Genomic DNA, 70,029 nt, shown 5'->3' with positions numbered 1-70,029 from the left:
AAATGAGCTATGGACAAAAACATCCTTTCTGTTTGCCCCTTGCAACCCCTGGGACTGGATTTGTTCAGGCAGCCTGGCCTCTCTGGCAACCTTGTGCTGATCCTGCAGAGATGGACCAGGCACCTTTGAATGGCAAGTAGAGGAGAGAAACTTCTCTCCCAGCTCCAGCAGAACAGTCCAAGGTTGGGATTAGAAAAGGATACCCCAGAATTTCTACTGAAAAACATTGCCACTTGTGGGAAAGACTTGGGAATTTCGTTTTGCTGCTTCCCGCCTCCTTGTTAGTGGTGTGATGTTAGGCTGCACCTGCCTCCCTCTCCATTTGCATTGTAGGAGAAGTGCCAGGAAGGGAAAAGGAGAACAGAGCAACGTCTTGGTGGTCAGACATGTGTCCCCCAAGCTTTGCCAAGTTTTTGGCATTGGCAGTACTTAGCCATCACATGGCAGAAGTGCTCTTCCTGAAAACAGTTTGAGATCTCGGGAAAATGCCTTATTCTGAAATGGACTGACACACAAACTTCATGAAACCTTTCACAGAAGGAAAGCTACTGAGATGTTTTGTTTTGGAAACACCTGCAGTCCAAACAGTTTGCTATTTCTGAAATCAAACTATTCACAACTTCCTGCAAACCTGGAAGCCACTGCTTCCTGCCAGCTGCCCTGGATGTGGCGGAGGAGCACGGGAGGGCTGGGGCTTGTGGTTGCCTCAAAGCTGGGTGGGCAGATGAGCCAGCAGGGAAGCGGGCAGAACTCAGAGATACCAGCTTGCACTCAGTCAAAATCTGCACATCGCGTGTTCAACGATGCTGTGTTCTGCCAAAAACCATCCACCAGTGAGCTCCAGCCTGTCCCAGTCCCACTTCCCAAGGAGATACGTATCATTTAGCACGCTGCTGCAGAGAGGAATAGCAGCCAGAATGGGTAAGCAACAGGGAGTTATGTGTGAAGGCTGAGTACGTGGCTTCCATGCTGTAGGATCAGGAATGCTCTTCTTCCCATGAAAACCTAGAATTCATGCTTTCTGGGCAATGCCACACAACCTGAACAGTGGTACCTTTATACAGGAAGGTGATGGTGTCTGTAATGGGATGGTTAGACGAGACAGTCTGTGGCATGGGCCAGTTCTCTTCCCACAAGGACGTCTTCCACTGACTGGTGGATGTGCCCCTTCTGACTATAAGTATCATGACATTTCCAGTGGTCTCACACCTTCCTCTGTATGGGTTTTCCTGCAGGGTACCTGCCAAGGAGTGCCCTTGAAGAAGGCCAGGATAAGGACAGGGTTGGAGAACCAACAAGCTAGGAAGATGCAAGGAAGTATTTCAAACTCAGAGGCATGGAAAATGTCTCCTGATAGTGGCTTTCTGTCAAATGCCTCTTGGGTGAGTGTCATCCTTTACTGGTAGATGCTTTTCTTTATCAGCAGATTTCCTTCTTGGGACTTTTGTGTTTGCTGAATGACTCGTACCCCCGGGACATGATCACTGATGTGGCAAAGGGAAAGGTCCTCGCTTCTGCCAGAACTGCAGGGACTCAAATCATTGGCCGTATCTGTCATACTGCTCATGGCCACAGCATCTATGCAGGTCTTCCCAAGAAATTGTCTCTCCCCATGCACAAGTGTGGGTTTGAGATCAGATTTTCCTGGTGGCACTAGGCTTCTAGAGAGGTCATGCTGCATTACAGAAGCCAACCGGTAATTTAGAGAGGTTAGTATTAGAGGTCTCATGCTAATGATACTTAGCCCTTGATGGAAATGAAGTTGCTCAGGTGGAGTTTCCAACCAGAAGGAGGTAACTAGAAGAGACTGTTTGGGAAACCCCATATGGAGTTTGTGGTGTGTGGAGAGCAAGTCTTCCTCAAACACGTACGGTGTAGTCTGTGAGGAAGGAGTCTATTTTCTGGGGATTTGCAATGAAGTTTTCATTCAGCATTGGAATTAAAATTCATTTTATTATGGGACCTTTAAATATTTCCAGAGCCTGACCTTTTCTGGAGGCTGTTGACTAATTAATGTCTGGTCTGGTATTCTTCAAACTTTCCACGTAGTTCAACTTGTTGCCAGCTGCTTTCAAACACATTTTTCAAGAAATTAGGTTGCAATTAAGTATAGTTATTAATGACTGTTTTTCCTGCCTTTCCCATTGGGTTTGCAACCTACTTTGCTCCATGTGGCAGAAAAGATGGCCAATGTTTCACAGGCTGAGTGAAGGAATGTCTAATATGATCTTTGACATGTTGATTTGACTCAGCTCCAACTCTGCAATGCATGGTGATGACCATCAAACCGCACAGCAGAGACCTGGGTAGAAAAGTACAGAGTCAGGGTCAAGTCCCTGTAGGCAAGCTGACAGATGGGGCAGGGAGCTCCTTCACCCTTGGAGATCCAGCGCGTGGCGTGAGCAGTTCATGCAGATGGGACCATGCATTGGTTGCTCTTTGCCCTGCTCCCCAAAGGATGGAGAGGAGAAGCTGCAGACCCACCAGAGTGAGGGAAATCACTCTCTTGCTTAAAATTCAGGGCATGCTGATCTGGGAGGTCTGCAAATAATGTCAAGCCCATTCGTGTGAACACTCCTCTCCTGCCCGGTCCTCTCTCTGCCCAAGAGGGACTAGCAGGGAGACCTGTGTGTGGAGAGAGCAGATGGGGCTGAAAGCAGCCAAGAAGGGAAGCGGCACTCCTACGCAGAGCCCAGAAAGGTTTTACACACTCTCCGCTCTCCGGTGTCGCTGAGGTCACTCCTCTTTGTCAGGCACATGGCAGCAAATCCCCCTCTAAGCCCCAGATCTCGGAGGCATTATAATAATAAAAGCCTGGGCTGAAGCGTCTGAGCAAACACATCGGCTGAGCAAGTGTTTTTCCCCAGCCCCAGGACCAGGTTATTCTGGGAACTGGCAGTGCTGAAACACCAAGGCGGCAACATCATCCGGTGAAATCTGCTGCCAGAGGGTTGGCAGGGGTGTGGGGGGCGAAGGGCAGGTGAGGGAGCCCACCCACGAGGGGGGGGGGGCAAGGGGGGTGCATAGCGCCTATTTCATTTCCTGACTGGCCTTCAATTGAGTCCTGGCAGCTCTGGGCAGCCAAAGCAGCGAGGGTGGAGGCAGATAGATGCTGACAAGTAACACACGTGCATGGACACAGGGGTGCAGACGCGAACAGCCCCTTGCCAGAGGGCTGGGATTTCTCCAGGCATTTTACATCCCCCTTTTTTCCAGGGTCTCACCCCTTTCCTTTTCCTTTTCCTTTCTCCCAGTGGTCCAGATGCCACGCATTCCCAGTAGGGCGGAGGGGCCCTGCGGACTGGCACCACCTTGGCCATGGGGATGAGCGTGCATGCAAGCACACACAGGCTCGCGCACACACATGCACACCGCTTCTGGCACACGTGTCCACACGTTGTGCACGGCAGGTCTGTAGGCACAGCATGTCCCACAGCCAGGTGCACCTTCGCGTGCACTGGGTGGTGGGCCAACACGGCTGCTGATGTAGAGGTATCCCAGCGGTACAGAAATCCATCTGTGCTCTGCTCCCAACCGCAAAAGCCAGGCTTGCGAGCGAACGATGCAAACAAGCCCAGCAGTCACCTGCCTGGAGAGGTGCTGAAGGGCAGGTCAGCCCATAGAGCATCCTTTCTCTCCATGCAGCTCCAACCACAGCCGGGACCTGTCCCCCCTTGTGTTTTATCAGCAGATGTCCACACATCTCAGTCAGGCCGTGTTGCAGTTTATCAGCATTTACTGTCTGCCCTTCAGCACCTGGGACCTGGTTTTGTCTAATCTTTATGGGCACAGTACTTGATGCCAGCCCTGGAAGCAGCTGAAGGAAGGAGTCAAGAGGGAGGTAGCGAGACAGGAGATGGGGAGAAAAGCCACCGATGGAGGTGAACCGAGAAAGGTGGGACTTGGCCTTGATCAGGACCCAGGGCAGCCTGTGGCCGTTCCCAGAATTGGAGCAAGGCTGGCTTCTCCGAAAGGATGAACAACAGGCCTGCTTCATCAGCTCAGCCGCTAGGAAGGACGGAGCAGAGCCAAAAATCCAGGAGAAAAATGTTATGCAAAATTGTTCATCTGTTACTGATTGGGAGGCTGAGAGCTCAATTCAAACCACCCAATAAAACCGGCTTGGACGAGAATTTCCTGAATCCCAGATTAAGTGAATAAAGATGTTTCAGGAGTTCAGGGCCGCAGTTGGGTGGTTTGCACACAATTTGCTGTTGGTTTCACCCTTTGTTGCTTAATGAAGAACAGAAGGAGGATCTCCCATCTCATTCGACCAAGGGAAAAAATTATTTCTTCTAAATTTAAATTAATTTCCTGTTGCAGGCACGGCTCTGTTTATCTGACCTACACAGGGGCTCCATCTTGGATTTCAGCTCATTCTGCTCCGTGCAAGACACTCTTCCTCTCGGGGACTGCAGCGTCCCCAAGCTGGTGGCATCGGGTCAGCATGGCAGGGTTTTTGCAAGCGGAGCTCAGAGTGCTTTGAAAGCCAGGTCTCAGTTATGGGGAAGAACCTGCAATTTTGCACACCCTGTGTGGCCCCCCTACTCATTCAGGGTACAGATCCTTCCTCTCTATACACCTCACTGCCACCAACGTGCTCCCCAGTCGTGCCCTTGGAGGAAGCCCCGAGGAGCAGTGGGTGCTCGGCTCAACTCTACGGTCTGAGCAACAGCCAGGTTCAGCGAGGATCACATCCCACACCGCGCTTGCTGGGGACCGAGGGGATTTCCCGCCCTTGCAGCATCCAATGTTGGAGAGCTGCTCTACCAGGGGGGTTGCACAACCCTGAAAATCACTCATTTTAATAAGCCTCTTATTCATGGTGAGGGAAAGGAGCCAGGCCGTATGTACTGAAGTCTTTAGAAAGTTTCCAAGTCATGGCTACATCTCTTGCTCCTAAAGGCATCAATCTACATATCTACCTATCTCCCTTTCTCTCCATCTGTCGTTCACCTTGCTAGTAAACGCTGAAGTCTCTTTACAAACTGCAAACCTTTAAGTCACTTGGCACCTGAATCATTCCTCTAAGTGGCATCACGTGTCTTGCTGGGACTTCAGGCTCTAATTAAGTGTGGAAAAGGGATGGAGATCCCTGGAGAAATCAGAGATCAAATTTTGAAGAAGGAAAACTAGATCAGAACAAAAGATAAGGAATCATCATGAGAAACTTCAGAAACATGGAAACAGCCTTTTTACTCAAGGGCCCATCTCTCTAAACCCTATGCTTGATTTTGCATGAAAACCTCTCCAGGATATTCCCCTTTGCAGAATTTCTGGGGAATCCGACTTCTTAGGAGGAGTCCAAAGGCTCCAAGGACAAAGCAAGCTATTTGCAGCCGTGGGTCTGGAGTCATTACCACCGTACTGTAAAATGTAGCTTGTCTAGATGGCAACCCAGGGAAAATATGACAGTAACTGTCAGCAGGAATGTGATGGGTATGAACACCAAGGAGACACATGCTTTCAGAGAGCCCCGTGGGAGGATCAGCAGGAGTAATGGGATGTATGTGAGCAACAGCATATTTAGGCAGAATATCAGGAAACGTTTCCATCTCAGCTATTAGTTTTATTAGGAAAAGTCTCCCGTGGGAAACTGGAAGCTGCATCACTTGACTCACTCCAAGCTAAGCACTAGATAACATGAAGCAGAGAACAGGCGTGTATTGGCGGGGGCAGATGGCCCAGATGACCTAATGGTCTTTTCCATCACTCCGATTACAATCTAGCCCGGGTAGAGGCTCTTCGCTCGTCTCCGTCTGACTCAGGGTAATGACAGGCTGGAGAATAACATGTGAGTTTGTTCTGGTGTTATTTTCCACTTTCTTCATTTGAGGTCTCTGGGTAAAAGATGGGCTGTGGAGTGACTTCAGCTGAAGTGACAATATTTCCCAGTCCTCTTGCCAGGTCCTCCTTCTCGCAAGGCTTGTGCGCGTTGGCGTGGGGGCTGCAGGGTGGCATGGGCCCCGAGGACCAGGTCTTGGTTCAGAAATTGGTGCTTAGCAAAGGAGTGGAGGAAATACAGATACAAAAGCCATCCAGAAAAGCTAGAAAAGCCGCTCACCAGCTTTTGCCACCTGAGACGCAGCTGCTCCAGAGTTGGTTTCTTGGTGGTTGCTGGTTTCTTGTGGAGGGACGGTGGGAGCAGCAGGAGATGCAGGGCATTTTGGTGCAGCTGAACAAGCAGAAGGGGCTGAGTGCATCTTCCCAGTGCTCGGGGAAAGGGCAGCTCTGCTGAGATGGGGACAGGAGAGATCTGGGGATTCATCTCGTCCCCAAAGGGAACCCTCTGGGGAAGGCTGTTCCTCTGAAAACAAAGCTTTTCTCAGCTCCTCAGACCTCTTGCCATGGTCCGAGCTGTCCAGAGGTGTACAGACTGCCACCTGCTTGGCTGATACCCACGTGGGACCCGTGCTGGGGTCCTCCTCTCTCCCCTAGGGTGGAGGTCTGGGTTTATCCTGGAGTGGAGACCTCCAAGCTGTGACATGAGCATGAGTGATGGAAGGGGCTGGGCAGGGCTGGTAATTCCTCGTCCTGTTATCCTTAATGCCTGGGAGCATTACTCCTTCTTCTCAGTTGTCTTCACTCTCCCCTCCTTCAAATCCCCTTTTTAAACTATTCCATCAGAAATCCCCCCGGCCTCTGCCCTCCCAGCCTGCCCGGGCTGTCCCTCAGAGGGGCAAAGACTGCCTTATGTTGTTCAAAACTGAGATGAAGCAAGCTGATGATCTACAAAATGGTTTGCACAGCCTCAGCCCACCCCTATCCCTGCCACGCGCAGAGCCAAGGGGGAAGTGCAGGTAGACAGCGAATGGCTCTGGGCTCACACTGGTGGCTCTGGAGCCCATCCAGCTCCTTCTGCTGAAACCTCCTGGGTTGCCTCTGGCTTCAGAGGGCTTGGGCTTGACACCGGCCCTTCAGCAATACAGCTCAAACAGGTACGATCAAGCTGTTTTTTCCATGCTCCTCCCATTGCAAAGTACTTAACTGAAGTTCACCTCTTAACATTAAAGATATTTCTAAGTGCTTTATTAAGGGGCATCATAACCTCTTAAACACTTTGTTAACTAAGAGCCTTGAAAGCTAGATGGGAAGTACCCCCTTGAGACGTGCAGCGAGTGCATCCAGAGGAGAGCATGTTAACCCAACATCTGCTTTGGGGAAAGAAGGGCAGCGCTCGCCAGAGCCGTGCTCACGTTGCAGGGTGTGGGATGCAGGAGGATGCTGCTGCCCCGGCTCCCATACGTCCCGGGGGTGGGTGAGGATCCTGAGATCTGCTAAGAGACAGATGCATGAATGCTAGAGCAAGAATTTTGGGGAATTTGGATGCTGCATTTCATTGACTCTCTTTGGCTATTTGAAAAATGGGACTTTAACTCTTATGTCATTCGGCTTCATGTCACTTTGCTGTCTAGTCTAGGAGCTGTCCGGGATTCTCTGCAGCTGGAGAAGAAAGGTGGATCCCCCCAAATGGCATGTCCTTTCAGTGTTTCAGACAACTTTTTAGAGTGGGATGCACTGCCTCTGTCAACCTCATGATACCCTTCCCAGAGTGCAAACTTGGGACTGCCTGTGATGCTTCTTTAAAAGGTCTCATTTTAGAAATACCTGACTTAATGCTATAGAACTTAACCGGAACGGTCTGTCCTGTTCAGCGATGGCAAAGATTTTCTTTCCCTGTTGGAAGCAACTGGTATGCGGCAAGCACAGGAACTTCATGGGAAAAGCTTGTTTATGGGATTAATGACAGCACAGAGTGGTTGCCTGGGATGGGATAAAATCTTATCTAAAGAAAAACACAGACGGATACTTGGTGGCATAGGAAGAAATCAAGCTGGAGGGATGAGAGATTCATAGGCACCAGAATACAGGAAAATAGGGACACTCCAGTCAACATTTAATGATTGCTTGATATCAGGTGTGCAGGCCACTTCTGGGAGGATGGACCAGGGAAAGCAGAGACTCTGGAGAGGGTTTAGGTTTCAGCTGAAATCCAGAGGACATAAACTCCCACTGCTGCTGCAAGGCTGAATATGATCTTGATATGCACAAGCGGGGAATATCACAGAGGTGGCATTACTCCTGCATGTGATTTTAGTGACATCATCACCAAAATGGCACATTCAGGTCTAGTGCTTATGCTTGAGAGTGACACTGAAAACTTGGAAAGGACTCAGGAAAGAACTAGAAAATTATCCCAGGGCTAGAAATCATTCTCAGTGAGAGACTAATGGAACATGATCTGTTTAGTTTATCTAGTTTTTAAGAGGTGATTTAATCATGGTCTGTGAGAACTGATGTGGAGGAATACTTAGAGTGCAAAGGGCTCTTTAAGAGGGCAGAAAAAGACAGAAAAAGATCCAGGGATTGGAAAGCAAAGCTGGTGGTTGTCGAGCTAGAGATAAAGTAACTATTTTTAACAGTGGGAATAACTGACCACTGGAACAAGGAGCCTAGAGACGTGGTAAACTTCATCCCATACAGCCTTGAAACGTAGACTGGCCACTCTTCTGTGAATATGTGAGCTGAAACGCAAGCTGTTGGTCTTGGTGAAGTTAGAAATGTGAATTTTCAGCTAAGAAAACCTGAAATGACCCTGACCCGTGGTGGCAAGAGAGAGATACTCACTCCATCTTCAGCACATGCTGACATGGTGGTAGGGCCAGGCTTGGCTCCTACTGACATTTGCAAAGGCAGACAAACACAAAGCCGTGCTTGCTCTGCGTAAAGTCCTACCTGAGGCTGCAAAACTTCTGCTATTTCAAACTCCCTTTTCCGCTACATTCATCTGTGTTGATTCTTTCTTACTTTGTCTCAATGCACTGTTCCTGAGAGCTCATTCTGTATCTGGCAAATGTGAAAGAATACCTTTCTGCATCCGACTGATATTTTGAAAATGTATTTTGAAAATGTATTTTCATGAGGAGAAAGCTCCTGGGAAGTTACCTAGAGCAAAACTTCCTGAAACAGGAGTGTTGTGGCTGGCTCTTGTGGCAGTTCAGTTGCTCCTTCTCACATTCAGCACAGCTCACAGCTTCTCCGTCATGAATTGGCTGTAGCACTTCTCAGCCCAGCCTGACAAGAATGATATCATGAAGGTATCAAGGGCAGGATTTCATGAATGTGCAGGTTGTCACCTTTGGTGAGGTTCCTGGCTGGTGACCCTTGGAGGGGGATCTCCCCCTTTTCCTCAGCATACAATAAAATTTGTTTCCCCAGGCATTGCTGGGAGGCAGTCCCCAGGTCTCATTTCTCCCGAACTCATTTGGTGCTGCATTTGGAAATTTCTGTAATTCCCCTATGAGGCAGATCTAGAACAACAGCAGAAACAAATTTTATTCTAGAAAATCAAAAGGTTAAGTTTTTCAGGACAAAACTGGAAATAAACTTGCTAGAAGAAAACATGAAATGAGGAAAACCCATGCCTTAATTTTTCCTGACAATGTCTGCTCAAGGGTCAGCAGAGGGGATGTTGGGTCCTGTAGACGCAGGTGCCAATGGGGCAGCTCAAGTCTGCCTCCCTCCCCAAACACACTTTGCTAGGAACACCCTCTTCCCAGTTATACTGGAGGGTTAGCAGATATGCTCAGACTCATTTTGGGAGATCGTCCTCCTGCCTCTAGGAAGGATCAATATCATATCATATCCTTCATGGCTGTGGTGATGAAAACCATGCTGGACTGCAGCTGGAGCAAGCAGAAGAGTCTTTTATGGGGTGCTTTCACCCTGGAAGAGTTAGTGGACTCGCCACTACTCCAGGCATCTTCTGTGGCATCATAACAACACATAGTTTCTGAATTAGGGAGACTGTCACTCCTGGGACATGCTGCAGGGGCTCCCAGGTCATTGCTGTATTACAACAATTATAGCATACAAATAACCTAGCTTTGCTCTGTGGGTATGCGGCCCTCCTCCATGTCTCAGGAGTCTAAGAAGGTTACAGCACTGCCAGGGTAAAATGTCTTCTGGTCGGTCAGATGAAGCTTTGTGTAGGTAGGTCTTTGCACCTCAAACGTCCTTTCTCTGATGTGAAAGGGCTCAGACAAGCGTCGTGGCAGGAAGGTTGCATCTGACATTGACGTGACTTAAACCGCAGGCTCCCCACAAGGCAGCCAAGCTGGCCACCACTCTGGTCGACTGCCCAGCAGGAAGGCTGATGCAAATAGCAACTGTGGATGCTGGCACTTGGTGGAGGACAGCACAAACACGCATCTGTGCTGTTTGCCGGTTGCTATTCAGCATGCATCTTCCTTCTGTTTGTAAAGCTTCAGGTCCACCCAATCCATGAGCAGAAGCCGTCGCATGTGGCTGAGCAGCCCAGTCAGGCATTGTGGTGAATGAACAACAAATAAGCAAAAAATATTCTGAAAATAGTTTGAGGCTAAATATTGTTTGTCCAGGTTACTTGACCGAGACTCCTGAATGAGGAAGTCACTGGCAGGAACTGAGATCACCCTGGGAAGGATTCAGAAGACAGTGAAATTCATCGGCTCCTTTGTCTCGCTGGACAATCGCAGCTTTCATCCTTGACCAGTTACGTTGCGAAACGCGTCTCATGCTTGAAGCCAGAGTGGATGCTTTGGTCAAACTATTCAGCACACTGAAATCATGGGCTTAAACTGGACTGCTCAGCTCATTGCCACAGACAAGGCTTATCCAAGCATGTTACCAAGGCTGTGAGGAGTCCTGGATCCTGATACATATGTGAAGAAACACAGCTGCATCCTTACGCACCAGTTTCTGGGCCTTGGGAAGGACTAAGATCTTCTAAATTACTTTGCTGTGAAACTGGGAATATGTTGGGAATTGAGAGGTGGAGATGGAGCCTTCTTCCTAACCCAGCCCAAACCATTTTACCCATCCCTAGTTGCTTCCTACATATCTTTAATGAGCATTTTCTTGTAATGGGGCAATTGCAGTAAGCTCTGTATTAGCTGGCTGAGAAGATGGTTCATTATTATGATGTCCTAGGTCTGCCTGAACCTCACACCATGCCTCCTGTTTAGGTGGGATTCATTTGTAAAGGACTCTCAATAATTTAGGGGAAATATGTTGGAAAAAGCAGATGGGTTATTTGACTCTGCAAAGACCCTGAGGAGAAAGAACTAAAACTGAATGGCCTGCATGGGTCTCTGTATGGTATGTGGTACACAACCTCCGCTGATGGGTGCACAGGATTTGTGCGACACTGGCAAGTCCCCGTTGGACCCATGCTGGGACAGGATGTGTCTTCTTGCCCCTGGACCAGCACAGCTCTACCTCCTGCCTGCATTTTCTTTTTGAGGAGGTGCTTGGAGCTGTGGCCCACCCCTGGGCTGCATGTCCAGCACAGAGAGGCACAGCAAGACTGCTGGCTCCAGCGCAAGCCACAGGCATATCAGGACTGTGCAGGTAAGATCTAGCTGCTAAGGGTGTTATATGTAGCTGAATGTGGATGGTTTCAATGCCCGGACATGGACACAGCACACACTTCCCTGTGTGTTTCCTCCCTATCAATAAGAGCTTGCCCTCCCCATGGGGAGAGTGGAGGTTATCCTCATGGGCCATTGCTGAGATGCCCCAATAGCTGAGTGCTAACTGATGGAAAAATCCTGCAGGAGAAAATTGGAACAGGAGAGGGAATAGGAATATAAGAGATGCCTTACTGGGGCAGAGCTACAGCCTGTCTAGCCTGCATCTAGCAGGGGCAATAGGAGATGCTGTTTCGGGTGAGCCTTCTGCAGCATAAGCGTCTCATACTTTAGCATCCACAGTCACTGGGCTCGGGACAGTAGAAGGCACATACCTGCATGTTCCCTCTGATATTCCCTTACGGATCTGCTGTCCATTAGCTGGTCTAATCCCTTTCTGACCATGCCAACAGCATCCCCCTCCACAGCCTCTTGTGGCAGTAAATTCCTGAGGTTTTACTCACTGCATGAAGAAATCTTTCCTTTTCTCTGTTTCAGAGTGATATCCTACCAGTTCCACTGACTGCCCCTAGTTCTTGTCCTTGGGATTTGATTTCGTGTTCACCTGATTCGCCACCTTGGGGATTTTGCAAACTTCAGTCACATACCACTCAGCTTTCTCCTCTCCAAAATGATGAATCCCAACCTTTTCAGTGCCTCTTCACAAGACAACTGCTCCAGCCCCTTGCTCATTTTAATTTTTAATTGAATTGCCCTTTTTATAGGAAAGTTAAAGCCTCCAGGTTTGTTTCTATCCTCTGTTTAGCTCTGGAGAAGATCTGGAGGATCTTCTCTAGGGGCTGTAATCGTGGTGAGTGAACACTCAGCTGCTTGGAAAGATATCCTAAAAATATCAAATGCCTTGTTTGTGATGTTGGCGATAGTCCTTTTAGATTTATAGTTTCTTTATAGGGTATTGCTCTTGCTCCAGCAACCTGTATTGGTAGTTGAAGACATAAGTGACCTACAGCTAAAGAAAATCTCAGGAATTGTCTCAGCTCTGCAAAAAGAAAAGGCTGTTGTGGTGGTTAAACCTTAGGCTGAGGAACAGCAAAATTGTGAAGACAACCTCAGATTGAGGTCAAAAATCTCACAGGCCAATATCCCTGGTGGCTTACCATAAACATGCATTTATTTAACACTGGGCTGCATGTGGTCCTGGAGCATTTGCAGGAGAATGGTCGATGTGTCTCACCCTGCTTCCAGAGCTGTCTGGAGATCCCAAGTCTTTGCTCTGCAGAAGCACAGCTGTGCATAAGTGCCTCTTCTCAAGGCTCACTGCAAAGGTTAAGCTGCATCAAAGGAAGTTGTTTTTCCAGAGTCAGGGTTGAAGGACAGAATATGGTGTACCAGCACGCAGTTTGTGTGGTTGCGATGGTCCATCAGGCCATCAGAGGGCTTTGGGACAGAGAAGATGGACATTTATTTGTAAATTTTCTGGTATCCTGAAATGCTCACTGATGAGTGAATGAATAAAAACTAACTCTCTGCCATATTTCACCTGCTTCACCTTCTGCAAAAGCATACACCTCACGTACAAATGAATGGGGTAAGTTCATCTTGAGCACAGCAACAAGCTAAGCATCTCCCCAACGTTATGTTCACCCCACATCTCCTGCTCCTTCCTGGCCCCACGCTTGTATGTCCCCACCCTTGGAAAGACCAGGTAGAGCTTGCAGTTGGCTCTTGAGCCTGGTGCCCACAGTGGCAGCTCTCCAGTGAGGATCCTGGTGGCAGGACACAGCCGTCCATCAGGCTCCTGTCCATTGCAATCAGCACAGTGCATGCAGGAAGCCATGGGGCAGGTTGGGGCAGCACCAGCATTCAGGTGCCTGCTCTCTGCAGAAAACCAGGTGGGCAAGTAGCAGAGAGGAACCACTCCAGAGAGCAGGGACCATGGCACAGGGACCGCAGTGAAGGTACTCACCCAATCAGGTGCTGCTCTCTCCTGCACGCTGAACCATGGCAGACAAGCGTGGACCTGGGGGCTCTCTCCTCCCAGGGAAGGAGGTGAGGTGTCCTGCTGATCAGGTTCGTGACTCATTCAGAGTCCCTTTGCCATGGCCACAGATCCCAGGGAGCAGAGGGTGGTGGATGAGGAGAAACCCTTCCGCCCTGCTCTGCTGCTCTGAGACCTCTGCATCCCATGTGGGCAGATGCAGGCCTGCTCTCAGCTGTCTCCTCGCAGATCCTGTGCAGCACGAGTGGGACGCTGACCTATCCCTGCACAAGGCTGGACGCTTGGGTCTGTGCTTTGGGACCTGCTGACTCACATGTCTGACTCACTCCAAGGCTGAATTTCCATTGCCCCAAGTTCCTCCGTTTTGCTAACCCTTAAGTGCCTCCCACCCACGGGGATCCTCTCCCTGTGGCAGGGAGGCTCTCAGCCCTGTGGCAGGAGAGCAGCAGCTTTACTGAGAGTCAGCAAAGTGGCTGAGAAATGACAAATGGGTTCACGGTTTGGCTGCAGCATGTGCAGAACAGAGCCCTTGCACACAGCTATTGCCTGTACTTGCTACCTGCTCGCTGGAGCCGGGCAGGGGAGCCCAGGAGGCCAACTCCAGCCTCCAGTGTTAGCCTCCTGTTGTTGCCTGGGACAAGAGCTTTCTGACTGTACCCATCTGCAGCTGCATGGCCTCAGCCCAGGGCTCTAGCCCTGCAGCCACCCAAGGACCTGCCTGATGTGTGCTCTGCTCCTAGCTGGCCATGTGCATCACTAATGGCCCACCTGGCTAGTGCTGCCCCGTGCTGCAGATCAGCCTTTCTGCTTTCTCCTCCAGAATGGGGCACATGGGGACACACAGAGCAATTTGCCTCCCTCCTCGGGAAGGGATGCAGAGCTTTGCCCAGGTGGTAAAAGGGGCTGCGAGATGCAGAGCTCAGGAGGAAAGGAGAGACCAGAACGAGTGTATGCCAGCTCAGAGCTTACTCTGGCTGCCTGTAACAGCGGCTCATCTTGCCTTTCAATGCACTCTATGCTTCAAAGCCCATCTCACCAGAGATCTCTCATCCCCAGAGATGCGCAATCCTCCAGGAAGGTGTCCCTCTGACAGGTCCCTGTGCTGGCTGAGAGGTGCAAGAATCAGCTCTTCTCTTTGGATGCAAGAAGTGGATCCGGATCTCCCCAGCTCAGGGAGAGCAGGACTGGCCCTGTTGGTCCCAGGAATGGGGTCAGCCCAGCTTTGCTCCCAGCCCATGCTACGGCACCGCTGGAGCAGCAAACCCACTGTGTTGGGAAGGGAGGGCAGGCTGGCTCATACCTAGCTGGTTTGAGTTAAGTGGTGGGGATCTCTGGGATGCTTCTTGTCCCTAGAGCCTCCTCTGCCTGCCCCGGCACCTGCCTGCCCATGCTTCTTTTCAATTTATTAGTCAAAATCCCCACCAGAACCCACTAGGATGGAGAAGCTCTGTGCTGACCCTGGGGCCTGGCCAGGCTGGGTGCTCTCCTGGGAGGATGACCAAATGCTCACCATCCATCTGGTCTGTTGTCCCCATGCCTGCCCTCCCCTGTAGGAGGTCAGCCTCAAGAAGAAATGTCCACAGATGACAGGTCTGAGCAAACAGCAAAAGGTCTCTGAACTCCTATAGAGAGAAAGACTCCTGGATCACAGCTCCCTCCCCAAGCAACCCAGCTCGACAAGCATGGGTTTCGGTTGCTTCTGCTAACCCACTACAGTTACCTCTGTCTTATTTGTACTATGTCCCAGCTAGGGCAGTCTTATCCACACAAACATTTAAGCCATTGTTGCTACAAAGATGTCCAGCACTGTCTCCTGAGGGATTACATGGCCCTTAGGGCCCAGCACCCTGGCAGGACTATGGTAGGATGTGCCTCTAGCTCCAAATGGGAGCCCTCATCTTCAGGGATGGGGAGTTTGGATGGTGTGGTTGAATTTGAAACCACTTATCATGATTGAACCACTTTCTTTTTCTGGAGGTTCCCCATCCCAGGAGATCAGGCTAGATCCAGGTCTCTGGTTTCTGCCCAGATATGTCCACCCAGTGACCCTCCACGCACAAGAACAGTGTCCCAGCCCACCAGAGCATGTGCATCCTTTGCAGCTGGAGGAAAAACACTTCCTGAGGGCAGGCCTTAGCTTCACAGGCTGGATTAGAAACACTATCTCAGTCACATAATCCACCCAACAAACTTTCTGGAGCTTTTCAAGGCCCTGGAAACCTTTTGTTACCCTATTTCTGAGTCTCTCCTCCATTTTCCAGATGGTGCAGATGCCTGGGAAGCACAGAAGAGGTGCCGGTGGTGTTTTTCCCAGAGGGTGACTGTTGCTGGGTACCACACATCAGAACAGAGCATACCCTACAGCCAGTGCAGTGTTACTGCTGCCCTGAGCCAGCTCTGGAGGGGTGGGTGGGTGGCCGTGCCCAACCTGTACCCAGTGTGTGGGGAGAGGGCTAAAACAAGTCAGAGGGCTAAAACACTTCTCTTGCAAAGAGCTCTGTCACAGACAGACCTTTTCCATGTCTGCCCTGTCCAGAGAGACCCCAAAATAAATATCCTTGAGGCACAGAGCCCCAGGGGAGAGAGGAGCAGGAGCAGGGAGCGGGACCAGGCTGGTGCGCTCAGCCCTGCGCACAGGGCAGCCACACAGATCCACGCTGTTGACAGAGCCAAAAATAACTCCAGCATCTCTATTTAATGCTATTTAGAAAAACCTCCCTCTCCGAAATGGTGAGCTTCCCCAAAGACAGGATCAATATTTATAAATGCCGTGACTTCCGTGACCCGGTGATTTATACGGGAACCGGGCTGTCAGGCAGGGTTGCTGCAGCCCCAGCCAGGTCTGCGTGCATTAATAGCGTCAGTCATTTTTGCTGTTCCCCAGGGGAGCAGGACAGGCTGGGGCGGCCGGAGGAGGGCTCCGGGTTGTGCAGGGAGGCTGCTGGGCAGGGGCAGCTCACATGGAGGCTGAATTTTCCTCCCACGTGAAAACATAATGAATTTTTGAGGAAATTCGGTGCCAGTGCTGACCCAGTCAGGTTGAAGTTGCCAAGTACTGTTGGCCAGTGGTAAGCTGCTTTCCCACATCAGAAAGGGCTGGGGGTTCCTCTGTGATAGCAGAGGGAGTGTGGGGCACCCCCTGGACACAGGAGACTGTCCCCATCCTCCCATGCCCAGGATTCAGATCAGCTTTTCTCTTCCCAGGAGCCTGTCCTGCCCATGTGGAGAAGAGTCTGGAGGTCAGTGCCTCAACTTTCATGGACATGACCAAAGTTTGAGCCAATAAGGAAAACTGCAAAGAAATAACCATTTTTGGGTCAATGTGAACTGTGTTTACTGGATTGCAATTTTCCAGGCCACAAATCAGCCAGCAAACACAGTACTTGCCCAGCCCTGATCAGGATGGCTGTCTCTTCCTACCAGACTGGCTGGCAGTCCCCCGGTCCCCTCCCACCACAGCCAGAGTATGCTTTCTTGGGTGACAAAGATGATTTTAATGATTTCTCTCCTTCCTCTCATGCCTTGCCATCCCCTCCACAGTTCCTATCCAGCTGACTGCGGACTGCTGTAGAAAGCAGATGGGGGATATATTTAACCCCCAAGTCATCTCCATGGCTAGAACTTTAGCACAAACAAATGTGTCAGCAGATGGCAGGGACAACAAGCTGTGGCATGAGGATAGAGAGATGATTACCAGCAACTCCATAAACTGATTTTCCCTGATAAAAAAGCCTCCTCTGTAACACTGCTTCCCAGAACATCCTGCCTGGCATTGGGACTGGGATTTCCGAGGGATGGCATATGGGCTGCTGGTTGCTCTGCCTGCATCAGCTAGGAATAGGTCCCACCTTGCTAGATGACAGCCATCAGGACCTCTTCTGCTCGACCTTCACTGATCCCACGTCTAGTCTGTGGTCCCAGTCCATGAGAAAGGACCCTTTTGAAGTGATTGGGGTGCTACTCCTCTGTGATGGAGGCCTGGAAGCAGGATGCTTCCCAGGCAGGTGCACAGGGCACAGATTTACCTGCATGGCTGAGTGATGGAGAACATCAAGCCCTTCTGTGTTCTGCAGCTCAACCCTGCTGCCTGGAGCAGGGTTGCTCGTGATCACCAGGAGCTCGTGATCCAAACCATGGCACTACCTTGGCACCACCGGGGGACTGCAGGAGTCTCCATCCCCTGCTCCTCCAGCAGAGAAGGCAAAGCACGGTGGTGGGAAAGCCAAGTATGCTTTCCACTTCCAGCCAGCAGCAGGCACTGGCGTGCAGCAGCCTCTGTGTGCTGAGGGCCAAAAAGGGGACGGGCAGGAGTCTCTGCCCCAGCAGGTACATGGTCCGTGCAGCAACTGGGTTGGGACGTGCAGAGGGACATGTGCCACAGGGGGCAGTTTGGAGGGAGAGTAGCTAAGTCAGCAGGCGAGCGCATGGTTGGAGCCCCGCCAGCACCTGCCACCTCTGGAAATAGCTCTAACAGAGAACCGGCTTACAGGCATGGAGTCCCCTTCCCTTGTGTTATTACGCAGCACATGATACATGAAACATGTTGGCAGCGGTCAGTCTAGGGAGAGTTGCAGCAAGGGAGGGAGTGAGATTAATAGGAAAACAAATCAGCACCTAGAAACGGAGCAAACGGACAACATGGAGGGACCCAGACCACCGGGGATGCTGGATCGCAGACAAACCCGTGCACATGCATGAAAGGAAAAACAGGCAGTGTGCAGAGCTGGCCACCAGGAGTAAAGACAGGAAAATGAAAGGAAAACCCTTTATTATCTAAACGGGGATACGATTTCTGGAAGAACAGACTCTTCAGCCCAGGAATGGTGTTTGAAGCACTACAACAGCTGAGAGAGGTGTTGATGGGTGCTGTCACCAGAAAAAATGAAAGTACAGAGATACTGTTTTTTACCTAAAGCCAAGACATGGGAGAAGAAATAGCTACTTGATTCTGGAGCGGGGAACTCTGCATCAGCATGGGCCTGCGGAGGTAGTAAAGCGGAACATGCAGGGAAGATGCTGAGAGAAGCAGATCTTACACAGAAGAAATGTCACAAGACTAACAGTTATGAGAAACGATCGATAATGAGTGGTAGCTGCTAGCATTTGAGACATGCTGGCTGAGAGCGATGTACAATGGACACAAGGGAATAGAGTGGACAGAAAAATGTGTGGCTCTGGGCAGCAGTGGAGGAACTGCTCTGTGCTCAGTGCAGCCTGCAGCTTGCAGGTCTAGGAGCAGGGATCCTGCCAAGCCAGAAGCTTGCTGCTTTGCTAACAGAGCATCTACGGACAGGAAGGAGGTTGCAGTCAGACAGAAAAGGAGCTGCTGACTGTGTCCTCTGGAAAGCGATGAACCCACCAGCTCACTGCAGTGCATACACTGAATGATCCCTGGTCACCATGAAGAAGCCCATACTGAGGAGCTTTGGAGATCAGCTCTGAGAAAAAAGAGTTCAAGTGAGTTGAGCTGGGTTTACCTTACACCGCACATGCAGATGGATCTGCAGTCTTTTAGCTTGTTACAGTACTGGCGTGGCTGGAAGGAGAGGCTCAAGGGATGTTACAAAGATCCCAGCAGAAGCGGGTACTGAGACAGGACAATAATTTGTACAGCAAGGTTGGCGAGATCACAGAAAATCAATGTGACCGATACCAGCAGCTCCTACCAGCAGGTAAGGGGTGAGTTCTGGGCCACATTTAGGGTGGGATTTTTCTTAAAAGAGGCCAGGCACTAATACTGGGGAACTGAAGAGCTGACATCATGGACAGATGCCTAGGCATGCTGAGTCGAGGATGAAGGCATGCCTGGAGTGGTGCCAGGGCTGGATATTGATGCTCAGCTGAAGACAAGTGCTGTATCCCACCCTGAAAGGAATCTCTGCAGCCTCCTGAAACTCCAACCTGCCTGTGAAAAGACTGGAAGAAACCTGATCACATTTAGTAATGGATCACAGATACGCGATCGCTGCAATAGCAACCACAGAGCTCAGGAACTGGACTTTCTAGAGGCCACTGAAGTCAGAATCTGATGGAGAAGGTGAAGATGCACTGAAGATGCACTTCGGAAAGCCTGCTGTTCTCAACATGTTCTGCTCAGACGCTGGGCCACCACACTCAGCAACAGAGTGGATGCAGTCTGGCATCCTGTGGGAACCTGGACACAAGATATCTTTCCCCACATACCACACAGAAGGGAGCAGGAATGGCAAATGCCAAGGAGATGGTCCCCCTTGGGAATCATTGCAATAAAAAGCAATGAAGTCAAAAGCCAAGGAAGCTGGTGAACCAGAAGCTACAAGAGGGCATTAGGAAGTCAGTCTGCATGCCAGAAGTCCACCTCTTAAGTGAAAATTCAGTTTGGCTGGAGAAACACAGCAGTGAAATACTCCAAATCCATTTACAGGCCCTGCTTCTTAATGTGAATGTCCCCTTCTCCAAAAGACCTCATCAGACTCAGTTTCAAGGGCAATTTAGCTGGAATAACAGGGCAACTTACAGTCTCTGAGTACAACCCTGGAATGTGCCGGCAAAGGCAAGAGGATGGGGCAAAAGGGGGGACAGAGACTCCTCTGCCATGAAACAGCTGCTCCCCTGGGAGGAGGGGGAAGGACTGGGGTGGGAGGAAATCTGGAGTTTGGTACATGGAGAGTGCACTTTGCTTGGTAACTCCCAGTGTCTCCTCTGGGACAGCTTGGAGGGGTTGTGCATGGTGTTCCGCTCCATTAGTAATTACTTTATGCCAGCACATGTAAATAATTATTCTGGCACAGCTTCCCAGCAGAGTGCTGTGTGCAGTCCTTCTGAGCCGTTGTAGCATTGACCCTGGAGCACAGCCTGCTCTGCTGGCTCCCTTGGAGGCCGATACCAGAAGCGATGAGATTTGTGTTCGCACATGGACAGGCTACAACTCCTTGCATCAACAGCACTTCGGAAACTTCTAGTATCTGTGCAGGTGAAATGTATTTCCATGTAATCAAATTCACTGCTTCCCCTCAAGAACTGAGTGTGCAGCCCACCCCTTTCCCTGAAATCAGACCCTCAAGAGGGAAGCTTTCGGGTTAAAAAGATGGAAGGGATAAATGCTTACAGAAAAAGGAAGATAAAAGAAATCTCCATCACTTGATACTTTCTGCAAAAGGTTTTGCCTGAGACAGGGCATTCATGCCAAAGTTATAAACCCCTGTGAACAGCAAGGTTTCCAGTGGAAGCCAGAGTCCTTGCAAACTGATGTGCCTCTGCATGGTGTGACACGAAACAAATCTTTCACCCCAGAAATCTGCCTCTTTCCAAACTCCAACAGTGCCCTCAAGTGCTCAAAGGAGAAGCCGCAAGCCAGGGATGGAGCTTGCTACCACCCAGGCTGTGGTGCAGAGGAGAGATTATGAATTAGAAGGGGAAAGATGTAGTTGTATGGCCTTCAGCTTGGCTCACTGCTGTCCCTGCCTGTGCTAAGCCGAAATGGCTGCATCCCCCTGTCTTACTTCTTTTCCCCTGCGTGAGCAGATCTGCGCCATGTGACAGCCCAGCTGTCACCAAGAGATGCTCCAAGAGCATCCAAAGCAGATCCATAGTCTGTGTTGCCTGGAAAAGTTGCACACGTCAAATGCTGGTGAAAACAGTGTGGTTTGGATTTGACCACTGGAGTGATCCCACCCAGCCAGACCTCCTGGACCCATCCCTCTGGAAGATGTGACCTCCTCTGGAGAGGAGAGGACTGAGTCTCAGTGTCCCAGCTTTGGAGGGGAGGTTGTGTTTCACCCCATTTGGCTCCCTGCCGTGAGCTTTCCAAGCTGTGTGGAAACAGTTTTGGCACAGCAAGGTAGGGCAGTCCTTGCTCCTTCAGTGGGCTGCGTCTCAGCAAGAGGGGCTCTTTTGGGGAACAAGAGATAAGGCCTGTTTGAATCTGTGGGACCTCTGCCTGCTCCCAGTGAGACAGTGGGAGCTGGAGACACTGCACATGCTCATCTGGGCTCCTTTGTGTGACACACAAGTGATCCCTGGCAGGATGGTGAACTCAAAACCAGCTCACCTCGCTCAGGTCTTCCCCTGCGGGTTCCCTGGAGAGTCACCTGGTGGACCTTTATGATATGGTCCTACACTTTGGGGAAAGAAAACACTCAGATGGGTACACCTCCACTCACCAGTACTTGCTGTACGAGAATTAAGACGTTTCCAAGGGACAGCAGGGTGTTACTGTGAAGGGAATTGACAAAGGTATATTGGGACACTGTTCTTGTCCCCTGTTTCCTCACCCTTTTCCTTATTTGGGGAAGCTACTCTTAGCCTGGGTCATGGAATTGGTTTCATTTACACTGCGTGGCCCCAAAACCCGTTGAGTTAAGCAGCAGAGGGGACAGAAACAGGCAGATGGGGAAGGGAACTTCAGAATCTCTTTTTGTCCCTGTAGCCAGAGAATCATGGGACCGTCCCCTCTGACCACCTTACCTTCAGCCCTTGGAGGAAAGCCTGCCTGGCTTCTCTGAAGGCATGTTTGTTGTTCTCTTCCGTCATTTCTCATCATGCTGCTATCCTGTCGTCTCCATACACCACTGTCCATCACCTCCAAGGCAGGAGACCGTAGCTGCTCTCTCAGCAGGCTGCCATCATCCCGCCAGTCCGCCTTGAATTACAGACGCTGCCAGGCAAACAGCGATTTCGGCTCCAGAGCTAGTTTCAGCAAAGAGCCATCCTTCTGTCACCTTTTGCTGCCCTGCCTTGATCTGGGTGGTGATGGGCGTTCACCTTTCTCCTCTCTCTAATCCTGCTGAAAAGCTGCTATCACAGGTGCCTGCTCCAGGTGTTCGCTGGAAGTACCGCAACACAAAGCCAAAGCAGATACTATACAGGTAGGCTCACAAGCACGGAGCCAAAACCTCATGCCCCACTAGACCCCTTTTAGTGCCGGAGCTGCAAGTTCCTTCCCCAAGGACCAATCTTCAAGGTACCAGAGGCAATGGGGCTCTTCTCTGCCATCCTAGACTTTGCAGGAAAGGTTTTGCTGCTCCGGAGAAGGCACCTACCGCAACGCACAGCTACTCTGCTGTGGTTCATCACTGCCTCAGGCAATATGAGATGACCCTACAAGCGCAGGTCCGACAGTGATGAGGATGGTCATTCTAGCGTAGCGGGAAGCGCTCGCTGCCCTTTGTCTCACCGATGCTCCTTGGCAAGTGCCAGCCTCTCCCTGCGGCAGATGGGGAGCAGGTTTTTCATCTGACACAGCCTGGTCATCATCTTCAGGTCAGCTGCTGTCAGCAGCCGCAGAGCAACAGACACTAGTGACTTCTCAGGGCTTCGGCATCAACTTGCTTTGATCATCACCGGCCTGGGGATAAAAATAACCAGATCTGGGTCCAGTGCTTTTTCACGGGGAACTCTTCAGCACATAAATAGGAGCACTTATGAGAAAACTGGTGGAGTGGGAACTGACAGCTGTAACAGAGACAACTAGTTGCAGGAAATGGGCAAAGGACCGTAGTCTGAGCAGGTCCCCCAGGAACCTCTCTCCACACCTCTGCAAGAAAATGGCCTACCCTGCTTTTCTTGCATTCACCAAAAGTGACCTTGAAACCTGCTGCTGCGATACCATTTCTATTCTAATGGCCAGAAGAGCTGGCTGTGCCGCTCACAGCTGAGGATCCCAGCCAAAAGGCATTTCCCTGGCAGAGTGCAGAGGCCCCAGAGCAGAGCAGGTCTCATCATGACATTGTGGGTTTCTAATTAATACCTGTTTGTTTGCAAGCTTATCTGCCCGACCACATGCCAGCCCCAGAATTTTATCCGCATCCCTGTAGAGACGGCTCGACAAGTCGCCAGGACCCTCAATCCCAGGCCCTGCCTGCCCGCCTGCTGCTCTCTACCAGGTCACAATGCCTGGTCTCAAAGCTACACAGCAGAGGGTATTATTCTCCCCACCTCCATGCATTTATCCCGAAATGAGCACTTGTTTATGCAAATGAGTCGACTCATTAGGCCTCCCCCTCAATCCATCAATAGATGGCAGCAGATAGCCCCCTTCCAGGCCTGGCAATACAAATGGTAATGCCTGAACCTGCTGCTCCCTGCACCGTCCGCCAACTTTTTAATTTTTTTTTTTCATGCTAAAAAATCTTTCTGCCAAAATTTTTCTGCTTCCACAATGACACGAGTCAGACAAAACTTTCCCAGAGCTGTGGGCAGAGGAAACAGAAGCTTTAAGGTGTGCACGTTGGCACCGTGCAACTGTTCAGTTAACAAAGCCGAAAACAGCCGCCCGACATAACACAGGGAAAGGATCGCATCTTTGCTGGCCAGGGTATGACTGCGACTTAGCGAGGCCAGCAGGGACACTTGGTGGCCTGGCTGTTTGATGGCAGGGGCAGTCCTGCTTACTGGGGCCATCTGGAAGCTCTCAGAGCCCGATGAAACAAAATGCACCCAGAGGCCCTCGCTGAGCTACAGGCTGGGTCAGATTACTGACAGAGAGACGGGGAACATAAACACACCACGGTCTAGCTGGGCTCTTGGGGAGGAACAAGTAGCACCCCTGCTATGCCAGTGTGCATCTGTACAGAAATACAAACTGGGGTCTCGTCACCCCTGCCCCGAGAGCAGGTTGCCAGCACACAGGCTCAGTGAGGACAGCCTGTTTCCACCCCATGTCCTGCTGTATGCAGACTAATGCACAGCATGCGTACACAGCACCTTGAAAGGCACGGTGGCTCCTTTGCCCCTCGCATTTCCTGGGGCCAGCCAGCCAGCCTGGGGGTCCCGGCTGGGGTTGCCTGCGACTCAGGTGCTTCACCTTCTAGGCCTAGTGACCCAGGAGGCCTCCCCAGCCTGTGGTACAGGGCCCTCATGAGCTGGGCTGCAGGCTAGCTGGTGAGACTGCCCTCAGAGTGGCTAGGGGAGGTGTAGGGGACCACTACCACGGTGAGATGGCCGCCAGGAGCAGGCAGCGGTGCCAGCAGTGTGCTGTGATGCCAAGGGCTAGTGACCGGATCAGTGGCTGACGGAGCAGAAGGAAGATCGGGACCCACTGCCAGGACTGAGTCCCTCTGCCCCGCTCCCCTCCCACAGCCAGCGCCTCCGAAGTACGCCCATAAGCTTGTCTCTGGAAGTCCCAGCACGGCCCAGGTCTTCTCTTCCCCTCGCCCAGCCCAAGGACAGGTGACCCAGCAGCAGACTTCGCTCCTGCCAGGGACCCCCCCTCCTCAGCCCGGCAGGCCCCTCGGCTGCCCACCACCCAGCGGGCTTGCTCACCCACGGCCCGTGCCCTGCCACCACCGCCACCGCCGCCGCCGCCGCCCTCCTCAGGAAACAGGCCCCGGCTCTAACCCCAGGAGGATGATGTTTTATTAACCGAGGGGGCTCCGAGGGCGCCTGAGGCAGCCGGGCGCGGGGGAGGCCTGACGGGAGCAGCCTCCGCGGCGGCCATCGCCGCTCGCTCCCTCAGGGCGGCGCCGCGGGGGGCGGGCGAGGGGGCCGCGCGCGCGGGGAGGGCGCGAGAGAGGACTGCGCATGCCCAGCTGCCGCCGGCGGCTTCGCTCGCTTCCCTCCCCTTGCCCCTCCGTCACGTGCCGCGGGAGCCGCCCCGCTGCCGCTTCAAGATGGCGGCGCGCGGCCCAGCGCCGCTGAGGGGGGCGGGGGGGAGGGGCGGCTGTTGTTGAAGCTTTATTGTTCCCGCGGCGGCGGCGGCTGCTGCCGCCGCGCGCCGTGTCCGCCGCGCCGCTCCCAATAAAGGTAACCATGGCGACGGTGGCGCCGGCCGGGCCGGGGGCCTGGGGGCCGCGCCGCGGGGGCGGCCGGGCCCGGCCCGGCCCGCCTCGCCTCGCCTCGCTCGGCCCCTCCGCTGCGGGCCGCCCCCGTGGGCGTCCCGGAGGGGCTCGGCGGGCAGCTCCCCCCCGCCGGGCCTGTCCCCATCTCCGGCGTCCTCCGCCGGGGCCCGGCCTCGCTTCCCCACCTCGGTGCCAAACCCGCGCGGGGGGGGGGGGGCCCAGCTGGGCCCGGGCTCTGCCGCGCCGGGGATGGGGCGGTTTGCCTCGTCCCGGGGGGCAGGGGGACGGGAGCGTCTGTCCTCACCCGCAGGGGGGGACCGGCTCCTGCGAAGCCCTTGCAGGCGGACAAGGAGGTTGAAGGGAGCCTGCGGGCTGCCCTTGCCTACGGCCTGGCCGGGCGGTGGATCCCCACGGGAGTGCTGTGTTAAATCAAGGTGTGCTTGATCGGTGCTCCACGGGTGGCCAAAAAATGGAAGGACTGCTGTCCCTCTCGTTTAAAACACTGCACGCGTCCCTTCTGCCGAAGGGAGGTGGTTGATTGCATCACTGCCATGGAAAATACGGCAGGGGTCTTTCCTTTTGTAACCTACACTTAAAAGCAAAGGTGCTTCCACTGGAATTTCGGCTCTACCTGTGAGCCAAAGCCTATCGGCTGGGTACCACTAACCCCCCCAAAGATGTTTCCCATTAGATGCGCTTTAGGGGCTCTTTGAGCTGTCCCTCGTGCTTGGGCAGAAGCTGTGAACCTCCCAGAAACTACTGTAAAGGTAGGCAGGGAAGGGAATTACCTTGCTCTTCCACGCCTTTTGCTGTAGATTCCTCTCCTTTGCTTTGGACCACTAATCACGTCTGTTCATTGAGATGATCAGTTAGAAGACTGACCCATCAAGAGACAAATAAATAGGTTTTTCGCATTGAGCCAAGAAATCAGCGGTCTGATCCAGTTTCTTGTGTGATCACCAGCTCGACAGAGCTGCTGCAGAGCAGCAGGGAGAAGGGAGACCCCTTTCTGTAGCAGCCTGTTCCCAGGTCGGGTTAGATTAGATGTGTTACAGAAATGTGCTGTGGTGGGTCCTGGTCAATAAATCCCACCTCCTCCCCGGAGAGGGGCAGGCTTGTAGGTGAGTCTCGGGGGTAGTTTCTTCTCCTGTGGTGGAAAGGAAGGTTGGCACACCTGATTTATTGGCCCTGATATGACATAAGGCAGCGTGATTCTGAAGGTTTTTGGTTAAGAGATACCAAGTGTCTTGCGTTTGAGGAGGAATTCAGGTTTCAAACCCCGGTCCAAGGACAGGGTGATGCAGGAACAGCCTGTTGGAGTACGGACAAGAACGGAGGTCCTCTCCCAGCTGACCGCCCCAGCCTCTGTGCCCTGCTCATTCGCCCTTGTTTCATCTCTCTTTCCAGTATGTTTTAACTGCCACGACATACCGCTTAAAGAAGGTGCTGAAAATGTGCCCGTTGTCGCACAGACAGCAGCTCAGCAGTTACAGAAGTCTTCCAGGAGACGGAGGAAGCGCGTTGGCTTCCTGGGGTAAATGCCATTAGGCTTTTATATTGCTGCATCCTTCTCTGTCTGTGTTTTAAAGCAGCTGCACTCACGTTTGAAGAGTTGTTGTAGGTCCTTTTGCCTTAATGGAGTTTTGGGGCTGTGGAGGTGCCTCTCCAATGGCCTGAAGCAGGAGGTGACAGCGTTGGAAGTCCAGGTGCTTCTTGGCTTGCTGTCTTGATAGATTCAGCTCAAAGTAATTCTGTGTACTTTACTAACAAGTCTCAGGGAATCGGTCCCTGTTTTGGACTGACCACACTTGAGAAGTGTCATTTTAAAGCTTTTTTTTTTTTCCCCTGTGTGCTTGAAAGAGGCCTTTGGGTCAAGGCACCTTACGGGTGCATGGTGCCTTGTCTGCTCTTGGGTGTAGGAACAAATGTCTTCTGCACTTCTGCTGACAGCAAAATGGATTGCAAAAGCTGGTCAAAGTAGTGTTTTTTAAATTAAAAAAAAAAGAGCCACTAATAAATTACAACATGCAATCTTCTCTGATGTAAACCTACCTGACAAACAGGAGTTCAGATGTCCAACTTTTGTTTTTTGAGGATGTTATGGAAACCTGCAAAATATAATTAGCACTTTCAGTGTTTTTGGACACAGCGTGACATGGATGAGCAGCGACTGGAGCAAACTTTGGCTGCTGCTTTGGGTTTGTGCTGGTTTTCCACTGCGTGATTTCATTCTCTCGTTGGGGCAGCCCTATTCCAGGAGGGATAGGCAGCAGCCCTCGCTTTGAAGAGTAATGGAAAACTTGCTATTAAGAGTAGGAGCATACTTACTTTTTTTTTCAATCTATTATATTTCCATTCAGAGCATCAGTACAGAAGATAGCCAAAGCGTTGTCTTTTTTGAGTGGTATATTCTGCTGTCTTTAGAGACCGCGGAGCGCTGAATTTAGTCAAAGTGTTGCTTATTTTCCTCTGTTATCTGTCTGCACTGATGCTCTGAACTGAAATAAAATAGATTGAAAAACAAATTGGTGTGCCCTGGCTCCCCGTACTGGATTTTACGTTATCCTCTGGGAGAGCTGCCTGCTCTGGCCCCTTGGAGCACCCCAGAGAAAGGTAATGACCCCTCGGCCTCTTTCAACACTTCAAAGACTGAATTACTTTTGATGGGAGAGGTAAGAAAATTGAATTGCAGTACATGATTTTCTGGCTTTCCAATAACCCTCTTTGTAAGGTCATCATCTTAGTAACAAGAAAACAGGAAACTGGTAAACACACAGAAAAAGTATTCAGATTCTGATTTAAGGCTGTCACTGTCCTTCACTTCTCAGAGCTAACAACAGAAAGTTGCCCATTGCTTGGAGGCTGCTGTCGTACCCGAGGGACTGCAGGGCCAAGGAACACGAGAGAATGAATCTTAGCTTTCTGTCCTGCTGCATTTACTGATTTACATGAGTCTTTTGAAACCAGCCTTTGAGTAAGTGCAAAATGGGTAGTGATGGGGTGAGCTCCTCTCACAGGGGCGGGAGCCTTCCTGGGCTGAGACTAGGCTTGCTTCGATGACCGCTTCGGATTGTAGCTCCCGTGAGCAGAAAGCTAAGAGTGCAGGGAACAGGAGGGTTGTTGGGTTGCTCCTGTGAGACCCTGCAATCACCTCTAACAGAAGTGGCATTTACGTAGGACAGAGAAGTCGGATTCTTCCATTTTGCTTATCTCTTTCTGTCCACTTTATTTTTTTCTGCCTGCCTTGTTTTAGCCTTTTAGAGCTTGCATAGGGTTTGCTTTCTTCTACTTTTGCACCGAGTGTGCAGGTTGGTCTTAGTAAGCTTTTTTCCCCCGTGCATTGCGTTGCACTGCACTGTGCTGGCAGCAGAGGGAGCACAAGGCTGTGGGTTTGTGCCTTTAAAAAGCAGCGTGATGGTATTGCTTAATTTCTTGGCAGTGCAGCGACAATTGTTGGTTTTTTAAAATTATTTTTTGAAAGCTGAAAAAAGTCTGCTCCATGTGCATACCAAGGAATAATTTCAGGCATGGAATGTATCTTCAGATGGCCACTGAGATGCTACTAATCAATGCAGGAAGTAGCTTTTGGTGTTATTTTATTAATGCCAGCAGGTGTGTTGACCAGCACCTTGTAAAAGCCCTTAATTATGGCAGTGAGAGGTATGCAGAATCCTTTTGCTAAGGCTATGGTGGCATTAAAATTCTTTCTGTGCCTTGTGATGGACTTTCTGATGATGTGAGGTACTGCGGCAGCCTCATAACTGCAGGGGAGGGATGGTCTCATCTGTGCATCTTTGGAGCACCTATCTCTGTAGCATCTAATTGCTAAAGCGCTCAGTCCTAAATTTCAATTATCTTTTGATGAACCTAGTGACGTGGATGGCTTTTGAATCTGTTGAATCTGGGTTGAAGTAATTATATGAATAATGAAGAGAAGTAATTTAATTTGGAAACTCCTTTTCAGTTATGTAGATAGAATTAGGTGTTCCTGTTTCCTCCTTCTTTGTGAAGAAATGTTGTTGCTATCAAAATATCCTTTTCCTGTTCTAATGTAGCTTAAAGAAAAAGACATGATCCCCTCGAGCTGTGGAGGTGTATGAAGACAGAAATATCTGGGAAAAAGAAGAAAGAGCTGGAACTGGACAGTGGAGGGTAGTGTTTGGTGCAGACCCGTTCTGGACCTCCTGTACTTGGGAGGTTCAGAAGAAGAAGGGGCTTCTTTGCTGAAGTGGGTGTCCTGATGGCAGTCCCAGATGACAACTGCTGCTTAAGGATGAACAGGATGACATTTATGGCATGGAATATGAGGCACTTTTGAAAATGTGTCTCAAATTGACTTTGCAGTCTAGCTGGAAGTCAGTGGAATGAAAACTCCTAAGCCACCTTGGTGTTCTCCCTGGGAAGCTGGCAGGACGAGGCTTAAGATGTCCCTTGATGTTCCTCAAAAGATTCATCATTCTTTTGCAAAGCCCATCTGGAGGGCAGCTAAGATGAGCAAATATCTCTGTCTCCTCTGTCCCCCCTTCTGACTCAAGTGAGCCGTTATTTTGGAATAGGGCAGTGCTCTTGCGGCTCAGGTATTAGAGACCCCAGAAGCAGCCCATTTACCTTAAGTTTGAAATTCATAAAAAACCCCAGTGAGCCTGGCTCCAAAGAGGATGCAGAGAAGCAGCTTTAAGCTGAAAAAGTAACAAATGGCTTTTTCTTACCAGTGGTGCTGGCAGAGGCAGATGGCTCGTGCTCTGTAAGCACTCATCCCCGCTGAAGTATTAGTTACCTGCTCTCAGAGAGATTCCCAGTTCAGCCCAGTCCCCCAGCCAAATCTCCCCAAAGCGGTCTAGAAGATGGCTGGGAAGTGAAGCCAGAGAAATTCAGGTAAGAAACAAGGCATGTAATTTAACAGTTAGAATAACTATGGCAGTGGAGGGTCCTCCCCCTAAAAATTAGTTCTTATCATGACTGGGCACCTTGCTGGAAGAGAAGCTTTAGCCAAACCCAAGTTACTGAGTCTGGAAATCCAGGAGGCAGTGACGGATGAGAAATCAGATTGCTGGTGGTGGTCCCTTCTGGCCGTAGGCTTTAAATAAAAGCCTGAAGTGTGTGCTAAGTAGGGGGCAGTTGCCTTGAGGATGGTCTTGGCTATCACCCCTCATTAAAAAATGTCTGTTCTTTTTGGCAGTACTAGATCTTTGGGTCTCTATAATTAAAGAAATAAAACGTATGTTCAGGACATACTTTCCAATGCTCTGGGTTGCTGTAATAAAGAAGGGAAGGTGCTGCTAGGCTGCTTAGAGCTTTACTATTTTGAGCTGTCATGGGCAAATATATCTTCTATATTCTTGCCAGGAATAGAGGGAGCAGACGGTGCTGCTGCTTCTTCCAGCTTGCCACAGTGGAAGCGATAGGTTTTATGCAGAAGGCTATTCATGGCAAAGTGAGCAGGCATCTCTTCCAGGACATCGATGTTTCCTGCTTGTCCTTTTGTAGGAAGAGCCACAGCTATTATTTCTTAACCAGCAGACCCAGTTTCATCTCAGATACTGGAAATTCTTCAGCTCCAGGGAAGGAGTGGGTGGACTAAAACTGCTATTACATTGAGTCTGGCAAAAGAAATGGGTCTCTCTGTTATCCCGTGACCAGCAGCAACTCCGCTGATGGCAGCTTGGTTACTCATGATTTACGGTGGCGTGGGAGGATAGCAGAGCCTGCGCATTTAATAGGCTGGAAGTGCAAGTGGCCGGCCCTGTGCATGGGTGAGGGGGTGGATCTGGTACTTGCAAAGTAGCAGAGATGAGCTGCAGACCAGACAGCCTTTGGTAGCGATGCGCCTGGAGAAGCTCTGGCTCCTGGGAAGCAGGAGGGTTGGGTATCAGCGACTACTTAGGTTTTCCTGCCTTCCAGAAAAGGACCCACCTACCCTGTGTTCTCGCTTCAAAGGTATTCAGATGGAGAGCATGACGCCTCTGCTTTGAGGTGATGTCAAAACCATCTGTGATCTTATCCTGATGATTGAAAAGCAAGTTACATAGTACTTCATCTTTCAAGCCCGGGGGAGCTCTTGGCTGAGCAGGAGAGCTCTCATGCATGGGTGGTATCCACCAGCCAGTTGCGCAGCCGTCTGTAGCTTTGCTATGAAGTGATGTCTCTCGGCTCTTCCTTGTCTTCCCACAGCCACCACAGGCAGTGCCATGCAGAAGGACAGCTGGAGTTCTGCCTGCCTATGGGTAGGAGGTCCTGCTTCCCACAAAGTCTGAACTCCAGAGGGGTTGGTGCCTTGTGGGAGCGAGACGCCAGCTCAACCTGTGCCCAGTGTCTGCTTGCAATTTGGTGCAAGTTGGGAGTTGCTCTGAGCCTGCTTTTCTGCGAGGCAGCGTTTCAAGGTGGTGTATGAGCATTGGCTCATTAAAGCTCGTGCCCTGATGATAGACAATATTACTCCTGTTTTCTATGAGAGGGTAGGAAGGTGGGTGAAAAGATGTTAAGCAGTTGAAGGTCATGTAAATCGTGTCCATCCAGGTGTTCTTCCTCTAGTGCTCATGCTGTTTTGTTTCAGCATCATTGCCAGCACCAGTGTTAGGCATCCTAGTGTGTAGACAAGGCAGTAATGTCTTTATCTTGTCTAGCTTAGATAAAAACTCCAGATATCCTGCTGATAAAAATTCTGTTGGCAGATGTCCTATCTGTTCTCCCTCCTGCAAAGGGAGGGGGGGGGGGGGCGGGAAAGTAAAAGGGAGGCTCTGGTAGATGGGATTAGAGCCATGGACTTCTGCAAGAAATTACAGCTTGGGGGACAAGACTTGTAAGTCGATGAGTTAGGACCGTGGTGTGCTGAGAAGGGAGATGCTGAAGGCCCTGGGCTGCAAGCAGACCCCTATCTCCAATGCTCACGTGCCCCTGCTGATCTTGGGAAAATGGGAAAATGTGGGCCCTCTCCAGAATGAAACAAGAGACCTGGTTACCCAGGACACGGAGAAGGCGGAGGAACTCAATGACTTTTTTGCCTCGGTCTTCACCGGTGAGTGCTTGAGCCTCACCGCCCAAGCCGCAGAAGGCCAAGGTGGGGACTGGGAGAATGAAGAGCCACCCGCTGTGGGAGAACATCAGGTTCAAGACCATCTAGGGCACCTGAAGGTGCACAAGTGCGTGGGACCCGATGAGATCCATCCGCGGGTCCTGAAGGAACTGGCGGATGAAGTTGCTAAGCCACTCTCCGTCGTATTTGAGAAGTCGTGGCAGTGCGGTGAGGTTCCCACTGACTGGAAAAGGGGAAACATAACCGCCATTTTTAAAAAGGGGAAAAAGGAAGACCCGGGGAACTCCAGGCCAGTCAGTCTCACCTCTGTGCCTGGAACAGATCCCTTCCAGGAACAGATCCTCCTGGAAGCTATGCTGAGGCACATGGAGGACAGGGAGGTGATTTGAGACAGCCAGCATGGCTTCACCAAGGGCAAGTCCTGCCTGACTAACCTAGTGGCCTTCTAGGATGGAGTGACTACATCAGTGGACATGGGAAGGGCTACAGATGTCGTCTATCTGGACCTCTGTAAGGTGCCTTTGACACGGTCCCCCACAACATCCTTCCCTCTAAACTGGAGAGGTATGGATTTGATGGGTGGACTGTCTGGTGGGTGAGCAATTGGTCGGATGGTCGCATCCAGAGGGTAGTGGTCAACGGCTCAATGTCCAGATGGAGATAGGTGACGAGTGGCGTCCCGCAGGGGTCTGTATTGGGACCGGTACTGTTTAATATCTTCGTCAGTGACACAGACAGTGGGATCGAGTGCACCCTCAGCAAGTTTGCAGATGACACCAAGCTGAGTGGTGCGGTCGACACGCCAGAGGGACGGGATGCCACCCGGAGGGCCCTGGACAGGCTGGAGAAGTGGGCCCTTGGGAACCTCATGAGGTTTAACAAGGCCAAGTGCAAGGTCCTGCGCCTGGGTCGGGGCAGCCCCCGGTATCAACACAGGCTGGGGGATGAAGGGATTGAGAGCAGCCCTGCCGAGAAGGACTTGGGGGTACTGGTGGGTGAAGAGCTGGACATGAGCCGGCAATGTGCACTCGCAGCCCAGAAGGCCAATCGTATCCTGGGCTGCATCCAAAGCAGCGTGGCCAGCCGGTCGAGGGAGGGGATTCTGTCCCTGTACTCTGCTCTGGTGAGAGCCCACCTGGAGCCCTGCGTCCAGCTCTGGAGTCCTCAGCACAGGAGAGACATGGACCTGTTGGAGCGGGTCCAGAGGAGGGTCACAAAAATGATCAGGGGGATGGAACACCCCTCCTATGAAGAAAGGCTGAGAGAGTTGGGGTTGTTCAGCCTGGAGAAGAGAAGGCTTCGGGGAGACCTTATTGCAGCCTATCAGTACTTCAAGGGGGCTTATAAAAAAGATGGCGGCAAACTTTTTAGCAGGGCCTGTTGCGACAGGACAAGGGAGAATGGCTTTAAACTAAAGGGGGGTGGATTTAGACTAGATATAAGGAAGAAATTGTTTACGCTGAGGGTGGTGAAACACTGGCCCAGGTTGCCCAGAGAGGTGGTGGGTGCCCCATCCCTGGAAACATTCCAGGTCAGGTTGGATGGGGCTCTGAGCGACCTGCTCTAGTTGAAGATGTCCCTGCCCACGGCAGGGGGGTTGGACTAGATGGCCTTTAGAGGTCCCTTCCAACCCAAACTATTCTATGATTCTATCTTAGCAGTGATGTGGGGAGAAAATTAACTCATCCCAAACCACTTAGTGCTTTGCAGGTCAAAACCAACACCTCAGATTCTCCTCTGTGGTAGATGGTCTGAACAGGTCTTCCTGCACTGCTTCCCCACCTGCCCTTTCAGAAACCAGCTACTGAATTCAGCATCAGTGCCTGATCTGAAGAGCATTCACACCTCCTTGAGCTCTATCAGGGGCACATCAGGGAGTTTCTTCTCCCTTTTTATAACTCCTGGGACTCAGTACTCATTTTCAAGCTCTTTCTGAAGTATTTATATTTGAACGGTATCTAGACTTTTCAGCTCTAGTGGGGTAAGTTGCTGAATTTGGGGAGTGTGAGTTCAGGAAGGGGCCTCTTCTTGCTGTAACCACTGAACTGCAGCACAGTAAGCTACTAGGAGGTGTAAACTGAAAAGTGATTTTTGCTTACTCTTTCTTTCTGTCTTGCTACTGTGTGAGCAAAGTGCTAACAGGATCCTTTGTTTTTTCGCTAGCTGGGCTTTGTGAAAGCGGTGTGGAGACCACGGCAAGAGGAGGCCAGTAGACTGGTGCCATGGAGCTTCCCAGTTACAGCAAGCAGCTGCTGCAGCAGCTGTACGCTCTCTGCAAAGAGCAGCAGTTCTGTGATTGCACCATCTTCATTGGGAACGTTCATTTTAGAGCACACAAGGTGGTTTTGGCTGCTGCCAGCCTGCTTTTTAAATCCTTATTGGACAGCACAGACACCATCTCCATCGACGCTTCTGTGGTGACCCCTGAGGAGTTTGCGCTTTTGCTGGAGATGATGTACAGTGGCAAACTCCCACTGGGGAAACACAATTTCACCAAAGTAATCTCTGTGGCAGATAGTCTGCAGATGTTTGATGTAGCTGTTAGTTGCAAAAACCTCCTCAGGGACCTCATCAGCTGTTCGACTCAGGACCAGGTAGTGAGAGAAGTCTCCGGCCAGACGGCAGACTCATCTGGAAACCGTGCTGAAGCTAATAACCTGCCCCAGTCTGAAAAACCTGCTGAAGCAAAAGCAAATATCCTCCTCCCTCATAGAGTTTCCCCTTCTCCTGGCCCTGTGGAAGCAGAAATGGAAGCAGATGTTTCTCCTCTTGGCCAGGAACTTACCATGAGTCACACCTGGGTTCACCAGGATGCGATGCTGAGTGACTCCAGATCCCTCCGGGAGGATTCAGGCTCTCATCCTGATCAGCCTGCCAGTGCTGAGCAGGGTGGCAGTGCAGAAGAGGAGCTTGCTGAGCCTCCAGAGGAGAAAGGAGGAGCAAGGGATTTAGGTGAGACTTTACAGGTCTGGGCACAGCATTGCCTCTTATTTGCAACTGCGTTCACTCAACATTTTCCTCTTATGGAGGATCTTTTCCTCTGTGTTTGTTCTTTTTAGTTTGCCCTGGGTTGGGAGCAGCACCAACATGTACCCCTTTTCTGCAGGGACTTTCTTCCTTTGGCACTGTGCAATACTCTGCTTTGGCCTTTGCAGTTGCTTCACTCCCACCACTTTACCAGAGCGGTAGTGAGCAAAACTTTTCTTACCCATGCATGTGGTTTCATCTGACGTACAGCGGGATCTGCGTTAGTGCAGGACATGAGGTTGATAAGGCAATCTGTGTAACAGTAAGTGAACGGAGTTGCCTGCTAATGCTACCTTATCCTTTAAACTCCCGTTCAGCATGGGAGGAAAACAGAGGCTGTACTGGGTTTAAAATAAATGTTCCATTTATAACTGGTGTTAAATAAACTGTTGGTTTTCCCTCCAGGCTGTGTGATATCTTTAGAAGGGATTTGTGAGTCACAGTTTCCCTATTATAGCCAATGTGCTGGTTACAAACTGATGCCTTTCAATCACATCATGCTTTCTGTGAATCCCTTCAATTAGCAAATAACTCATCTTGTTTCTTTCACACAGCAGCAGAGAGCAAAAGCTGTAAACTGGATTTCTTTCTTCGATATGAAAATCTTTTCTCTGAGGCCCTTTCTGATGCCCGAGCTGTGCTGAAAAGACTAGAAGACTGCAGAGAAATTGATGCCTCTCAAAAGGAGGTAGGTGTGTTTACTTGGGTAAATGATACCAGTTTTTTTTTCACCCTGCTGAGGGCTAGAATAGTTTGTGCCCTGTTTAGGAAATTGTTTCATGGGCAACTGGTGCCTGGTTGTTCGAAGGGCAACATGTGCTCACCTGAGCAACACCCCAGAGAGAAGCATCTGTAAGAGCAAACTGCTCGTGCACGTAGGTAAAGAAGTATATGTCCTGCCCTGAAGACTTCTTCGTTGTGTTGTAGGAGAGCTCCAGCACTGATTTCTCTCCTCCTGTTTATGGTATTTGCTTCGGGAACTGTATCGACTTGTAAATGACTGACATGTGAGATCCCAAAATAGAGTTCCCAAGCCCTTGGTGAGGGCTTGCCGTGGAGCATCTGCTCTGCTCTGCGTGTGGCAGGCTGCTCGTGGGAAGCGTTACGGGGGGGGTTACGGGTGCCGCCCCATGGCGCTTCTGGCGATGTGCCGCTTTAAAAGCAGTTGTCGCTGATGAATGATGCTCGAGTTACTGTTGGAGGGGATATTTGAGTCTGGTGTTTGGTTAATGCTGAAGGATACTCTGGGCTCTGAACAACAATAGCCGGATACCAGCTGTCGTACCGGCTCGAAGCCACTACAGAAACAACAGGTTACGTCCGTATTGGTGTAGCAGTGGTGCAGGAGGACACGGAGGTTGGAAATGATTGTGGCGGGTCTGGGAGGGCACTCATGCTGGCTGCACGCTGCTGTGCGATCGCAGGGTCTGAGAAAAAAGCCGTGGACACTGTGGTGTGAGGATGGGACTGTACTTGCTCTCCTCACCCCGGCTGTTTCTGATAGAGCATTTTTCATACCAGGCTGCATGAACTGCCCTGTGTACCTTTTCTGTGTGTGGAAAAATGAGAATGTGACTGTTTTATTGCTAGCTCTTCAGTGGCTCCGTGTCTAGCTGGCCTTTTGAAGCCGAGAAATGCTATTCCCTAGGTCAGGGGGCTGTGATGCTGTCTAGGTTCCCATGCACTTGCTGGCTGGGAAGCTGTCTGGATTCAAGACATGTGGTCCCTCCAGTACCAGTATGACCATGGGACATTTTGGCTGTGGTGACATTCTGCTTTTAAAAACCCAAGGCAACATGTTTATTAGAAAAAGCCTGTATGACAGCAGGGAGGAGAATTCCCTTGAGTCGGGGAGTGCAGGTTTCTTTTCTGACGAGCCTTTAAATGTTCACGGATGGAAGCCTGTGTTCCCTTAGCTGCTGACCCTCCTGATGGTTGAACTTAACATCTCTGGGGCTTTAGGAGGGAGATGTGGGTCCTAATCTGTGTTTGTAGCAGCAAGCCCAAGCCTGGCTGGGCTGACAAGCACCTGTGAGTGCATTGCTGTCAGCATGCCTGCGCGCCCTGAGAAGGATTAGGTTTTTGTACATTTGTTCGTCGCCCCAATCAGAAAAATATGTGAGGCTTAAGGTTTTACCTATTCTGCACCTTGGCAATTGCAGCAGAGCTGGGGAGAGGGTGTTGTGCGATGTGGATGGGCACTGCCAGAAGGGATTTGGCAGCTCCTTGCACCCGTGCCAGCAGGCATCACCCGTGCTGGTGTGCCTTCCCTTGCCCACTTGTGCTGCCTCCACAGTCGCAGGGCAGAACAGCACCTGCAAAGTGCCCAGGCAGGCGTGCTGCCTTGCTTCTGCTCTGCATAACAGCCCCATTTTCTATTGCTTTGCAGTAACTGTTGTTTCATGTTTCTTCAGCACCTCCAAGACCCAGCAGGTGAGGTTCACAGACCTGTGCCCGGCCCTTTATGCTCCCCAATGAGCTGTTGCAGCAGGAGCCAAGTGAGACGTTGCGGAGCTCAGAGACAGTTTGGGTATCTGACGGCAAAACGGCAGCTGGACAATTTTTCTGCAGCTATAAATAAACGCTGAATAAATAAGAAATGGATTTTCTTTAAGCCTTCCCAAAAAATCACTTCTCAGCTTTGACAAGCATGAAAAGTGTCAGCCCCAGGGCAGTGGGGGGCACAGACTGCAGCCTGTTGTAAGCAAGGGCTCAGCCAGATCTTTCCCTCTCTGAGCTCCCCTCTGGGACAAGCAGGACCTGTGGGCACCAGCATCAAGCCTGGGCTCTGTTTCCAGCAGATGGAGTAGCTTTTTCCCACAAAGGCGCAGTGTTTTCTTTGGGGGAAACACAGCGGTGTGTTTTTAAAGTCATGCTTAAAGTGCAAGTTCATCTCCAAAGAGCCCAGCTCGGGATGCATAATTAAGGCTGAGATTGTGCCAGTGGTAGATGTCAATGGATTTTTTTCCTCTCTCTCCTTGTTGTTTTTCCCCTCTCCTTTTTTGTATTATTTTGCCAGTCATTTGCTTGAAGTCTCTTAGGTGCCTCGGGGCAAGTTAAAGTTGGTCTGGAAGCCGGTGAGATGCCGTTTCTTTGCACTAAGCAGTCTTGCTGGGCGTGCTTGCCCTGCTGCAGGGGGGATCTCCCATCCCTCGTGCACATCCTTGTTCTGCTCAGGAGCCTTTTTTGTGTGGCTTGTCTCTATAGGCAAGCAGCGGTGTGTTTTGGACAGCAAAGCCTGGGCAGTGTGGGGGCTTGCGGGCGTTCGTGGGGGTTTTGCAAGCCTGCCTGTTGACACCAAGGCTGTCCTGGTGTTTAGGCTTCTCTGGTTTCAGTGGCATTTTGCCTTGGACGTAGCCTCTGTATTTCCATTCCTTTGCTCGTGAGCTCATCCCTACATGTGTGCCTTGTTCCCTGCTGTGCTCCTGTCTGCTCCCCTCTGGTGCTGCTGCCTTATTTCCTGCCACCTCCAGTGGAGACTTGTTAGGCCGTGGGGTTTTTTCCCAAGGAGGTTTGTGGTGCAGGGCTTGCTTTTGTGAGAATTGTTGCTTCTCTCTAAGTTTGATGTTATGTTCTTCTCCCTGAGCGGAAAAATGTGGATGTGTTGCTTTTCTGTATAGGGAGGTGTGGTTTTTGGGGTTGTTTTTGTTTTAGAGTCTCTCTGTGTACCTCACATAAACTATTCCTATCTAATTTGGTTCTGGCCTGGATAAAACCTGCTTGGAAATGAGAACAAGACTGAAATTGCAGTAATTCGGGGAAGCGTAGAAGAGCTTTGCTGGTGTCAAGTCTTATCTTCCTGTGCTCTCCTAGAGAAACTCAATTCAAATTATTGCACAGCTCATTTGTTCCCTCTACTACTGGGTTCAGATGAAGTGGGGGAACGTTGATTCTCCCGTGTAGAATAAATGTCACTGTGCTTGTGGATCATTTCCATTGCCTATGGGCCTGTCCAATTATTGTCATCCTTCGTTTGCAGCTGCAGGGTTTTCTGGATGCGGCAGAAGAAAGAAGTTTCCCATTATCTTCTGCATCCTGATTAGGAGTGATAGGTTGTGAGGGTTTTATTTTGTGGGGCAGAGCTGGAGAACTTTTTTTCCCTCTGTTCTGGTGTACTTGTGTGGAAGTGTGGGCTGAGCTTTTGTTCCTGTTGTGTGGAGCAAGCAGGGGTCAGCGTTCTCCACGGAGCCTTCCTGGTACTGGGGTCTCCCTCATTAGTCACATACAAATGCAGGCTTGAAAAAAAAGCACTTCAGATATCTGAACCAGAAATGGGAACCTAGTTTTTCTCTGATTATTGTATGCACAGTGATAGCTGATAGACTTCATGACGCGGTCATAGCATATGAGCTTCTCTGTGGTCCAGATGTATAGAGACAGTCCCTGTGCTGTCCTTGCCACCGGCCCTGTGGGCAGCGTCTCTGTCTGTGCAGGTTTCCAGTGGCTTTTTTATATTTCCTTCACCTTATGCACATCAAAAATTAACCAGTAAAAAAACCCAAAGCAGCTTGCTTTCACAGAGGACTGATGATTATGTCTCTGGAAGCTTCCCTGCGGTGCCCAGCCTCCTGCGGTCAGGGACTTTGCAGCTCGCTGAATGGCCAGTGCAGCTCTCCTCGGGGAATGGTGGTGGCATTGAGGTATGGGCACAGGATTTACCATGTTCAGGGGTGAGTCTTGTAAATGAATGTGCCTTGGCTTGTGAGGGAGGGGTCTGAAGGGAGCTAGCTTCTTCTGTCACCCTAAACCCCATGGCTTTCCAGCCTGTCTCTTGCAGATCCCTCTCCACCACGCTTTGGGTGCTTGTATTCGCTCTAAAGCTGATGCTTGAGGGAGATCACTCAGTAATAGTCACTAAAGTGGCTTTTTGCTGAGACATGCTCTCACGGCGGGAGCAGGAGAGTGGATAAGGCATGACAAGCCATAACACCCTGCTCGCCCACCTGCAGGGAGAGGCTAGTGGCCAGCTGGGCTAGTGGCCACATTGACCTCCCCTCCCTCTCTCCCCACATCCCTCTTTAGTCTCAGTTATGGGCCATTGCACCCTTGGGTGGGATTTACATTACTTGCCCATCTGGTTGAGGTTCTTTCCATGTCCCAGGACGTCCCTCAGGATGGCACGCCAACTGAATTCAACCCAGGTCAGGCTCAGGGCCAACCACCAGCTGCTCTTTGAGCATCCCTGTCCCCACCCAGAAAAACTTAATCTCACGATCGCTTTGGAGAGGGAGGTGGAGGTCCCAGAGGCACTGTCTTCCTAGGAGTGTTGTGGATTGGTGTGAGGAGGGAGATTAGTGCCTGTCTGGGAGGACACAGCACTAACTCGGCTCTTGCTGAGCAGGTCGGGGCTCTGCATGAGCAGCCTCATGCATCTTCCTAGCCAAAGCGGCAGGGGACATTCGAAGGAGCAGAAGATAATAAGGAACAGAGCAAGAGGTCCTGCGGTGGGGCAAAGGGACACAGCAGTGTAGGAATGGATTGTGTTAGGAAAGAAATCTGGAAAAATGTGGAAGATGTGGAGATGATACGGAGGCAGGAGACCTACCTCCTGCGGCGTTACCTGCAGAGATTCCTGTTCAGAGCTTGCCTTGGGGCTGCTGTGGACATGGGGAGGTTTGAGGTGAACTGGGAGGGCTGTTTTGTGGTGTTTGACCATAGCAGTACTGAGCTACTGTGTTAGTAGTGTTGTGGCCACCAGAACTGACACCCTCAACTGGGACCCAACTTCTCAGTGGACATTGAACCTATTTGGTGGCACAGCTCAAGCTTAAGCCAGACCTTGGTGAGCAGGATTCCCAGCTCAGAGAGCCCATCTCTTCCTCCAGTCTGGAAGCTGGATGTGTGCTAATTTGTGCCAATTGGGCCATGAAGGGTTTTGCAAGTGTCTCAGGCAGCGAAAGCCTAATGGACCAGGCTGTAATGTGTGGGCACGTTATGACTAAGCGGAAGCTGGGATTCCAGCTAATATCAGTATTTCTCCATTTTTTTCCAGGATCTTTGGGAATTGTTAGTGCTTCGAAGTAAGTCTAAAATGCGCTGTGTGCTCTTTCAAAACAATGCTAAAAGGCTGTTGTTCCCACTGAGCAATGTGTCCAAGGAAAGGTCTTCTGGAAAGAGACTATAAATAGCAGAACCTTTCAGTTTCTGAAAACTCATTTCCATTAACCAAAACCGTGCACTGAGGAAGGGATGTTATCTGGAGCTCTGGGTAGCAATGCTGTGCTGATTTTAATTGAAAAAAAAATTAAAAAGAAAAAAAATTGCGACAATGCAAGTTACATGTTTTTACTAATATGGATTAAAAGTATTTGGCACGGTGCTGAGCACCTTTAGGATGGTGAGAGTCAAGACATTTTGTGTTTTACAGGATCATTTTGATCTGGAAGGGGCCAGGCTGCAAACCTTGAGAACAAACATGATCTGGTTATCAAGTCTCATTACAAATTAATGTTTGCATTAAAAAAAATACCTTTAAGCTTCTTCTTCAGCACGTCTGCAGCATCTCCTTTCTTCCTTTATAACAGAGCCCTTCATGTCCACGTCTCTCTGTTCGGCAGGAAAAATGCTGTTAGCGGGTAAGAGCTGGGACTCCTGCAGCTTCCCCTCTGTGGATACGCTTTGCAATAGGTCATTGCACTGTCACGCTGCCCTAATAGATGAGCATTTACACCTGTGAGGAAAAGCAAGTCCACCATCCCCCTGGTGCAGCCCCAAGCAGTTGCATTCAGTCTTTTTATCATAGAAATAAAAATGACAATGACAGCAGAAAATGGCCACTCTCTCTGGAGCTGGGCTAAGCTCTCACTTCAAAGGTACTTTATAGCATCCCTGGAGACTCTAATAAAGGACGCCTGCTCTGAAAGGCTGGCATCTCTCCTGGAGAGCTGGGGAGCATGTGTCTTTAGGGGCAATATTTACAGCGTTAAAGGGCTCTGGGGAAATGGGAGCAAGAGTTACAGCTTATTTCTTTTCCTTTTATTTCCATAACCGCGCAGGCATGTTTGCCTCTGGTTGCTGTTTCGGGTCACTGGAGTGGATTTTGGAGCTCTGGGCATGATTGCCAGGCGTGCTGAGAGCCCACGACACTCAGAGTTTGTGTGCCTCCTCTCCAAAGCTTTCTCTAGGAGTTGCAACTCCATTGTGACTTGAGGATGGAGATTCCTGAAAGTCCCACTTAAAATGCTCTCTGCTTTCTGTGCAAGTGATATCTCCTTGTTCTGCAGTGAAATCTAGTATCCCCTGCCCTAGCCTTGGGCTTCCAAAGTAACGGTGTTTAAACCGTGTTTTATTAGGTCTCTTAGACTTAGTGGCATTTGGCTGTTAGGGGAAGAAATGAAGAGATGTTTGGTGCTGGAACCAGCTCCAGTTTGTGGGACTGGCTGTAAAGATAAGAGCTGTCAGGCAGGGCTTGCTGCCCTCCTTCCCAGGGCTGGTGGCCGCAGGCCGGAGCTTGAGTTCAATGGTGTGTGTCTATGTGGTTATTTTTTTGTTTTGTTTAATTTTTTGTCCCCTGAACAAAACCTCCAGGTTTCTGCTTTTTGTGTTGGTTTGTATAGGGCTGTTGTTAGGCTTTATTAAAACCTTCCGTGTTTGCCTGTTCTGTTGTAGGCTCTGGTTTCCTGTCTGGCAGAGGCAGGAGAACAGCCAATGTTCAAGAAGCTGCTGAGCAAAGTGAAGGATGCTCGGAACCTGGCTGCTCAAACCCTAGATGCTCAGACCCTCGTGTCTTTACTGAAGCTGTTTCAAGACGTGAATCCCAAGCTGAGAGTGGCTTTGATGGAGAGGGAAGGGGGAAGCGGAGAAGCCCTGCAGCAAACAGGTAGAGATGTGGGTGCAGCCTCTGGCAAAGTGAGTGGGCAACCTTACAGGCAAAGCAGGTCTCCAGAAACCCTGTATCCTTACTCACATGCAGGAGGTTTTACCACGTGCTGACCAAGATCCTGGAGCATTTCCGTCCCGCAGCAGCGGGGTGCAGGCAGCACAGGGCTCTCCCTATCGCTCCTTGGAGGGCTGGATCGATGGCTGCGCAGCCAGCATGGGTCAGAGCACAGCTGAGCCTCAGGATTGAAAGCTCCTTTCTTACTTGAGTCTGACACAAAGCAGTGGCCTTGCAAACCTGGTGTTAACCTTCAGCTTGCTTTATGGCTTTGTGCTCTGTTAGATAAATGAGACGTTTTCCTTTCATAGAGTTTAAAGAGAATAGCAAAGTGGTTTTCCTCTGCTGCTTGTGCTTGGGATGAGCTTTGCTATTCACTTAGATCTTTCACAGAGTTTCACTCGCTTCAGGAGCCTGTCAGTTCCTTCAGACTGACTTGTTTCTTCTCTTGTGTTTCTGAATCCTTTTCCCCCCAGAGAGCACAGACGAGGGAGAGACACTGACCGCTCGCTTGCTGGGGCGCAGGGAGGAGCTGATCCAGACTGTGACACAGCTGAGCCCCATCATAGAGTTCCTGGAGGCAGCAGAAGAGGGATTCCTGACCGCCTCGGAGAAGCGGGTAAAAAAAATCTGAAATAAGGAAGCCTCTGTGGGTGAGGGGGGGTGTGTATGCGTATATGTCTGCAAGGCACCGTCTTACCACATGGTTTGCCAAGTGATGTGCTAGCCTCACCTGGCAATTTCACCTCCCCTTTGCACAGCATGGACTGCACATGTGTGTTGTCTCAGGTCCTTCTGCGCTGAACTGTGGGAATAGTGAAAGCTGAGCTGTGAAGGCAACCTCAAGACCAGGATGAACACTGCCTGGCGGAGTGTCAGACCGCCCCTGCAAGTGGAGCCTGGGGCAGAGGAGGTGCCTAGTACTCCTCCTAGGCCCTGAAAATGCCTTTTTGTGAGCCCGGAGAAGGCTCTGTAGTCGAGTTTGGTGTCAGCAGAACCACTAAAACCTCTGTGCTGCCTGTCTACCAGTTACGTCCTTGTGTAGTCAGTCATTGGCTTACCTTTCAGCTGACTCCCAGCTTTAACTCTTTCCTTTAACTCTTATCACACAGTTGCCTGCAAGAGTAGGACATCCACTGACTGATTTTTTTTTTGTTTTGTTTTGTTTTCTTTTAAATTTTTTTTGGATGTGTTTAATGCAGCAGTTGGTGGGGAGGACTATTGCTTTCCTGTAAGCAACTGCATTATGTGTGCTGATTTGCAGAAGCTGTAATGGAAAAAATACTGTGTAAAACCTGCTTTTTTGTGTGTTTTGGGGGGAGCTGGCTATACCCTGCCTGTGCAGCTGAAACTTGCAGGGTGCCCTAGCACGCTGCGTTCGGTACACAGCTTGCAGACCTCCTGTCCTAGTTTGTCACATCAGTTAGTTCCTCTGCTGCAGGATTATAGCGAGTGGAAACCACTGTTGTGCTTCAGTGGCATGAATGATGTCTGCTTTCTCTCTGCGTGAGCTTGACCAGAGCCATGACAGGTGGGCTGAGAACCTCTGCCCATCTTGTAAGTCCCTTAATAATGTCTTGCTCACTTGCACGTGGTCCCTGACCAAGTGTCCATCGCGGACCATCCCTGGGTATGGGTGCAGCTCAGTGCAGGAGGGCCAAAGAAGGTGCTGCCAACAGAGGCATCCGCCTTGTCCTCGTGGGCTAGGGTGTGACTGGCAGCTGATGAATTTCCCCCTCCAAAACACCATGGCTGAGCCTGGGGAATGGGGATGTGAGAGGAGAGAGCAAGGCGTGAATGCAGCAAAGGACTCGGCATCTGCTGGGGATATTGCGGCTGTCAGCAGAGACCTGCGCGGGGGTGCCTGGAGCTAAGCTCCTAGCTGTGAAAGCTGCATCAGCAGTGGGGAGATTAGGATTTTTCATATATGCCTGTTCATGTTGCAGTGCGACCTTTCTTTTGAAGGCTGCACCTTTTCCCTGCACTCTTCTTTGTCTTCAAGAAATGATTTAGTTATAATGCAGCCATTTTTTATTTTCCTTCCCATTGAAAAAAAACAAGCCAACCACAAACCAAAACCATTCTGCCATCGTAATTCTGCCCCTTGGGCACAGGATCCAGCCTTTAATTGCATCATCATATACTATGGGACTCCTGCCTTGTTTGGTGAAGGGGTAGTGTTATTCAGTATTTCTTTTTGTCCTCTTCAGTCACTCTATGCTCTGTTTGCTGCAGAGCCTCCAAACCCTGCTCCAAATACAAAATCCTTCTCCTCTCTATGGGATCCCTTCGTGCTCTTGTTTTAGCCCACGGGTTCCCAGCAAATAACAAATGTATTTGGGGAGCACTCTGGTGAGGCTGGGTGCATCGCTCTTTCCCTGCTGCGGCACAGGAAAATAAGGCGAAAATTGCCAAGTGTAGACTGACCTTGGGAGGTTCCCTTTTTTTCCCAGGCTTGGTTTGTTTGTTTATTTATTTATTTATTCCCCCCCCTCCAAACAAGTGGAAAAGTGCTTAATTATTTCAGAAGTTAAATTGATTAAAACAGTGGGCCTGTGGCATATGTGCAGTTGAGATCTCTGGTGTCTCAGGTGCAGTACTGGGAAAATGAACATGGAATTAGCAGCCACCTCTGAAGGTTTCATCTTACCTGATTCATCCAGCATTGCACGAGAGCTCTGGGCTGGCAGAGATAGGATCTAGTTCTCCAAAGGTTCATAAAGATGAGGCTTTCCTTTTTCTTCTCACAGTCACTGCCTCATTAGCTACACATTTATTCAGCAAGACAAGCACAAGTTTTACGTGTAACAGCCTTTCTGCTAGGCAACTGGGTTCTTTCTGTGCCTGGCCCAAGCTATGCATGGAGCAAGTCTGACTTTCTTCGCTTGAAAACCAGTATATGATGTGTTGCGAAGCCCCTTTGTAAATCCCTGTTTTTCTGGGGAACTTTTTACCTAGAATTTCTACTTTTTGAGTGCTTAACTTTACAGAAACACTAATAAAGCCATCATGTGGGGCAGTAGGGTGGAGGATTTGGGGGGATGGCTTGGGTGCAGATTCTCACTTAAGAGAAATAAACTTGGATACAAAGGAAGAGCAGGTAACCTCCTGTGCATGGTGTCCCATGGCTTAGGTCATCGCAGAGTTCAGAGCGACCAGTCCACAGTACAGCCCTGAACCTGGAGCGTCAGAGTAGCTTGTAAAAACACCCGTCCTTTCCTTCTGTCCGGGCTCTAGAGGGGAATTGGGCATTTTGAGCGATGTCCTTTCCCTTCCCTTTGGCTCCAATGCCTACATGGCTTTGATGTCCAAACCAAACGGCTTCAGAGCTAGGACAGGTATGAATGACAACACGAGGAAGGTTTCTGGCCATTGCAGGAACAATCCTAACTGGACGCACTGGGGGATGAAGGAAGTCCCATTGCAAGCAGAACAGGGGTATATTTTCTGACTGTCTCACCCGGTTGTTGTCAAAATGAGTCTCAAAATGTCAGCACTGCATCCCCCACTGCCAGGGCAATCACTTCTGCGCCTGTTGACACTTGCCTGGGAGCAGTGGTAGGTTACAGCATGAGCTCCCCAAAAAGATGCTGCTCTTGTACCCCTTTTTGTGTTCTCTTAAAAGATGACTTCAGACTGAGCAATCCAGAGTCAGCTCAGTGTGAATTAGATGGGAGGATATGTCAACAGGTTCACTAACAGAGTTTTGGCTATAAAAGGACAGGTTTTTAGAAATGAGAGAAACTAATTAATGAGATCAGCTGCTTGTAAGAGCACAGGAGGAGCTGTTGGATTAGTTTCTTTTATGTTAAAGGTAGGAGAACTGTCTGAAGTTTGCATCCTGAATGAGAGAGGAGAATTTGTGTGAGAGGTTACAGACCTGAGTGAATGAATAACTTGAGGAAGAGTATTAGGATCTGCAAGGAATGGCTGAAATGTCCAACAGGCAAAGAAATGTACTTCAGAGGTATGAAGAGAGACTTGTGGCACGTCAGGCTGCTGGGCATCACGGCATATATCGTGGCAAGCAACAAACATTTGTCTGACCAAGTAAAGAAAAAGAATAATGAGAGGAGATGACCTGCAAACTCATGGCTGAGCCTAGGGCCAAATCCAGGAGAAGCACAGAAACAGAAATTTCCTGCAGCTGAAGTGAAATCACAACTCAAAGGGCATCTCCCAACAGAGTGGAAGAGCTGACCACGTGGCTATGAGAGCGACAGCAAGGTTTATTACTGTATTTTCCAAGTTGAGAGTGGTCCCTGGTCACAATTGGTGACCAGGACAGAGGTGTGGGAGAGGGAAACAGTGGCCTAGGCAGTCAGCTCTGTGGGCGCGTGTGTTGGGACAGGCTGGAGGGCACATGTAGCTGAAGCACTGCATGTAAGCAAAAAGAATGGGATAAAATGCAGCAAAGGGTGTTCAAGTAAATTGTTTCTGCCTGACCTGGAATCTTTATTTGATGAGATAAAAATGTTTTTTTCTGCCTCCATCTAGACTTGAGCAAGGCATTTGAATTTCATGTGAGGAAATCGTTAAACTAGAGGAAGCGGTGATATTAAAAAAGGATGTATCTTACAGGGGGATAACTACAGATTGTGTTGAAGGCAGGACTGACAGGTTGGAGCAAGGTTGCCAGTGGGATTCTTGGTTCTTATTTAATATTAATGCTAATGTTATTGACGCAAAAATATCAAAGCATGCTTAGCAAAACTTGCTGATGAGCAAAACTGGGATCTTTTGTCCACACAGAGGAGGATCTGCAAGAGGGAGAAGAGTTACATGGCTGAAGAACTAAGTAGTGAGAATTGAATGATGTGGTAGTATAAAGTGAAGGGTGTGCATTTAGATGCAGTAACGAGAATGAAGAATTAAGATCTCATCTGAAATTTCTGTGTGCAGTTCCAGTCTTGTTCAAAAAAGGTGAATTCGTATTGAAGCAGAGACAGATCTGCAGTTGTAAGATCAGGGGAGTGGAGAAGCTGTTTTACGAGAGGAGCTGCCTTATTTAGACAAGTGAAATGAAGACTGAGAGGGAATATGATTGTGCTCTTATAAAGAAATTGGAGAGGAAGGGTAGAGTAAACACCTCGGAGGGTTCAGAAGAGCTTTTTAAGCTAAAAGATAATGTTGGCACATGAACAAATGGGTATACACTGGCCATGAATAAATTTAAGCTGAAAATTAGAAGAATCAACAGGGGAATGAGGCTGTGGAAGAGCTTTCCAACCAGGGGAAAGGGACCAAAATGTAACTAGTTTTAGGACAGATCTTAATAATTTTATTAATGGGACTGTGCAGTGTAGTGCTTATGACAGCAGGGAACTGGGCTGGTGGCCTACAGAGTTTCTGCCAGTCCTACATTTCAAATGCTTAGGAACACAGTCTTTGCAGAGAGGAGGTCAACCTGTATTTGTCAGCTGGCTTTCCCTTGTAGGAGCCTTGTAGGTATTATACTGGCATGCTAAAGCTTTTCCAAGTTACAGTGATTGCATCTCACATAAGAGATGTCTCATGTGGCCTCGTCATAGAAATAATCATTCAGTTAATAGGATGCTTATTTAAATAACGAGTCTTTTTTTTTTTTTTAATTTCTCTCCATGCCTGTCTTTTGATGACAAGCAGAAAAACTGGGGAGACAAGGGAAAAGACACTGTCAACTTAAAAAGTATTTGCTAAAGATATTAAATGAAATATTATTTTGAACCCTGTCTTTAAGTTTTTTGGGTTTTTTTGTTCCCTTTGAAAAAATGTTTTTTGCTTGTCAGCCACTTCCAAGAGCTAGACTTGGTGGAAGAACTCACCAGGGTAGTTTTCAAGGTGACACATCAGATATACCTGGGACGTGTTTAAATGTTCCTGTAACTAGCACCCTGTAACATCTCCCAGTTAATCTAATTAGTGGAAGCAGTGAATATGGATTTGTTGCAGTACTGTGCACTGTGATACTCTTACTGTTTCTCTGATCTCTATTCATATCCAGGAGTTTGTAGGAAGCTCTCACAAACAGGTCCTTGGCTGTTTCTTTGTCACAGGTGGTTTTGGATTGCTGTGAAGGCGGCTGTCAGAGGGAAGCCATGGACAATCTGCTCAGGAAGGTGGATGAAGAGAAAACCCTGAAAGCAGAAAGTTTGGTCAAACTTCTGGGGGCTGTGAAAGCATCATTCCCCGGTCTCCACCTTCTGCTAGACAACTTGGTGGCAGCAGCAAACGTCTCTGATGGCAAAGGTATGGGTACGCTACACTTCAGATGCCTGGGGACTCAGTTCAGGGAATTGCCAGGAAGTTTGGATGCTTCTCTAGACTATATAATCTTACTTTCATTTAAGGGAATGGGATGGCCATTTTATGCAAACAAAAATGGTCTGGGAGCACTCAGGTAGGAGGACTATGCCAGCAAGAAGGCCCCCGCTTTTCAATGAAATGAGAAGTGTTGGACAGAAGCCTGTTGGGCTCCTTCCTTGAGTTTGACACCGATAGGGTAGAAACTAGGATGTCATCCCTGGAAAACAGGAGAACTGTTCCCTCCAGTGTCAAATTACTTTTTGGTTTTGAGTCACTTAAAAGCAGCAGCATGTGTCTCCATAATAAATAGAACAATTTTCACTTAATAAACCCTTCATAGGTGAAGGCATCTTTACCAAACTCTGGTCCATTGGTGACTTTAACTCATGGTACTTGCTGGCTTTGAAGGCAAATACCTAAAACTTCCCCAGTGCTGTAGATGTCTTGAAATTAAATACAGGCAATGTCTTACCTGGCTTCAGTCTTTGTGAATTCCTTGTGATTGAGGGAGACTGTGGGCTGTGTGTTTGGTTGGGTAGTGTTTCTGCACATCGTGGTCATTGAGTTGTGGTCTCCTGTGTGGAGTAGAGTGTGCTGATGGGAGTCCCACACTTAGTGTCCCCATTAGACATCATTGTCTTGGACAGCTAGTCCCTTTCTTTTTGTTTTGGTGGGGTTTTATTGTTTGTTGCCTGGCAGTGGTGGTTCAGGGACTTGTGAGTTTTCACCTTTCGGCTGGTGGGACAGCCTTCCAAGTTTGGGTGGGTTTAGGCACACCCCTGAGCAGTTCAGATAGAGAGGCAAATTTCACCAGCTCTGAAGTCACTTAAAAATTAAAAACTAAATTAACATGCAGTGAAATGTAAATGAGTGTTTAATAGAAAGCAAAACTGTGCTCATAATGCTGATAATTTCCTCTGCAGCAAACATTCCCAACAGGCAGTTTGCTTTGTCATTTGTTAAGCACGATTGCTTTCTTGAAATGCCAGACTCCCAACATGGTTAATTATCTAGTGGTAATACCCATTCCAAGGAGGAGCATTCCTTAATTACATAGAGCTGAATCTCCTCAAATTGCAGCTTGAACAAACAGAAGCACAAATATTTCTTATCGTGGAAATGAAGAGGGAGGGAATGATTTGAGCCACTGACATTAGCCTTTGATGTCCTGTGCTGTCCTGTTAATAGAAATGAGGATGTCTTGTACAGTGGTGCAGGGCACGCTCTGGATATGGAGCTCACCTTGGTATGGCAGCAGAACTGAGAGTGCATTCCTAACAACTCAAATTTGTGTAATAAAATCAGAAACATTCCGATGGAAAAAGGGGAAAATATTTTTATTTGTAAACCATCCCCTGATCTATGTGGGGCACATCCAAGTCATACCTAAACCCTACGGAGCTCAAGTGCTTAATGAGGTTCCCTTAGCTTTGCCAGGGAGTAGACTCATGTCTCCAAGAAGTCTTTGTCCAGGGAGTTTTTGATATTAGCTCAAAATCTTCTGATGTTTATTCCCACAGCCTGCCATTGCCTCCTTCACCATCCTGGAGAGCTTTCTCTTCTTACCTGGTACTGTATGTCTTCTGGGTCCCAGAGGCTGTATTTTCTTTTCACCAAGCTGTGTGTATTTAGCTGCTTTTCTCCCAAGTAGTGCTGTGCAAATAATAGATTTTTCTGTTTGCTACTGAACCAAAATAATTAAAAGACCTAAGCACACAAACAAAAAACACGCACAGATGTCTTGGATGAACTACAATTTTTTGTTTTGGTTTCTCCTACAAAAGTATAACTATGCATCTTCTCCAATTTCCAGTTTTATTTATCAACTAATCTGGCAACAAGTACAATCGTATATTTCTTTTGGTACACAGGATATTCTGCCCAAGTCTCTTCATTATCCTGAATAAACACTGTTCCTCTTTCTTGGATTAGTCCATTGTGTCCTGATACTGGAGTGTCTATAACAGGTTGCGGTGTTACTCTAGAATCATTGTTTCTCAGATTCATCAGGGCAAACCTCAGCAGACCCAGCTTGGAATTAGATATTGGAGGAGGAAGGAATAAGGTTAAAGTTGCTTTTTTTTTGGCGTAAGGGAGAGAAGAGGGTGTTACTGCCGCTTTGCAATCACAAGTCTGGTTTGTGTTCCCTTAACACTTTCACCAAGGACAACTCAGCCTGCTAAGTTCTTGATTACCTTGGACTATCTGGGTGTTTGTAAAATGTCAGTATATTTGATAGTCATATACCACTGAGATGGAGCATGTTGCAGAGCTCCTTCTCGGTGGAGTGGATCAAAGACTCTCACTTACAGACCTCTTTCAATGAAACTACAATTAAGGGTCTCCTTGATTCCAGGGCATCAGAAGAGGCTGATGAACATCTCGAGGTGTTGTCTTTACAGACAAGGCCACATGTTTACCTGCTGAACATGGCTGAAAACTGAGACTTTCTTCTTCTGGGCTCAGACCAGGACTGAGACTTGGAAGGCATCTGGGTGCCAGAGATCTATTTCTGTAGGCATGTATGGACAGAGGATATTCTGTGTTGTCTTTGATTTGGGGAAGTTTTGATTTGTCATGTTCATCCTCTGCTTGGAGGTGAATCCGTATGTCCTGAGTGTAAGGCCCTGAGCGGTAGTAACGCAGGGAGAACTGCCTGCCTTGGCTTTTTCAGTATCCCCTAGCTCTGAAGACCTTTGGGAAGATGCTGCAAGCTGAGCTGTTCTCATTCTCATTCACTTGCATTCAGCCAAATGGAGCCCAGAGGATTATGGAGCCAAACTGTTGAGACGATACCGACAAAACTTAGTGGAGCTTCTCACAGACACCCAGACGCTGCTGCAGGGCATCTCTGCTGCACAGAGCCTGGCTCCTGCTGAGAGAGAGGTAAGCAGTCTCCTGCACGTGTGCAAGCAGATACTGAGCTTTAATCCCCATCTGGGATCCCTATCAAGTCCTGAGGACTTGATTTACTACCTGTCATGGCTTGGTTTGGGGCAGTCCTCTAGCAGGACTCGGTTTAATGATTCCTTAGCATCCCATAGCAGGAGTGAAGCAGGTAATGAATATGAAGCTGAAGGTTGGCAAGTAAGAGTGGCTGATTTGGGCACTGAGGAGACATGCTCAGCTTTGGAGTGAGTCGAGGAAATGGCTGATGTGTTTGGGTGAAGGGCTGGGCTTCAGTGCAGTCACTGCTTGGGTTGCACTGTGAGCCAGATCTTCAGCAGGGTAGAAGCAAGGGAAGGCTGGATCTGGGATGAGCCATGGTCGTGGCTAAGCTTGACACAGGGCAGATGGACGGGGTACCTTGTTAGTGCCTCACTGTGGGTCTTTCCAAGGCAATGGAGCAAGTTGTGAAGTGTGAGGCCGGTGGTTTCGCCTCCCTCGTGTCGGCGGCACTGGATGAGCGGTCTCTGTCGGTCTCTGCCATTTGGCAGCTGCTGCTGGCTGTGCGGGAACCTGCACCGCTGAACCTGCTCATGGAGGAGATCCGGAAACAACCTGGCGCAGAGTTTTTCTTCCAAGCAGGTAAAGGCCTTGGTGTCCCCCCACGCTCTCCCTGAGCTTCTCCCGCTGCTGGCAGGAGCTGCTTTCTAACTCCTCACCCTCTCCCCAGCCAGGAACCCCTTCTCTTCCAATAGGTCTCAACACCCATGTCTCGGTGAAAGAGTGGATTGGTTGGAAAAGCACTTCTGTCCGCAAGCGCGGCTGCTTTGCTTGTGGCTCTGTGCCTTCAGGTTTTGTAATGAGCAAACCTTTTTAGAGCTGGCCACCATCCTGCGCTAATAACCAGCTGGAGGCCCATCAGACTGAAAGCACGGGTTTCATCGGAGGTCTGTGTGCAGCCACCATCCTGTCCTCCCCAGAGCCTTGGCCTCTGGCTTTGAGTTTTCCTACTTTAAAACCTAAACTCTGTGTTTCCCCCAAAATCGTTGCCAAAATCTCATGCAAGTGTGAGGAGTGCTCAGGTTGGTGGTATTGTGGGGCAGGAGAGGTTGGCTGTGCAGAGGCCAGCTGTGTGTGCTGGCCCTGTGGGCACAAAGCTGGCGTTCACCTGCCTGCAGTCAGATGTCTGTGGTGTAGCTGCCTCTGTCAGAACTCCTATTCTCCATCCCCTCTGTGCTCAGCCTGGAGAAACCAGCACTTCTGGCGCACGGTGCATCCAGCCACTTTTTACGTGGCTGTCCCTGGATGAGGCAAATTGTGCCTAGAAATGCCTGTTTCTCTGCAAAAGGCAGAATGGGATGTCTATAATTGGGGGAGAGAAGAAATCCTGAGTCTTGGGAGAATCATGCGTGCCTTTCGAGGTTGTCAGTGTCTCAGCAATGTGCTTTGGAAAACCTGATCTTCTCACCCAAAGTTGGACAAGCAGTGAGAAGTGAGGTCTGCTAGGGTTTTATGCTGGATGTCAGTGCTGCAATTAGTGTAAACAAAGCTTGCCTGTAGTTGTTCGCTGTTTCCTATGCCCTAAAGAAGTCACTTCTGCTGTTAACAGCTCAGCTTCAGGAGCGGGCTAGACAAAGCTAACCGAAGCTAAGGCCTTCAGGTTCTCCTTGGGTTTTGTGTTTTTAAATACCTTTACTTTTTATTTTCATCCTCAGTGGCCACCAGCGAGAGCACAGCCATTGAGATCATCCTGCGGCACAGCAAGCTGATCTCGGAGGCCATCCAGCAGAGAGCGGACCTGGAGGGCTTGGGTCCAGGGGAGGCAGGACTCACAGAAGCAGTAAAAGAGGTACAAGGGGATGCTCTTGGAGCTGGCGTGGTTTGGGGCTCAAAGGGTCGACAGGCTCTAGCGTGCACTGAAATCGAGGGATGTTACTTAGGTTGGGGAAGCCATCCAAAGTTAGACGTGCCCCTCTGCTGAAGTGAGAGTGTGTGGGGTGTTTTATATAAATTCTGTGGGAGTTTTAAGATAAAAGAAATTGCCAGTGAGATTCTCAGTTGGTGAAAATGTGGGTATTCAGACACAGCAAAACTGTTTCAGCTCTGCAAGGGTGCTGAAGTCCTGGAGAAAGCAGAGCTGCTAGGGAGTGGGTTTCCATTTGAGTTGGCTGTTCCAGGACATACGAGAATGAAATGCTCCTAGCAAATGCACTGAGGATGCCATGACTGTGTAGTATCCCAGAGCGCCTTGCCTGTTCTCCCTTTGACAAGGAAAATGGGCTGTGTTAGTAACGAGCTGGCCTTTTCCACCAAGCAGTCTGTGGTTGCTCATTCCTGCTTTGGTTGCTGCTGCTGGAGATCTGGAAGGGTGAGGTACATATGGGCATGCACAGATCCTTGCCTTGGTTCTCCTTGCAGTGGCTGGCTGAAGCAGGCTTGGATTTGGAAGGGAGAGAAAAGGCCAGAGAGTAGTGTATGAAACACACGCTTATGAGTTAGGTAAGCTTGTAATGCTGTGAGGCATTGAGAAACCGCTCTTTCCATGGAAAGGTGGTTTTAAGTGAGCTAATACCAAAACAGAAAGTCTGAGAATTTAATTTGTTGTAACTTTTTTTTAATCCTGAAATTCCCTCAGCTCATGCACATACATCAGTGGAGGGGCAAAGACCTGTATGGAAAGGGATTTCTTTTCTGGTTTCTCAAAGCTGGTTCCCAGCAGTAGAGATGAAACAAAGAGGATGTGCCCTCATTCCCAGACCATCCCGACCTTTCACAGCCCAAAATCTCTGTCATGTGATGTTTTCTTCTTACTTCTCCAGCTACTGAGTATTTCTGCTCAGAAGGAAAGTTCAGAGGCCTCCTTGAAAGCAGCTCTGAGCACAGCCCAGGAGAAGTCTGTCCCGGCCATCAAGATCTGTCAGCTGCTGTGCAATGTCCATGAGTCCTTCCCAGACCTGCAGCCAGTGATGCAGGAGCTGGGGCATGTGGGTAAGAAAAGCACAGGCTTTCATCCTTCTGTCATCTTTTACACGCGGTTATGGGAGTCTTGGGCAGTTTGGTAGTGGACCTCAGTGTGCTGGTGGCCTGAGGTCATTTCACAGAACTACCCCTGGCCAGATGTCGGGGTTGTACTTGCAGGAGGGTTCGCAGGGGTGACCTCTGGATCCAAGCGCTGGAGTGTGCATTTCTCCTGCTGGTAAAATGCACCATATTAAAGTTTTGTACGTTACGAGGGTTGTGGAGACCGTAACTGACCCCATACTGGTATTCCTTAACTGCGATTGCATTTCTCCACCCCAGCCCTTGCTCTGGAGGCATTTAAGCAACTTAGTTATGTAATTTGTATCTATATTGGCTTATTTTTCAGAATTATTATCCTTAAGCTGTGGGGTTTCTTTGGCTCTTCCTGTACTGTTGGATCTGTATGAATTTGGACTTGTATTACAGTCCCTTGACACTATATGTGTACGTGTGGATACTTCACAGGCTGATTGCAGAAAGGTCACATCAGAGCACACTTGCCTTGTACAAAGATGACTGTGATGGTGCAGTCTGTAGTCCCAGACTATTTTCTGAGTTAATTTTCTTATAGTGCCTTAATTTGGTCTTGCTATGTATACACTTCATAGAGCAAATGATCCCCTGGGAGGGTCCCACAGCAGTAGGGGGAATGTTACATACTGCACTAGTTTGGCAAAGGTATGAATGAAACATACGCAGATAGCAGTTTGGTGAGTTCCAGAAACAAATGCATAGCAATAACCATGTGTCAGACCCTGCCCTGAGCTGTGGGATGCTTTCCAGCTGAGCCGAGTTACATCTCTGCATCCGTCATTTGAAGGAAGAATGCTTAACAGAATTTGGTGCTTTAATGAAAAAGATAACAGAGGGCCAGGAGCTAACTGCAGGTTTGCATTCTCTTGAAAGGGATGCAAATGTGACTTGCTTATTCTGTTTGCTCACATACATTTTTATGGCATCATGTTTCCCAGCACATCCAGATTCTTTGGGCTGCAGAGTCCACTGGGATGTACACCGCGTGATTTTTATCCAAGCACAGGTGCTCATTCAGCTCAATCCATCCCTATTTACTCATGGTGCCAGAGCTACTTAGCTTCCAGCACAGTGTGGAAATACCAGCAGATTGCTAGGTAGTTAGAGTAAGCAGCTTGTTATTAATGTCTCATCTTTTTTTAGGGGCAGAAGACAGAAATTGCTTTGTCTGAAAATTTGGGTCAGGGCCATGATCAGTCTTTATGAATGAACACAAACCTTGTGGCTTTGACACTCGCCATTGTTTTGTGTTTGACAGTGAGAGATGAAGCCAATGTTCCCCGTGTGCTGGGAAGGGGCAGAGAGTGACCTGTCCCTAGGTCACTCTATGCACCCTAGGTTTGTTAGCTTGCCTGCGTTCTTGAGCAACAGGGAAATGTTGTTGGTGTGGTAGATGGGACTGGGTGACGGGGAGCAATGTGTGTGTAGAAGAAACCGAGGACCTGGATTACTGCTGTAGCCATAGGGCTCAGAGGACGATAGCACATGCTCTGCTCCTCTTTCTTGACTCAGTGGCCTTAGTGGTCTCCCTGAGAGATGTACTAGACTGTAGATCCACTATTCATGCCCAGTTCAGATCTAGGTCCTCTCTTCTAACTCTGACAAGAGCTGCCACCAACCCAGTTGGCTTTTTCACCTGGTCATGGCTCTGATGAGGATTTCCAGAGAAAAGGCAATTCCTTCTTATCTGCCATTCCTTCCTGGTCTCCTGATGCTGCAGGCACTTGCCCCACTCCCCTTGACCCTGTCTGACCATGGGATGTGCCAGGGCTGATGCCCTGGTGACTCTAGAAGGAGGTAAGCCAACAAAAATTGCACGTGCTTGTGAATGTGCAGCCCACCTTAGCTCCTGGACACCTTGCAGTGCTTACCAGTGAGGGACTTTGGGAGTCAGCTAGATAGCTCTGGCAGCTGCCTGCTTCTCTGGCACCAATATCAAAGAGAGCAGACTGCTGTTACTAAGTGCCTTTGCAGGGCTTCAAGTCAGGGTTGAGATGAAATCAAGCAAGAAGCAACATCAAAAACAAGAGCACTGGAAAAATGGTATTTACTTGACAAAACCATACATTCTGTAGGAAGTGTCCAGGGGAGGATTGCCAGTTACCAGCCCCTTTTTGGCATCCTACGGATCTTTACATGGAACTTCCATATCTTAATTTCTAGGCCAGTCTCCTCAGCTCTGATATCACTGCTTACCAGCCCTAAATGTTGCTGGTGGCTTTATGGATTAATAGCCATGTGGCTCTTGGCATGAGATATGAACGATAACTGTGGACTTCATGTTTGAGGGATGTGAGCTTCCACTTGAAACAGAGGAGATCTTACATTTCTGAAGAACATATGTGCCACATGGAGATGCGTACAGTTTGCATTTCCATTTGAAAGCAACAGTTTTTACATCACTACTGCAAAAAAAAACCCCAACAAAACTCTGATACTTAATTTAGGTGAGCTGAAGCACTTGGAAAGCACCAGGCATCCCTGTGGAGGAAACTGTCTGCATCCATCCCCAACCACACTCAGCATCATCAAAGTATTGGGTTGGTTTCTTTGGTGGAGGTACAATACGAAATCTGTGGCTTCTCCTTGGGTCCCTTCTGTAGTCAGAGCACTTTCACTGTTGGCAGCTGGCGCTTGCAAGGACAAGGTTTGCCTCTTCCAGCCAACTCCATAACCTCCTCTCTAGCCAGCTGCTTTCCAGGTCTCCGTACAGTCACTTCTTGGGAGATCATGTTTGTCAAGATATGCCTCACTTTCAGAGCTCAGAAATGTGTCAAGAACTCCAGCAAAAAGGGTTTTCCTCTGAATAGTCTTGTGTTTAAAAAAGACAGTTAGCATCTAACTTAGGCCTGAGTCAGCCCCTGGAATTGTTAAACTGCAGGGTCTGAGCAAAATGCCGTTCTCCCCTATAAAGATTCTGCGTTAGAAGCCACCATGTGTGTCAGCAGGCATCGGAATGACCTTCAGGATGCAAAGGGGTAGGTGAAATTTTCTTCCAGCTTAAGCTGAAGAAGAGGGAGATGGGATGTTCACACACCAAGAGATCTTCTACTTCTGGAGTCTAATAACTATCATGAATTGCAGGGAGGGTAGAGCAGCCACCAGGATTACAGACTCAGCAGACCACTTACAAAAGAGAACTCAGTATGAAATATGCCATAATTAACAGCAGCATTTTTCTTCCAGTGCTGAATGTCTTTGCCACCAGAGAATGGAAAGTGATGCAAAGTCCAGAGTCCCAGAGGACCCCACAGTCGGGAATTTATGTCTGGGACCTTTCTGGTGTACGTTTACCCTCGGGCTCTGTCTGCTCCCAGGAGGCTCAGCCAGGGGCATGGCCAAGGCATGCTGAGTTCCTGCCCCTCAAACTTGGTGTGCAATCATTTCTTCAGTCTGGTCTTACTTCTCACGAGAGCACTCGGGCTCACCTCCCAGCTTCCTGAATCTCCAAGGATGGAAGCTGACTGGGTAAATGTCTGTTGCTCGACACTGCTCTAACAGTTGGAATGTTGTCTTCAGCCATAGGAGGGGTTCTGGGAGACATCCTGGCTGCCAAGTGGAAAGGAATTGCTGCCCTGATGTAGCAGTGCCACGTGTCCCCTTTTCTGTTCAGGCAGCAGCCAGCCCATGGTACTTGATGCCATTAAAGAAACCTGCATGTTCAGCAACCTGACACCTGACCTTACTGTCACATCAGCTTTGCATCATGCAGTTTAGCATGTCCCCCATTCTCCTGTCTCATGGTAGCCAGACTTCGAAAGCCTTTTGAGGGTGTATTCCACCATCAGGTAAGGTTCCTCCTGCCATCCAGGATGTATATATTACACTGGCACGGGACTACGGGGTGCAGGTACCTAGCCATTGATTTCACGTGATCTGCTTCACCTTTCTTTCAAAACTGTTCTCCGGGAGTAGTAGCATCCCCCTGAAGATGGAGAGCTTTTTTCTGGAGCCCCTTTATGCCTTTCCCCACGAAGGTGGACTGGAGTTGAGAGCTCCCTCTGCCTTTATACCATTACAGTCTTGTGCTGTTGTCTGTAATCTTGAACAACATTTTCACAGGCATAAGAGCAGGAGGGCCATGAGCCAGCTCTTGGCACACTGGGGTCCATGGCAAAACTCCTCTTCACTTCATCTGACTAAGGTTACACCCCTGCTGCCATGGCACTTCTTCTAGACATTTCCAGTCCTGGTTTCCTTAGTACTCGTATCTTCATCCACATTCATCCTGCCCAGCAAGATGACTCTTTTTGACGTTCAACATTTCTGGGAGGTTTAAAGATACTTCTTCACTTGGGTCAGAAAAACTGACAATGTTGATTGTAGGAATGTGGGAAGAGACCTTAGAGGTGAAAGGTGTGTATTGCTTTCTTGACAGAGCAGGACAAACTGGAAACCAGTCTTCCAGTCTGTTTTTCTCCCTTGATGTGTTCACAGGTCAGAGGGTTACCACCTGACATCTTACGATTTCCAAGTCTGTTGGAATATGTCATCTGGTTTCTAGCTGGTTGGAAGTGCAGGGAGGACACTTTGCTAAGCTCTTCCCATAGTGAGAAAGGCAGAAATGAAGTTTTGCAAGCACAGGCTGAATTTCCTGTGCATTAGCAGAAGGAGAAGTCTGCACTGGTTTCCATGGCCACACAGTTGCGTGGTTCTCATTATAGCAAAGAAGCCAAATATATCTGTTTGTGTTTTGATTTCTTCCATACGTGCATTCCCTGTGGGTCTTTTCTGTAGATTGAGATCCTAGGTGAATTTTCCAGCTTGTGCTTTTTGAGATGATGGTGTTACAGGGACTCAGAAAAGCATTAGACTTTGTAAGAAGTGAATGTAATGAGCGATTTAAAATACCTCAGGGCCCTAACCAGAAGACTCAAAAGGGTCGTAGCAAGATTATCTGTTCCCTTTCAACGAGTTTGCGTTTCGGAAGTATTCCTGAGATTTCTTGTAATTAATGGCTGGATATCAACTCTCAATAGCAGACTTACTATCATACCTGAGGCTCAGATCTTCAAACATTTAAGCATGGCTGTAACTTCACGTGTCTGAGCAGGAGGCAGATGCTTGGAAGCAACAGTTGTTCCTGTTTGAGGAGGAAGCTCTTTGGAAAACCTGGCCCTGGCTCTTGCCATCTAATCCAGCCCTTGGTATGTGTGGGTGGAGAAACTCAAGGACCACTCTTTTATGCATTGTACCATGCATGGCCATGGCCACTTTTGGTCAGAGCCATGTGCCACTGTTACGATTAGACAGAGTGTCCGATGTGTGTCTGTTCTTGCTGTGCAGGGACAACTGTCTGTGTAGGAGCATTCAGGAGATGGGAGGCTGAGGGGCTGGTGCCCAGTCCCGCTGTTCACCACCGAAACAGGAATTGCTATTTCCACAGGTCTCTTGACTGAGGGAAGTGGAGAGAAACCTGGGATCAGGAAGTGGAAGGTGAACAGTGAATCCCAGGTTGAAGCTCTGGACAAAGATGAGGACAAGGCGGGAGGTGCTGGTGCCAAGGAACTGAAGGAACCCCAAGGAAAAGCTTCTTCCAAGAAGAGTTTTGTCTGCAAAGCCTGTGACAAGACCTTCCACTTCTACTGCCGCCTGAAGGTGCACATGAAACGTTGTCGAGTGGCCAGAGGAAAGCAAATCCAGTGTAAGGAGTGCAGCGAGGTCAAATCGACAAAGAAGGAGCTGGAGAAGCATCAGCTGGAGGTCCACGGGGTGGTGGGGATGGCCAAGAAGAAGAAGAAGAGGCTCCCCGTGGCGTGCGACATCTGTGGCCGAGAGTTTGCTCATGCCTCAGGTAGGGTTGGTGGGAGGAGGCGTGTTTGGACAGAAGTCTGGACAATATAATAAAGCAATAGTCTGAAATCTTCTCCTCCTCCTCCTCCTCCGCCCTGCAGCTCTGTGAGCGTTGTGTGTGAAAAACACGGCTCAGCTCTTTCTCCTGCCCCACTGAGCACAACCGCTTTCTGATTAGTTCTTCCCTAATTGGTTTTCCACATGGCTCATCAAGGAAAAGTGGGGCTACTGGCAAATTTAAAATCTTCCAAAAATAATCAAGCTGTTCCAGTTCTGCGGCTGGTTTAGCAGGATGAGTAAGAGGAGTTGAGTCTCTTTGCCTTCCCTGTAGCAGCTCATGGTACCCTGGTGGACCTCAGGGCCAGAGGACACTGGTGGACCCCTGGTGTCGCCGGCGGGCTGGTGGACCTCTGGGCTGGGTGGAGTGGTGCCTCTGCAGCAGGGTTGGGCAGGGCTGGCACTGGGTCCCACCAATGCCACCCCGATGTCCTGCCTGCCTCCCCAGGGATGCAGTACCACAAGCTGACGGAGCACTTCGATGAGAAGCCCTTCTCCTGTGAGGAGTGCGGGGCCAAGTTCGCGGCCAACTCCACACTGAAGAACCACCTGCGGCTGCACACGGGGGACCGGCCCTTCATGTGCAAGCATTGCCTGATGACCTTCATGCAGGCCTCGGCCCTCGCCTACCACACCAAGAAGAAGCACGCTGAGGGTGAGCCTTCCCTGCGGGAGCCCAGCTGTGGGCTTGGCTTGCTCCATCCACCCCTTCCTGCCCTGTTCCTCCATCTGCCTCCTGGCCGCTTCCCCACCCTTTGGGGGAGCCCTGGGCAGCAGGTTGCTCCCAGATCTCCTTCACCTGCATGGTTTTGCCTGCAGTTCCCTACTCTGCCTTTCCCCCATCCCCTTCTCCAGGTCCTCCGATCAGCCACTCAGTTAGCAGTTTGCTCTCCATTAAGGGGATCTTCCTCTTCCTCTGCCTTCCTTGTTTTTCTCCTGAGTAACTCTGTCCCCTCACATCTAGACTCCTGCAGTGCGTCCTCCTCCCTCTGGTTAACCTGCTTTCTCCCATCCCTCCTTCTGGCTGAATTCACACAGTTTTTCATGCCAGTGCTTCTCCTGCCCCTGCATCCAGCCCCCTCCACTACCAGGGCATGAGCATGTTGCAGCTGGGCAGTTAATTTTGAACATGAGACATGCCAGCATGTAGTACCTCCAGATACTTGAGATCTTTGGTAATTTAATACTCCCTGTGCAGGTGTGGTTTTCTCCAGCACCTCTAGGACCTTTTTGACCCTGCGCTGAGATGCTCTGGCTGCCCCAGGAAAGCTGTCCACTTTGCAGTCTCTTCCCTTTCCCTTTGAAATTAGGCATAGTCCAGAGTTCCTGTCCCGTTAGGTGCAGGCTCTTACCCTGGGTGTCACTGCAGGGAAGATGTACGCCTGCCAGTACTGTGATGCCGTGTTTGCCCAGTCCATCGAGCTGTCACGCCACGTCCGGACTCACACGGGGGACAAGCCATACGTCTGCCGGGAGTGTGGGAAAGGCTTTCGCCAGGCCAACGGGCTCTCCATTCACCTCCGGACCTTCCACAGTGAGTGTGGCCAACTGCCTCCCTGGCTTGGGCAGTCCAGCCTGCAAGACATGGCTTCTGTGGGGTCATGGCAGACCCATCTGTGCCAGCAGAGGCTTGTGCAGGTGTTACTGGTGCCTGCAAGCTGGCTTGGTGTCTTGGGGTTCTTCTCTCCCAAGAAAAGCAAGACTCTTTCGTGATTTGATGCTGTGGGTAGGGTTTTCCCAAAGAAAATGGCGGGGCTGGCTTCCAGCAAACCGCAAGCTGCTGGGAACCTACCACAAGAAGCTGTAGGTGAGCAGAAGCAGCAACATCTGTATGCAAAGCCAAAACTCCAGTGCTAGTTTTCATCTGGGAAGTAACAAGCTTTTATTTCCCTTTTCTTTCCTCCCTCTGTGAATTCTCCTCTTAATTCTTTTCTTTTTTCCTTGATTTCTTTGTCCCCTGTGGTTCTTGTTGTGTTTCTGGGCGGCAGACATCGAAGATCCCTATGACTGCAAGAAGTGCCGGATGAGCTTTGCCACCCTGCAGGAGCACCGCAAGCATGTCCACGAAGCCCACTCCCGGGAGTACCACCCCTGCCCTACCTGCTCTAAAGTCTTCAGCGCCCCGTCGCTCCTGGAGCGCCACATGGTGACCCACGTCGGAGGAAAGCCCTTTAGCTGTGACATCTGTGACAAAGCTTACCAGGTGAGCTAGTGCAGCGAGGATTTGGTGTCATGTGCTGGAGGTTGCTGTTGCTCGCTCCTGCACCAGGATCTCTCTCCTGTCCATGCGCACTGAGTGCAGCAGTCTGTGGTCAGCAGAAGGAAAAATTGCACAGAGGAGGCAGAGTCTGTAGGGAAAAGGCAGGTCTGTGGAGGGAGATGGGCCGTGACTGCAGAGGGCTACATACCTGCCTGTCTGGACCCTCAGGAATCTCTTTCACCGAAGTTTCTAGCTGCCAGGAAGTGTAGGAATAAAAATACTCGTGTTGCAAATGGCATGCCTCAGTGGGAGTGTGTGTGGGAGCACATTCCTACAAGGGAAGAAGAATTCACACCAAAAGGAGTCCTGCAGCGAGTGAGATGAGGATGAGGGGTTCAGCAGTGTTCAGCTCTTCAGGGGCAATGGAGAAACAGAAGTGAGGTGTTAGCTGTTGTCCTGTGGGAGGATGAGCAGGTCTTGTACCTGCTGAGCACAACCCCACTGTTCCTGTTGCTTTCCACGCGGTTTCTTGCTGTCATGATGTCCATGGAACAGCTTTGTATTGTAACCATGATTTGATCCTTATCATTGCAGCAGTTGTCAGGGTTATGGTATCACAACCGGACCCACCACCCTGATGTCTTTGCAGCTCAGAATCACCGCTCCTCCAAGTTCTCCTCCCTGCAGTGCAGCTCCTGTGACAAAACCTTCTCCAGCACTGCTGCTCACCGAAAGCACGTCAAGGTAGAGCACACAGGTAATGGCCCATTTGTTAGCGAACAAAAACATGTGGCGACTGCTGGGAGAGATGTAGTAATAACTCTGATAATACAAGGTTGCACATCCTGTTTACCTGCAAATCACAGTAGATTTGTTGTATTCTTTAGCAGTCTCTTCTGGCAAGTCTCATCTCAGCGTCTTGCAGCTCACTTGCTTTTGGCCTCTCCCATTCCTGCCTTATCTCCAAAGATGCTCCTCATGTCTGTGTGCATGTGTGGTGTTGCTGAAATATTAGCAGAGCTCTGGTCCAGAAGGTCTCTTGTAGAAGACCTTGGGTGCACACTTTTCTGTTCTTGGCCTTGTTTGCAGATGTGAAGTTCCACGAGTGCGAGACGTGCAAGGAGCTCTTCCCCACGCTGGCTCTCCTGCAGGTCCATGTGAAGTGCAGGCACTCAGGTCTGTTACATTTGCTGTTGTTCATGTTAACCTTGTGAGCAATGACTGCTCCTCTCAGTGAGCGATGTCTGAACTGTAAGTAGGAGAGTGAAGACAGACATAGTAAGGAAGCAGAGTGTGAGGAAACAGAAAATATGGATGAACTGAAAAAGCACTGGTTTTGGTGAGGCTGGGACATGTTTGTCCCAGAGCTTCTGGAGCCACTGGAGTCAAGAAGGGATCTGGATTTGCTTGTTACAGCAGAGAAGAGAGCTAAGTGCAGGTGAGGAGACATCAGCACAGAGAAATGAGGAACTGAACCCTGAGCATGGGGGTTTGTGGAGGACAGAGCTAGTGGAGACTAGGGAAAAAGGGAGTTTAGCACCAGAAAGATCAGAGAGGGACCTGGGCTTGGGGAGACCACATCAAGGGCCCTTTGGCAAGTGGGCAAGCTGAAGCAAGGCTGTGAGGGGTGAACTGGCAGACCAGACTACTACGAAAGGTGGGTCCCTGGGGCTGTGCATGGGATGGCAGGAGAGGAGATGGATCAGGAGACATTGGAGGGGGCTGCCAACAGCAGCCTGGAGAGTGAAGAAGGAGAAGACCTAGACATAGCTCTGTCTGAGGGGAGAGAGCCCCTGGGGTGGATAATGGGTTTGCAATAGCTGAATCAGGAGGTGCAAGCCAGGCCAACAAGGAGCAGTGCTGGGTGGCGCAAGGGAACAGGGAGAAGAGATGTTTGCGAGAAGGGACAGCCGCAGCTACTGTCACATACACCAACCTAGTTTCTGAATGCCAGTGCTGCAGGGATCTGGAGCTAAAATGGACCTGAACAGCCACAAACTGTTTGACGGACAGTGGTGTAGCCAGGAGAAGGGACACTGGCACACGCCATGCCCTGAGTCCCTAGTGGGTTTCAGCCCTGTGTATCCTGACCATTTGCAGCTCCCTGTGCCCTTGGTCTGGCCCTGGCCATCGCAGCCCAGGCTCAAGGCAGTGCTTCTCCCCACAGGCTCCCAGCCGTTCCACTGCTTGTACTGCTCAGCATCCTTCCGCTTCCCGGGGGCCCTGCAGAACCACGTCACCACTGAGCACTTCAAGCAGACGGAGAGCACCTTCACCTGCGAGCTCTGTGGGGAGCTCTTCCCCTCCCAGGGCGAGCTGGAGGGGCACTACAGCACTGAGCATCCCAAGGTGGTCTTCTCCCAAGCCACCATGGCCCAGATTGTGCAGGTAAAGACTGCTCTGTGCCGCAGCTCCCATGGTTGTTCATCCATCCTCCCCCTCCAACCCTCTTATTCTTCCCAAACCCACCCTGCAGATTCTGTCACCCCTTCTGCTTCCTGATTCCCCCTTCTTAGAGGGGTCCAGGATGCAAGCCCCCCAGCCCTCAGTGCTCTGGGATTTCTGTGCTAGTGTGAGCTGGGCTCGCTGGAGGGGAAGCAGCTCAGTCCTGGTTTTCGGGAGCCGAGGAGGAGCGACTGACAGTGTATGCAGAGGTGCCTGGTTACTCAGGCTATTAAAACCCAGATGACATACCCCATGAGATCATAGCTGTTTTGTTGGAGGCCAAATGCTAGGCTTGAACCCAGACTCTTTCTCTTCAATATCTCAGCCATCAGTGGAGAACAGCTCCTTGGATGAGGGAGCCCAGTGTGCAAGATTCCCTGGGCTGGCATTCCTCCAGTGGATAATCACAGAGTTTATTGTCTACGACTGCTTATGGAGCTAAATTATAGCAATTCTGTGGAGAGAAATATTTAAATTACTCTCCTGTCTTCTCTTTTGCGTCATCGGTGTGTGTGGTTTGGTGTTTCCCATTAGTCTCACACCTATTGTAATTGCAGACCTCTGGCGTGAAGCTAAATGTTATTAGCAGAGCTGGGGCTGGGAAAGATGTGGGTAGCAAAGCGATTGTGGGGAAGGTGGTGCTGTAAGTGTCTGACTCTCAGGTCATCTTCCACACAGATGATTCAGGCGTCTGAGCAAGGATCAGCAGAGCACATCATCTCTTTTGATGAGGCCCAACTCGCTGGCTCCCAAGTGTTTGTGACGTTGCCCGAATCCCAAGTGAGCCAAGCTGGCTCCGAGCTGGTGGCAGTGACCATGGAGGACTTGTTTGTTGACAAAGTCACTCTGATTTGTGAAGAAACCAAGTGAGAGTGAGCAGGAGCCCGTGCGTGGCACCTGATATCCACTGGACTGGTTCAGGAGCTGTACCTCATCGTGCTGCTCTAGCAGGGAGATTCAGGGTTTCTTTGGGAAAGCAACCCAGGTACGTGATGCTGCAAAAGAAATGGCGTGCAGCAAGCACAGCGTGGCCAAGAACAGAAGAGGTTTATAGACATTCACAAGGGCCTGGGAAGTCTCCCTGCAATCAGCAGCTGCCGGCTCGGGTGAGCTGGACCACCCATCCCTCCTGGCTCAAGAGAAATAAAGAAGCAGAGGAAAAGATGGGAATTGGGTGTGTTCACGTGTGTTCCTCCACTGCTGTGAACAGAGTGGAGTGGAGGAGACTAGTGCAGGACAAAGTTGGGGTGGTGTGGGTATGTGAAACCAAAGAAAAAGCTGTCCTGAGAATTCAGGGTGGGGATTTTTACAGCTGAATCAGTGATGTGCTTGCAGGTATCTGCTACTCTGCAGGGTGAGTAAGGGCTGCTTTGTTTCTTCTCTTGCTCGCCCCTGTACCATTGTTGCTGCCTGTTGTGCCAGCTGGAAGAGTCCCCCAGTGCAGAACTGACATTTGGGCCTCTCTGCTCGAGCAGAGACTTCTTGGGAGTTGTGCTAAATGGCTTTGGAGCTGTTTAAGTAATACCTTGTGTAGCACAGGTCTGATCCCATCCACGTTTTTGCTACGGCTGTGCGTTACGAAGAAGGGTCACAGGCAGGTCTGGGCATCCACATCCTCTGTGAGCAAAGAGCCCCGAGATCTCCCACCCCTCCTCCAATTCGCCAAGGACGTGCTGAAGCTGCCACATCTGAGAAAGGAGAAGGAGCTGTGCCTGCATGCCAGGGCCCGTCGTTACTGGTATCAATGGATTGGCACTAATGAAGGTTTTTCTGTCTGAGTGTGTAATAGCTGCTCTCACTGCACATAGACGTTCCCCGTGGCACACAGAGCATTGCTTTGTAAAATGCATTCAGATACCTACTGTAAAGTTTGCTTCTCTGGTGCCAGCATGATGCAACAGCTTCATTGCAGCACACTGGCCCCTTTAAGGCTAAATTTCATAAAGCTTTTTATCTGCAGTTTCCTAAAATATAATCTGATAATTAATGGTTTGCTGAATCCATTATGAAGTGCAATTAGATAGATGCAGGGTTCCTGTGGCTCTGAGGGGACTGGTAGCATTTATCTTCTTTTCCCTCATGCCAAAAGGTTGAACTCTGCCACTGCGATATTTACATACTGAGCGGTGATCCCCGCCGCATCTCGCAGCCTGAGACCCTGCAGTGAGCAGTGCCTGTTTTATCACACTGCCCAGAGCCATGGGAGTGCAGGAGATGAACAGATTGGAGTTTTCCAACAGCATCTTGTGCTGGCTGCTCACAGCCACCAGGCAGAGATGGTCGTACAGGAGCATGCCAAGGTGGTTGTGACAGTGAGATAGTTTGTTGTTCCTGTTACAGCTTGGAGAAAAGAAGTGAACAGCAAGGGGTGACTGCAGGAGAGGGGCTTGTTGGAGCTAATGTTCTGCGTGGCATTTTTTTTTGTGTATGTGGCAGCAAGCGTATGACCCTGTTGAAGTGTTGCACATGTCGTGAAGTGCCCCCACCTTTCTCTTCCTCGGTTGCGTGCATGGTTTGTCCCCCAGGCTTTGTGGTGACAGTGAAATGGAGGAAGCATGAGGTTAAGTTGCCACTGAGTCCAGGAATGACCAGGAGATGGTGCTCAAGATCTTGAGGATTAGTGCTAATGGCCAGGTGCTTCTGCACCTTTGCTGAAGCTCCTCTTAGCTCCTGGGCTGGCAGGCGTGGAGAGACCTCGAGCCACTGCCAAGCTGGACAACTCCAAGCCCTGGACAGGACACCTCCAAACCCTGGATGTCGCTGCTTAAAGAAGAGCCTGAAACTGCGCTGTGGCCACCTGTGGAGAGAGTAAAATACATCTGTTGCTGAGGTGGAGCAGCAGAAAAGCCTGGGATCCCCCTTGGCCAGGAGGAGAGCAGAGGGGGAACTGCTGGAGACCATCTCATGCCTGCCTGGACACAGAATAGCTGTGCGTGGCGCTTAGGATGAGCGCAGGGATAATGACAGAACAAACAAGTATGACTTGATGGTCTCAGAGCAGATATATTGGGAGGTTAGCGGTAGATTTTATCCCACAGGCTGGTGGAGATGGAAACTGTTCCCCCTTTTCTGGCTCCTTGGGGGCTGGGAGCTGTGGAAATCCTGCACAGGCTGTGTGAGTGCTCTGGAGCAGGGGATGAATTGTCCAGGTGATGCTTTGCAGATGTCCTAGCCTTCATTTGGGAACCAATATCTGCAGGAGCGCTAGATGAAGCTGATCTCCCTTTTTTCCTGAAAAACTCTGGAGGAAGAGTAAAGGTTTAGGGAGAAGTTGCCTTATTTATAGCCCTCTCATAAGGCAGAGGGAGCTTAGCTAGGGAAGAGCATGCAAATGATGCATTTTGGCTTTGATCCGTTTGGTCCCTGTTGACCGAGTGTTGTCACAGTTGAAGGGGGACGGTGTAGATCACACATCAGGCGCAGTTCAGGTGCACGTCTCCTGTTCAGGGCCATCTCTCCTGCCTTTGTGCCCAGCCAGAGCCTGCATGGGCGTATTCTTGGCACAGTCCTGCCAGCAGTATACGCCCAGTGAGAGCTCTGCAGCAGTACAGAGACCATCAAGCATCTCCTGTATCATTATGAGGAGATAATAATTCGGATCCCCCCATTCCAGCTCCTTCTTGATGGATGAAATATGCACTTCAGAGCAAATTGCAGTGTTAGCAACACCTATGTCCTACCCAGAAGGAAGATGTGTTTTCCAGGGCACGTCCTGGTCTGGTGTGCACAACGCTGAAGATGCTGATCACTAGTGATTTCTTGTTATGCTGCATATTCTTTTTTTCTCTGTAAAAATAAAACATGGAGAATGAAAGATGTAGCTGCACAGTGTCATGTGAAGCAATTGATGGGAAGGAAAAATCCTTATTTCTGAAAACGTGATTTTTGCAGGTCTTCTCCCAGGTGCTGAGTGACCCATTGGGTTATGTGGGGTCCTGTGCCCCTCTTGACCTTGGTGCCATCCTCTGTAAGGAAGCGGAGGAGCTATTGTCAGGTCAGGCTGGAGCACGGAACCATCCTGCCCTTCACTGTGTCCTCCTGTTGCAGGTGCCAGATGCTTTTGGAAAAAGGGCAGAGTGCCTGGAACAGAAGCCTGGAGAGTAACATCCCATGGAGGACGTTACATCAGTTAATGATTTATATATCTCCATGCATTAATTGGTGCCATTTAGGGTGCAGGATTAAGCTTGTGACAGTTAGGAAATGT

The 70,029-nt window shown here is 49.9% G+C and overlaps 1 protein-coding gene across 5 annotated transcripts; it reads left to right on the top strand.

Moving 5' to 3' along the window:
- Positions 1–25,059: 25,059 nt before the first annotated feature.
- ZBTB40 (zinc finger and BTB domain containing 40) lies at positions 25,060–69,640 on the top strand. Of its 5 annotated transcripts, none has more exons than XM_076355986.1 (18): positions 25,060–25,131; positions 34,363–35,151; positions 35,784–35,914; positions 42,835–43,045; positions 43,579–43,721; positions 49,138–49,330; positions 52,137–52,273; positions 52,726–52,915; positions 53,989–54,122; positions 55,093–55,261; positions 60,714–61,121; positions 61,626–61,832; positions 62,547–62,711; positions 63,166–63,380; positions 63,972–64,134; positions 64,467–64,553; positions 65,545–65,765; positions 66,501–69,640. In XM_076355986.1, the coding sequence occupies exons 2-18, from the start codon at positions 34,422–34,424 to the stop codon at positions 66,690–66,692; spliced, it is 3,696 nt and encodes a 1,231-aa protein (XP_076212101.1). In that variant the 5' UTR covers positions 25,060–25,131; positions 34,363–34,421; the 3' UTR covers positions 66,693–69,640. The 5 variants fall into 5 exon arrangements, with proteins under 5 accessions (XP_076212101.1, XP_076212099.1, XP_076212102.1 ...); XM_076355984.1 differs by having other exon boundaries at positions 35,781–35,914; XM_076355985.1 differs by lacking the exon at positions 25,060–25,131 and adding an exon at positions 31,390–31,546 and having other exon boundaries at positions 35,781–35,914.
- The last annotated feature ends 389 nt before the right edge of the window (positions 69,641–70,029 follow it).

The sequence above is a fragment of the Aptenodytes patagonicus genome, chromosome 19, assembly GCF_965638725.1.
Source record: "Aptenodytes patagonicus chromosome 19, bAptPat1.pri.cur, whole genome shotgun sequence".
Taxonomy (NCBI): Eukaryota; Metazoa; Chordata; class Aves; order Sphenisciformes; family Spheniscidae; genus Aptenodytes; species Aptenodytes patagonicus.
Note: the sequence above shows the minus strand (reverse complement) of the source record. Positions and strands in the feature narration are given on the sequence as shown.

Excerpts from the sequence above, each read along its gene's own strand:
- ZBTB40 (XM_076355984.1), top strand. The coding sequence starts at position 34,422 with ATGGAGCTTCCCAGTTACAGCAAGCAGCTGCTGCAGCAGCTGTACGCT. Across the intron at positions 52,916-53,988 it reads AGAGTTTTTCTTCCAAGCAG|TGGCCACCAGCGAGAGCACA; the intron begins GTAAAGGCCTTG and ends TTTCATCCTCAG. Across the intron at positions 63,381-63,971 it reads TCTGTGACAAAGCTTACCAG|CAGTTGTCAGGGTTATGGTA; the intron begins GTGAGCTAGTGC and ends TTATCATTGCAG.